This window comes from Macrosteles quadrilineatus, unplaced genomic scaffold, assembly GCF_028750875.1.
Source record: "Macrosteles quadrilineatus isolate MER2022 unplaced genomic scaffold, UCM_ALF_1.0 Scaffold_9__3_contigs__length_116548681, whole genome shotgun sequence".
NCBI lineage: Eukaryota > Metazoa > Arthropoda > Insecta > Hemiptera > Cicadellidae > Macrosteles > Macrosteles quadrilineatus.
The window spans coordinates 50,791,632-50,863,720 of NW_026542602.1; the positions used below are offsets into that span (position 1 = coordinate 50,791,632).

At 35.2% G+C, this 72,089-nt stretch overlaps 3 protein-coding genes and 1 non-coding gene across 6 annotated transcripts; 3 read left to right on the plus strand and 1 right to left on the minus strand.

Moving 5' to 3' along the window:
• The first annotated feature begins 5,629 nt into the window (after positions 1-5,629).
• LOC129002649 (protein cueball) lies at positions 5,630-49,426 on the plus strand. The gene is made up of 11 exons (XM_054430621.1): positions 5,630-5,785; positions 35,810-35,895; positions 36,410-36,560; positions 37,796-37,982; positions 39,544-39,767; positions 40,483-40,700; positions 41,373-41,529; positions 42,645-42,797; positions 43,560-43,728; positions 44,255-44,531; positions 46,960-49,426. Exons 1-11 carry the CDS (start codon positions 5,719-5,721, stop codon positions 47,080-47,082), a joined length of 1,812 nt encoding a protein of 603 aa, XP_054286596.1. The 5' UTR covers positions 5,630-5,718; the 3' UTR covers positions 47,083-49,426.
• Positions 33,316-33,388, plus strand: Trnar-acg (transfer RNA arginine (anticodon ACG)). Its single transcript has one exon. It is a non-coding gene; the product is annotated as a tRNA-Arg (tRNA).
• A 1,678-nt stretch (positions 49,427-51,104) lies between the features above and the next one.
• LOC129002896 (FAD-linked sulfhydryl oxidase ALR) lies at positions 51,105-60,519 on the minus strand. Of its 3 annotated transcripts, none has more exons than XM_054431008.1 (4): positions 60,112-60,519; positions 54,000-54,066; positions 52,293-52,440; positions 51,105-51,334 (listed from the first exon to the last, which is right to left on the minus strand). In XM_054431008.1, the coding sequence occupies exons 1-4, from the start codon at positions 60,250-60,252 to the stop codon at positions 51,172-51,174; spliced, it is 519 nt and encodes a 172-aa protein (XP_054286983.1). In that variant the 5' UTR covers positions 60,253-60,519; the 3' UTR covers positions 51,105-51,171. The 3 variants fall into 3 exon arrangements, with proteins under 3 accessions (XP_054286983.1, XP_054286985.1, XP_054286984.1); XM_054431010.1 differs by lacking the exon at positions 60,112-60,519 and adding an exon at positions 55,428-55,642; XM_054431009.1 differs by lacking the exon at positions 60,112-60,519 and adding an exon at positions 54,915-55,005.
• Positions 60,520-61,749: 1,230 nt separating this feature from the next.
• On the plus strand, positions 61,750-70,608 carry LOC129002863 (peroxisomal membrane protein PMP34). Its single transcript, XM_054430963.1, has 8 exons — positions 61,750-62,174; positions 63,794-63,854; positions 64,434-64,500; positions 65,136-65,284; positions 66,475-66,591; positions 67,655-67,890; positions 68,998-69,065; positions 70,058-70,608. Exons 1-8 carry the CDS (start codon positions 62,109-62,111, stop codon positions 70,197-70,199), a joined length of 906 nt encoding a protein of 301 aa, XP_054286938.1. The 5' UTR covers positions 61,750-62,108; the 3' UTR covers positions 70,200-70,608.
• Positions 70,609-72,089: the final 1,481 nt, after the last annotated feature.

The following is a 72,089-nucleotide window of genomic DNA, read 5'->3' on the forward strand; positions in this document are numbered from 1 at the left end:
TGATATGTGAACAAACTTGAGGATTTTTCTGAAGATGTGCAGTACTCCATTTTGGCAGATTAAAACAGCTGAAGTTACGATTAAACTGCAAAGGTTTGCTATGAAAAAATTCAGGTAACTTCATTTACTAACAAGAGCAAAAAATACTCATTTCAAAACTTTATTGTATGAAGAATCACTCAACAAATTCTCCTATAACATTGTTTTTATACGTACAATTAGTAATTTCCTAATAAACCTAGTAAAAGCCACATAGAATACTTCTTTACATGAACTGTTTTTATTGTTAGAGAAACAATATTAACTCAATTATTAATACAAAATGATTAACATTATTAATAAATAACACAAATTATACAATTATTGCGTACTAATATTATTAGATACTTATTTTATTGCAATATGAAATGTTTCGACAAGCCTGTGCCAAGCGGCGAATCGTAGAACTACTTATCAATAATAGTTTAGTGTTTCTCCGGTAGACTGCAGCAGTGAAACTCCAGCATGTGCTGCTCCAAGTGGCAAAGCAGAGAACTGTTAGCAGTAGTTGGTTGTAATAGCACTCAACACGGATTGTACTCTGCCAAGCGGTGAGCGAGAGAACTACTTGTGTTAGTACAGCGCTTCACCACCAGAATGCGGCTGCATGAATGAATTACAAAATAACCACTGCTGCCAACTTACCAACGATATAAAGAACTGAGTTGTCCTATCGCGATATAATAATATATCAACACTTCAATGCCGTAGCCTAATTTTAGAAACACTCGTGTCAAAAAGTGGTAAAAATGAATTAAATAGGGATTCATTGTTGTTTTAGTCTTAGCTACATCGACTTAGCTACATTTATTTATTGACAATTTAAGTAAACTTCTAAAATATAAGTACAGTAATTTAGAGACCTCGCAAATTATTGTAGATTTATATATTTACCAGAATTCACTACGTTTTAGCGAATTTCCCATATAGGGAATAAGCTATTACCGTAGTACTCATGGTAAGACCTGGACGCGGGACCGATTTTTTTTTCGTTTTGAGGTCCCTAGAGGCCAAAAACACCATCCGTTCAAATTCATATATATATATATATTTATATATTTATATATTTATATATATATATATATATATATGTGTCCGTCAGCACGATAACTCGAGCAAAAATGATCCGATTTGGATGAAATTTGGTACAAACGTGTAAACGTACGTTTATTCGAACGAGTTCGCGATCCAGCATGATCGGACCATGGGAACGGGGGGTTTTATGGGGTAAAAATAGGTTTTTTCCCATTTTTGACCCAAAAACATAAAATTTAGCAATTTCTTTCCAAACCATTTTGTAGAGCTTAAAAAAACAAATAATTTAGTATATTGAAGCGTTATTATGCGCCTAATAGTTACGGAGAAAATTCCAAAAAATTGTAAATTTAAAATTCCCATGTTATTCTTATGGAGAATAAGTAAACTGTTGTAGTTTGCTTGGTTGTGAACATATTTTGATCAAATTTGGAAAATGTTTTTATTTCTCACTACCTATTCACATTTTACAAAAAAAAAAGTTTTACCCTCCCTGATGCAGCAAACCTAAGTACTTGTTAAACTAATTCTATTTAAATCAAGAATAAATGTTATATTTTGAAGTAGACATTTCAGTGTAAATCCAATCAGTCAAATGGAAATTCGCTTAGTCTGCAGGTTTGCTGCGGCGGGGGTATTTATACTTTGTCCATTGTATGCTCATCCTGAATACAACCTTGCATCTAGCTTATTCGTAATTTAACCTCTTGATAAGTATAAAATTCCTATGTATAAGTAGTACAGTACGAAAACGTCTGCAGGCATACATACAAATTGAACAATTGTTATCTTTATCGAAAACTTATCTAAGAAATACGACAGTCATGATTCCCAAAATATCCTTCCGCTGTCGGATCTCCGTCACATCCTTGTCAATCATGCTTACGTCAGAATCGCTAAACACGCATCATACAGGCAGCACACGCACCTCATGGCGAACATGGTTACTGACAAACCTATGAGTTAACAATGAGTGGTCAAATAATAACTTTTATACTAAATCTACAGATAAAACAGTGAAAATCAATTCAGTTGGCGATTATTGTCACCTCATTCGTCAAGGGCTGCGCCCATTAAAATATGAGTACATACTAACCCCTATTATCTCCATCGAGAGATCGGAGTGTAAGTTTACCCAATTTTGGAGTGGGCGTAAATTGTAGCATAGACAAAAAGAATTATATATAGACTGTCAGCCGTGCTGCGGTTACCATTGTTACTATAGGTTCTGGCGCACACCGCTGGGAGCGCCGTATAGTTAGGTAGCGCGTACGCCTAGCTACATGGCGCTCCCAGCGGTGTGCGTCAGAACCTATGGTAACTGCAGCACGGCTGATCTTGATAGACGTTTTTTTTTTCTATGATTATAGTAGATTAATTATTAATAATCAATCACTGAGATAGGGACGCTATCTGGGTGTGTATTTTCAACACATGAGGGAAGTGTGAGGGTAGAATGGAGATGGATGATCTGTGTAGCTTTGTTAGTGACTGACATTCACTATATATAACTGTACTGACTACGATCAGCTGTTTCATTAGTCAGGATCATTTATTTAAGGCCCAGTGATCAGGGATAGCTATGACTATGACCGCGAAAAGTAGTTGCGAGCGACCTCACATAACTTAACTATACAAATATAATATTTTCCCTTGGCTAAAATATTGGCCATTTAGGATCACTCATGATGGATTACCTTATGACGCATGTACTGTCGTGAAATTTGTTTATGACAAACCTTTCTGTATTATTTATTGCATTTTAGACAGGCGCAAGTCATGATTTATGTACGAGTGTGTGACTAGTTTTAAATCTATGTACTTAATACATTCAAAATATATTAATAATAATACGTAAGTTGTTTTTGTCTACAGCTCTTAAAGCGACTACATGTGTTTACATTCGTTGGATTCTGGTTTTCTTTGTTGTAATTTGTTATTGATTTGCTCATCAAATGCTTATTCAAGGATAGTTTTGTTTTCACGTGTTTCATAAGTTGTGTACACGTTATTTTTACATCTTTAAAGAGGAAATTCTATAAATGTCGTTATAAGCATAATGTTTACATTGAATTGCCGACGAATTTTAGGGTGGCAAACTCGTTATTATATAAGGTTATTATTAATCTGTATAATGTGTATCTCTGTAACACCCCTTTTCCTATCGTACCACTCAGGAGTTTTTTTTTAATAATATTATCCAGCTGAGGGAAGAATAATAACTAAATTCAATTCTTTTAAGGCTTCGCCCCACTAGTGATTTACTTATAATATAACTAGAGTTTGCTTTAAAACCTTCGGTAATGCTGACAGAATTTTTTCAAAACGGATTAAATGCAATTGTAATTTAACAGCTGACCATTCAGTTAAATGTTTACCCACAGTCATATTGTAAACAAAAGACAAGTTTGGTTATACAAATTGATTTAACATAAATAATTTTGTTGATAATTGTGGCCTGATTAAGATAGGTAGTTCACTCTTTGTGCTATATAACTACAATTAAATTATTAGTTTGGTTCGCCTAGTGTCTGCATGTATTTTAAAGGTAAATTGGAGTATTTTTAGTTTTCCCACTTAAATAATATTTGTGAACTCTATTACAATGGGGGTCCCCTAGATTACTTTATTTCTTGAAGAATGCGAATGTTTATGTATCTTGCACACGATGTAAAAGCGAATGGGTAGATTTTCTTAAGTTGGGCCAAAAACAACCGAATGAAAATAAATAAGTCGAAATTTGTAATATCGAATCGATATGTCGAACTTAATATCGATATATTTAGTTTTATATAAGTTAAGTTCGATATATTCATACAGTTGTCTAATATACATATATTTAAGTGAGATTTTTCATTCGGTTGTTTTTGGCCCCGCTTATGAAAGTGTCCTAAACACTTTGTTCATACGGTACATTGATTTTTACAAAAATGAAATTCATTCGTATTCACACCTTCACACGTCATGTTCAACCGGCATTTGATCAAGCAATTATCATACCAAGCATGACAGGTGCTATTGCTGCTTGCATTATTAAACGACGACGTCACGTATCTTTTTTACGCAAAGTTGAAGTTCATGGCTTAATCACAGCAATATTGGTTTTTTTATATATACTGTACGGGCTCTGTGGTCATACATCAGCTAAGATAAGCTGATATCCATCTTTATATTATGAAATTACGGACATCCTGAACTTGATCTTATATATCGGCTGGCACTGGAGGGCTACACATTTATTTTTTACCGCTGATCTTAGTCAGTAACAAAGGCAAACTACACAGGTCATCTCACACCATTCTACACTCATCCTTCACTCATATTTGGGTTAAAATACTACACTGCACACTAATATACACTAGGTGGCATCCCCATCTCAATGATTAATTGATAATTAATTGAAATATTTATTTATTAATTTCAACGGCCAACACAGTTTACAATTATTAGTGTAGTGCTTAAATTTTGTTAGTATCAAATTCCATATCTTAGAGAAACAATAATAACGATTAGTATTATATGCACATTTTAGCCTACATATGAAATCTATGGGGTTTCGGATCATGTATCTACAATTTACCCGTAACTGTCTGATACAGAAAACCTAAAATAATCTACATTTACTCAGAGCATATATATATCTAAAAATAGTAATCAATATGCACACACACAATATGCAAAAGAAATCATCAAACATCAAATACAAGTTTTTTTGTAATTTAGGAATTCACAAACTCCTGAAATAGCGTTTGAAAGTTTGACTATGGCGCGCTAGCAGACAGGAATCTGGACGAAAAAATAGAACCAGCTGTTGGTGTGAGCGTCTGCAGTGCTCTCATCTGACGGCGACGGCGTGTGTGTAAACACAAAATGGCCGCCGTTGTTTACATTCGTGGAGAAGCCGCTATTATAGACGTTTTTATTTTCCGAAATGAGTTCTGTTCAACTTCCTTCTTCGGGATTATCTAATTGTAAATAATAGTTGTTATTTATTGAGAGTATCGATTGGAGTTGTTTTCACAATTGTTATTTAAAATGTCTGTACGTTATAAGGTGGTAAACAAATCTTCGTATTCAAGTAGACCTTTTGTAGAAATATTTGTCTTTTTATACGTTTTTACCGACATGCCATACATTGAAACGAATTACATATTATTATTTGCATGAATTGTAAGTTAAATAACATATTATTCAGTACGGGTACACTGTCAAATTTTTTTTTAGGAAATTGTTAATGAGAACCGTTTTCAAAAAGAAAGGGTTACAACTTGCACTTTGTACTCTGGCATTTCTATCAAGAGTACAAACAATTAAGTTGTACACAAAAACAATTTTATAATAGCCTACCTCATAAAAGTAGTCTGTCTATAAGCAATCCTAACCCTAAAATTGGAAGACAATGTTTATTGCTCAGTGCAGAGCAGACAGCATTTCACAGGTTGGCCACGACACGAAATCGTGTTTCCCTCTGTGTCCCGCAAGACCAACCTGAGCGCATGCCCCAATCACTTGCGTTGCGGCAAAGTCGAAACAAGAAAATCATTCATTTCAGCTGTTGAGTCGTGCCGTGTTGGTCGGTGTCGGTGCGTGAAAGTACTTGAACGAGTGTGTTTTTAATGATTAGATGAATTAAACTTTTACAAAATGAAAACAGGACGTTTATTTCTCATAGCAGTTTTATTTGCGAGTGCCGTTTCATCTAATGCTTGGGGTAAGTGGATGTTATTTCTATTTATTTATTTAATTCACTGTCTATTTTCAACCCACCATTGGGCGGCATGCGAAAGTCACGTAGGCCCGCTAGTAGACTTCTAAATTTGGTTTTTCAAGGTCCCTCTTGTTTGACCGGCAATTCTAACCGCGAATTTGTAACTTAAATATTTGGATATTATTTGCAAATTAATTGAAAGCATTTGCCTATGCCGCCTTCCCGCAGTTTGAACTGATACTGATAAGGCTGATTGCACTGATAATACTGAAACCACAGTAACTGGATTTGTCCTTATATTTTTGGCCTTTTTATGATATTTATATTATTTTCTAATTTAGTACTTTTTATGTAGGGTGAATCAAAATTCACTGGGGTGGACTATCCTCAGGCTACTACCAAGCTACCTATTGTGATTTAAACTTTTTTTCAAAAGATTTTCCCTTGCTTTTTGTTGAAAAGTATTGCTATCCATACCACTAGGCCTAGCATTTTTCAAAATTGTATGCAGAAAACTTTATACATTAACTTTGCCTAGGCCTATTGGTAAGATCATTGAAAAAATTTAGACAAGTAAAAAAAGAAAGAAAACTTTAATGGGAGTCCTAAAGCTCAGATTCTTATGTACAACTCAGATCACGTTTAATTCTCATTGCTCCAATTGTAGGAATATGCAGTACCTAGGCTACCTTCATATTTAATGAACAATGTGGGCCTGTATGTTCTGCGGAACCTACAAGAAATTAAGAAAACATAATTGGACCGGCTTGTAAGTTATAACCGTTTAAACCTATAGGGTAGGCCTACACCTAACTTAGTTTTATGAGTGTACGTTGGACTTTCTTCTTCATTGAATGCAGCTGCGATGAATGAAACCCTGCTACATCAATGTTATAAATAGGTGGAGGAATAGGCTATACTTTTTATTGGACTAGGCTTATTCTAGCTTAGGTATCCAATTGTAATACTAATAGCTAGCATTCATTCTAAGGTAATAGGTCTAACTTAGCCAATTGGAGTTAAAATTATTTGGAGCGATTACTTAAAAGAACAAAATTTGCATTGGAGCTAATATCGGTAAGTTACGGTATATGGAGCCAAATTTAACTAGCCTTAATTTATGACATGTAACATTTCTTGCTTAATGGATACGTTTGCAGCTCTGTCAAGTTAAGCGTCCTGCAATACATTTCGCTGGATCTGACACTGTAAAGTTTGTTATATTTGACGTTTTCATAGCATTACTTAGGCCTATTAAAACATTATTTAAATAAAATGTTTTGAATCGCTCTCATGCTACACTTCCCATTTAATCCTCATCAATTCTTTTTTTGAACATAGTGTACTGTATGTAGCCTAAGTTAGAAACCTTGGGGAAAAATGTAGGGTCTTAGAACTCCCTTTGACCCCATAATGAGGAACATTTTGTCTGTGCAATGCTTGCTTTGGAGATTTACTTGACAGAGAATGTTTGTAGCTTAACGTTCATTCTCGTATATTATTACATTGGACGCACTTTTCATGTGACAAAACACAGACTGAGGATATCTCAGGTTGTACACCTTTTAAACATCCAAACCTTACCTTTTGGAACTAACTAAATTACTACAAGGTCTAAGTCATCCTATTGTACTTTTAGGCAAAGACTGATGAAAAACAAGTGAATAAAGGAATGAATGTAACCTATTGAAGCTACCTTGTAAGTTATCAAGACAAGAGTCGGGATCGTTAATTACATCATTTATTAGTTTTAAACTTAAAACACTTTAAAACACGAATATTGATTTAACTTGTATACATACCATCCTCTTTACGCTTTGTTTAACAGTAGCAGAATATAACCGGCTCAAGGATATTGTGGTGTTGTTGTATAAAATTGTTTGTTGTTATTGGTCAATAAGGCATTCAGGAGGCTAGTAAAGTATGTGGCAGTTATTTCAAGATACGTCATTGCTATTGATTTTTTAAGACTATACAGTTTAAAATTTAATTTCTTAAAAATAAAATCATCTGAGGTAGGTGCTGTAACCTACGTGTAAAATGTGTTATCGTATAAAAGTACTGTTGGCTACTAAGAAGCGTAGGCTTGGGAGTGGGCGACAGATAATTGCACAAATCAATGTTTTTATTCTAGTGTGGTGGGAAAGATGTGTTTTATCACAATTGTAAAATATCTCGTAATCGGATGGAATTTTTGATGAGGAATTCGTAAGATTTGCTTTATTTACATTTGAAAACTGTTTCATAAGAAGAAAAATAAGATTTGAAATAGTTGAATAGGTTATCAGTTACTCACCGTTATCAGTATAACCTGAATAACTTGATCTAACTGAAATTTAGGGAACAAACCTTGATAGGTTAGTGACAAAATTTTGATATAGCCTAACACCTGGGAACCCCAAAATATCTCGAGTTTTGTTAGAATCAGTGTAATTGTTGTCTAAGTCTACGAGTAACTAAAATGCACAAGTTAAAAGTAGAAACTTGTTTAGCTATGTGTTTTAAGGATTTTGCTTCTCATAGAAGGCTGTGAACGATCAATAATCCATAGAGGAATTTTGTTCCTGCGGCTAAATACATTTGTTTAACGCCTTTCTTATAGCATGTGTATGTGACTTTGACTTGTGCCTTTCAAACAATACAGTTCACTGTTATGTTGGTGTCTTTCACAATTAAGCCTCAAGATGAAATTTTTACAAAAAAATAAACATTTTTTACATTATCGACCTTTGTAGACCTACCCTGACAGCTTTGAGTTGATAATGTGATGAATGTGAATATTTGTTTAGTAATTTCACAAAATGTGATTCAACTTCTAAATAACATCTAATTGCAGTTCACATCAACACAACCTTTGTAAGGTCAGTGTTGCTGATAACTCAGACAGTCTTTAATTTGATTTTTTGATCTTCATTTTGTGTGAATCCCCTTTATTTTTTCTCTTAGAATTAAATTAATTATCTCATTAAACTTTTTTTCATTTCATACAGGTTTGGTAAAGGTATTTTCTGACTATGTATTTCTTTGTTCAACATGAATGCAAACACTTATTAGTAATCGGCGACAAAATAATTAAATTCTCTCAATTTACGCTTACTCTTGATAAAGCTCTAGATTTATTTTGTCTTGTACCTTATATAATTCATGAATGACAATTATTGACCTAGGTCCAAAGTTGTATTTAGTATTCTTTCCCATTGTTCATTGTGGATTAGATTTTCCTATTAACTGGGTTTCTTTTCTTGTCAAATTGTGAAGTACTGTATAAACAAAGCATCTACTGTAGTTTCTTATAAATGTTTTCTAATTGTCTCTGAATTGTTAACAAACATGTTTTGGAGATGTTTGGAAACTTTATAAACAAAATGACACATAGCCTTTAGGTCAATTTTTGTAGTTTCAATAACAATGTTACCAAACAATGAAGTCCTAATTTGGAGAAATATTTCTCAAAATTTACGCTGTGAATTGTTATATTTTTCCAAAAAAATGTCACTGCTTATTTATCTGACTAAACTTACGGAATGCCCAAAAATATATGCATGATTTAGCCCTTTATTCATTGTTATTGTTTAATAGGTTACTTTATCAGATTTTTTATTTTGTACAATAGTATTTTCTATTTTCTTATTCAAATTTCTAACAAAAAATGCTATAATTCTGATTAGTGATTTTATAATTTGAATTTTGTCATTAATTTCTAGTTATTTTGTACCGCTTTGCTATAAAACAAATCTCTTAACTTTACATCCCTTACTTACATTGTGGTATTAACATTAACAAGTTAACAAAAAAATAATATCTCAATATCAAGCCTTGATATTATTTTAATTGCCTTGATAATCAAGGCAAGATTCAAACTGCCAACTCCGCCAATAGTTAAGGACCAAACGTTAGAAGTGTTTGAAATGGCGTCATTTGCAAAAGTAAATAATTGAGGAAACCAAACGACATTGTCCAGCTCAACCTTGCCCTCAAACTACCACTCCCTGTCCCCCGTTCCTTGTACCAACCTTGCTGAAGGGAACGGTGGACTGCGAACCACACGTGTTACGTAAAATGGGAAGTCGAAACTGGTTTTTTTGTATGGGAAAATTAGAGGCTTCGAGGAATAATTGGCATCCTGTCCAGTAGTTAATCATGTCTTGCAAAGCTAATAAAACAATATAGGCCTATTTTAATTTTTTGATGTATAATAAGGGTGGTTGGTGGGTGCTACCATCGAAGTATATAAAACAACTTACCTATATAGTTCGATGGATGCTACCTACTCATTTTGACTTATTTTACATCTTTGTATAGTTGTTAAGCCTAGGAGATTTGAAATGCAAAACAACAGTTTTTTGAAATTTTTAATCGCCCATTTTTTGCTTATTTTGGTTAGGTTAGGGTTAGGTTCCTGCATAACTTACTAAGTTTTATGAAAGATCGGTTAGAACAACTCAATGATAAAAATGTTTTGTGAAAATCAAATTATGATCTGTTTATATTTTTGGTTAACGACGAATCTCTGGAAAAATATCATTCTTATGTTTCTCTTGTATTTTGACCCATAGTCCCCCATCCTGGAGTTTTGCTTATTGCTTATGACACACCTTGTAAATTATATTAAAACTCCCAACAGATTTTGTTTAGTAAAATAAAGCACTGTATTTTTCTAACGTGTAAAACTAAGTGGGATCATATTTTCTCATAAAACGTATTACTATACTAAACCGATATCCTCTTTGTGACAATTTATTCAACAGTGGAGTGTAATTAAATTGGTGTATTGGCCACTAACTCGAAGCATCGATCTCTATTATTACTTCTGTAGTAATAATAGAGATCGATGGCTCGAAGACAATCGTTTAATTCGTTAAAGATAATTTTAGTACACAAATTCACAAATCATGTGCATTTTAACGTAACCGCAAAGTTTTTGTTTTTGTTTACTCATAGGCAGGGAATGTGCAACAATAGCTACCAGAAAGAACGGTCATTTCGAACTCGTTCAATTTCTACGCCTTGTCATATTTATAAATACAACTCTTACTTTATAAATACAATTCTAAAATTGTCAGGAAATATATTATCAGAGCTTCAGTTGAAACACGCTATTTGTAAACATAAACATGTCAACAGTTTTGCAAAATGTAATGTTTACAAGTACATAATGGAAAGGTAAGCCTAATACCTGTTGAGTGGTAGCCTAATCGTATTGGTTCACCAAGGCAACTACCTCGAGTTACGTAATGTATCTAAACAGCTGATCGCAAGGTTGCGTTGGACCAGCTGGAGGTTTACTAATGACCACTTACAGCGCATATTGTAGGCTGACTGCTTTCATAAAACCTTAGTGGTCAATAGGTACGAGTGGATAAAATATGTTTCGTATACATTTACAATTGTGGTACAACCCAATACATAAACCAATCCAGCAATCTGACACATACTTTCTCCCGTTGCCTTAACAACCCTTATCTGGTGGGCGGTAGGAGTAGCGATGATATTTTTGGAGAAATCACAAAAGTTGCAATAAATTTTGACCCGTATTTTGTATACAATTGGGGGTTGTAATTTCTAGTTTAGAGTTTTTAAAGGATATTAAGCATAAACTAACCAACACAAAGAGACTTCTCATCCCATTGTAAATGTTGAAGCTCGTTTTCGTGTCTAGTTCATGTCCGTTGACACTTGTTGCTAGTGTCGACGAAATTTTTGTAAATATTATTTTAGGGTTAATTTCATGATTTGTGCTTTCCTGTTTGGTTATATAACTAGGGACGAGTTATTGTTTATGATCAGATTGTTTTATTTGGTTAAAATAGGTTTTAAATAGCCGAAATAACAATAATAAAAATGTAAACAAAACACGACCTTACTAGTGCACCGGACAGAAATAACGAAAAGATTGGCTTCATATATTCCATAAGCATGAGAAATTCACTGAGGGAATCTGTTTTATCTATGATATAAGTTACCATACTAACTTTTAAAAATCAATCGAGGCGTTTTTCTAAAATTCAGATTTTTTATGGTTTATGGGTTTTTGTGGAATAATCATTATTAAAAATCGAGATAAAGACGTCCGCATTTTGTCTCTACACAGAAGACTTAACAAAATTGTATATCATGGGAAATTAAATCACATATTCTCTACTATACTGTGGTCGACTTAAGTCCTCCACACCCTTTCCCAAGGTCAGATGACCATTGATAAAGTTGATAATGTTGTCAAGGTCACCCAATGACCTACAATGTTGAACTGGTCAATTAATTACGCAACAGGGAACTGGTTCGACACACTGTCATAACCGGAACTACTTCCTACAGGCAATCGATTGTTGCTACGGATAAAGGAGCGAAACAACATTGCCGAGCAATGTCAGCTGTTAATTGATGTTCTTGGATTGGTTGTGGTTCATGTAATTCAATGGCTATTAGAAGTATCATATTTTGTTGATGGAGCTACAAAGATTGCTGTTAAAGTGGCTGTAAACTATGTAACAGATGTAGAATGAAGTGAAGTTTTCAATCAGCTGTTTATCAACATATTATTAGTAAATCAGCTGATCACCCAATAATCAATATACAGGGTGTCCCGGAACTCTCTACCAATATTTTAGGGCATTGATCCTGGCTAAGAAACGTACCTAAATATCATATTTAAAGTGTCCGGAAGTCCTTAGTTACTCACACAGCCGCCATTTTGTTTTTTTCAGTTATTATTTTTTTTCTAAAGAATGGTTAAACATACGAAATGGAAACTTTGCACAAACATTTATGACAAGTAGACAAAATTACAAAAAAAATTATGACGATTTTTCAAATTCATAAAACAAAATGGCGACCATTTAAAATTTTTTTTCTTAAATAACTTAAAACCCATTGATTTGACAAAAATTTTAAATGACCGCCATTTTGTTTTATGAATTTGAAAAATCGTCATAATTTTTTGGTAGCTTTGTCTAGCTGTCATAAATGTTTGTGCAAAGTTTCCATTTCGTATCTTTAACCATTCTTTAGAAAAAAATTAATAACAGAAAAACACAAAATGGCGGCCGTGTGAGTAACTAAGAACTTCCGGTCAGTTTAAATATAATATTTAGTTACGTTTCTAAAATAACCCACGAGCAATGCTCTAAAATATTGGTAGAGAGTTCCGGGACACTCTGTATAATGGAAATTGATTAAAAGTTACAGCTTGTAATTTGTAGATGTAGTTTATAATGAAACAGGAACCGGAAATGAACGAAAACTGGAATTTCGATCAAACACTTTGATATAGTATAGAACTTGATATAATGTTGTCCAAAAACACTGTTTATGACGACAAATTATGTAATAGCTGTCAAATTTGCAGTCAACATGTGTTAAATTATGCGTTTACTGTTAATAACTCATAATTATTAGTGGCTTGTGAGTTTAAAAATTCGTAAAATGTTCTTAGACCACGTGTACAAACCGTAAACAAAGAAATAACTAAAACGTTAACAGTACAAAACAAAAGTAGACTAATAGTCTGTGATTGGTTGCGATAAATAAATGAGAATCCATTTATATCGTAGAAAAATAATCTATTATCAGTCTATTCACCTTGGATAAGAAGTTAGCGACTCTAAAAATTAGTTTACGTCGGTTTCGGTGTAAACATTATGCTTATAACGGATGCATTGCACGACGTCCAAGTGCCACGACGTCCAATAATATTTATTCAGTGCCACGACGTCCAAAACATAATTTTTGAGTTGTTGCACGACGTCCAAGTGCCACGACGTCCAAAAGTACAGTAACTGCCAAAAATATAGTCTTTCTACAAGCTTTGGACGTCGTGGCACTTGGACGTCGTGAAACAGCGCACTATAGGATTGTAAAAAAGTAACATTTGCACGACATCCAAAGTCGCTGCCAGTTGCACGACGTCCAAGTGCCACGACGTCCAATAAATATTTGACTGTTGCACGACGTCCAATATAGCTCAGCGCTGTTGCACGACGTCCAAGCTCCTTCATGATGACCGGTTACGATGACCGGCTACTTGCCGAACAGTGTTCTCTCGTGTAAAATGCTTATGGAACGTTTATTAGTTATATATACATGGGTATATGTTCTTGTTCAGAAATATATATACTATGAATATTTGTACCATTTATTGAAACATCATAAAGTAAAAATACCCCCGCCGCAGCAAACCTGCAGACTAAGCGAATTTCAACTTGTCTGATTACATTTTTACTAAAATATTTCAATAAATAAGACATATATTCCCTATTTAAATAACATTAGATTTAACAAGTGCTTAGGTTTGCTGCTACGAGGAAGGTAAAAAGTGTTTTTTGACCATACATCAATAGTATCTAGGATGAAATAAATAAATTGGCCAAATTTTATCAATATACACCCATAAACAAGTAAACTACAACAATTTTCATTTTCTCCATAAGAATAACATGGGAATTTTTAATTACACTATTTTTGAATTTTCTCCGTGACCGTTAGGCATACAACAGCGCTTCAATATACTAAATTATTTCTGTTTTTAAGCTCTACAAAACGTTTTAGAAAGAAATCGCAAAATTTTTTGTTTTTAGGTTCAAAAATGGGAAAAACCCATTTTTACCCCATAAAACCCCTCATAATCCCCCGTTCCCATGGTCCGATTATGCTGGATCGCGAACTCGTTCGAATAAACGTAGGTTTACACGTTTGTACCAAATTTCATCAAAATCGGATCATTTTTGCTCGAGTTATCGCGCTAACGGACACACACATATATATATATATATATATATATATGAATTTGAACGGATTGTGTTTTTGGCCTCTAGGGACCTCAAAATGAAAAATTAGATCGGTCTCGGGTCCAGGTCTTACCATGAGTACTACGGTAATAGCTTATTCCCTATATGGGAAATTCGCTAAAAAAAAAACATAAAAAGAAAAAATAAACAAGGCAACAGTTGGAAAACTATAAGATTTACATGGTTTGAAAAATGATGACATTTTGTTAACAACCGATAAACTTCATTATGTTTGGAGTAAGCTTTTAAATACTTATTTTTTCAAGACTAGATGAATGTACATTGATCAACATGATCTTTGAAAACTATTTTTTATACCCTCATTTTAATTTTTACTAGTATAAAGAATAGAATGCCTTTTTCGAACTGTTTTTTAGGCTTCAATTAAATGTTCTTATGTCGCAAATATGTTTATTAATAGTATTCACTTAACATTGACTTAATTTTATTTCAATAAATTTTGTGTTTGTGTTTTGCTACACCACTTATTAAATTGCAACCAATGAGAATGTCATATAAATAAGTTGTACACAGGGTTCTTTTGTTTCCCCAACTCAAAAATACAACGCACATGAATTGAAAATGTTATAGGTTTTAATAGTACTGTAGCGAATCGAATATCAATAAAGTTAACGTATAACAATAAATTTACATATTCCTAGATTATAATTGAATGTGTTTACGAAGGAACACCACAACCTCAAAATTCAACATTACAGTATATTTACTCAAGATTTATTGTTTTCATATAGCACAGTTGATGTTGCCAACTAGCGTGGGAGCGGAAGTCCTGATAAAGGCTGGTTCTCGGAAAAGTAATAAACTTGTAGTTTGAATGAAACATTTTTTTAATTTTGTACAGGACTCATGGGATCCTCAGCATCAAGTACAAACTGCAAAATGTGTGTCGAAGGTCTGATTAGACCTTCCGAGATTTAGACCTTCAGCAACTGATCCGTTTTTTACCTTCCTTTAATTTATTCCTTTTCATGTTGTGCTTCATGTAACATACATAGACTAGAGGGCCGCTCATGCCCTTGACAAATAAATTAACATTTTCCCACAAATACAAATCAATATCGTCATTAGACAAGGATTAAAAAATAAAATTTTTAAACAAAACCTACCACGGCATATTCTTGAACAAGTATGCCTACAAACCTACGATAAGCATGTTTGTTATTATTATACTTAACCTACAAATGCTATGACTTAGGGCATACCTGCTTTCCTAGATAAAATATGTGAACTAATTGCGAGTGCGACGTGAACTTAGAAAAAGACTAGTAAGAATTTACAACTGTGAATTTCTCAGAATTGATTGACAGTTCAGACGAACCTGTGGCCACAGACTACGGAAACCTACAGTATTATTGTATTAGTATACTGTATTTGTATTATTGTGTTACTAGCAGAGTACCCGTCCTTCGTACGGGGTTGGCATATAAGTATAAATGCTTATTGCAGTTATGGGAGAGGACACGATTAAAAAAAACTGGTATTTTAATTTATACGGTATCCTATTGTGTAGCACACATCTACCATAGTCCTGATGTTCTAGACTGCACCTAAACCATGGAAAAAAGTAAAGTTCTCATTGTGTACCACAACTTTTTTTGCTAGTTGGTTCAAATTAGCTGTGGTCATTAATGCAAAAAAACAACATAATCTAACAAAAAACCACTAAGTGGTAACACTTTCCCCGTAAGTCAGCAATCCAAAAAAAGATAATAAATCATTAATTTTTCTGCCAAGAAAAACAATGTAATGTATGTAAGTTTGGCAACTTGGCGGCAGACTTTTGCTTGGTTTTTTTCATTGAAGTTACGTTCGTGGATAATTTCACAAATCAACTTCTCTAATTAATTAGTCCAACTAAGTATAATAATTTCGAGGTAATCAGTAAATTTAAAACCATCACTATTACGAGTTTATGAAATGTGGCACAAATAAGGTCAAATTTTGTAAATAAGCTCTCGCCTAGCAATGTACTAATGGGAGAGATACTTGCTCAATGAAACTAGTTTTATGGTATTTTTTAAAGTGATCGAGCAAAAGTCTGCCGCCAAGTTGCCAAACTTACATACATTACATTGTTTTTCTTGGCAGAAAAAGTAATGATTTATTATCTTTTTTGGATTGCTGACTTGGCGGGGAAAGTGTTACCACTTAGTGGTTTTTTGTTAGATTTTATTTATTTTTGTAGAAAATTAACAGTTAAAATAAAAATCCTCCTTTCTCTGATATATAGACCACGGCACAACTACATCTCATTTAATTTCAATAATATTGTTTGTGTAGAACTAAATTCTACATTTTTGGTCTTATCTGCTTTAAACCGATTACAAAACTTTTTGACACACGTACCAAAATTACTATTTAACAAACCCCCTGGGCTTAAACTCAGTTTCAAATTTCATCAATGGTCATCTTGAACAACATGAAATGCGTTGGTGTTACATAAGTGTTCTGATAATTAAACCCGTACATCTAAAGACTAGTGTAAATTGAGCCCTTATTAGAGAAGTAAAAATGTAATCAAACAGATTAAGTTTGTTAGAAATAGCATAAACAAAACAAATATTGAAAAACTCATCTATCCTAAATTTACATATCACTTTTTAATTGCTTGTTTAACATACGTAGAGTGATTTTCCCGATTGTTTTATTTGTTTTAGTGTATCAAAACATAAAACAAACCTTAGTACTAGTACTAAATTTCAAGTTCCTAGGTTTCATATTTTTTAATAAGTAGTATTAAACTGTTAAAAATTACGAGCTGCTGTACCAGTGTACCATAGGTACACTGCATTTTTCAATGGAAAGTATCGGGGGGCTCTAAGTAATTTTATATAGTAAGTATTTCAAATCATTCGGTATACCTGAAAAAATACTTTATAAAAGTTTTAAAATAATTTTCAGCTGTTCCTATGAATTTCTCTAACATTTGAATTAAATGAGATTTAATCGCAGCTGGTCCTTCTGTTGTTTTTATTTTAATCCCATGTTATTTAAATGGGCCAAAATCGTACTTTGAGGGCTTGCCAAGGGTTTATGGGTCAACGCACCGACTTGAGACCCTCAAAAGGCACATCTACACGTTAACGGCTGTCAAACAACATAAAAAACATTAAAATTGAGCCAGTGGTTTGGGCTGTAGGTCCGTCAGCATTCAAGGAGAAGAAGGAGAACACGGAAAATTTGTGAATTTTCAAACTAGTTTTTCTGGCTCAAACACAACCGTTTTTTAAATTCTTTTTTTTATTTTGTTGAGAATGAGTGCCCCTATCCAGTAGATGAATAATTATTTTAATAGCTTTTGTTTCTTCAGAGCTATAGACGAGTAAAAAAGCCACTTTGTCACGTCATGTATATAATACACTGCAGCAGCTATGTACCGCTGGGGGACTTGGCGGGGCGGAACGCTGCCGCGTTCCTTAATAGTGATGCACCCTATTGGCAGACCTTATAACTTTTTAATGCTATTTAATATCATAGAACCAACTTGTACAGCTGACAAAATTCTTTAATTTCTTTAAATATGAATACTCATAAGGTTAACATGAGAAAGTCCAGAGCCAGAGCCACCGGGGCGGAGACTGAAAGAATTTTTGAGGCAAGAATATGTTAATCGGGGATGTCATCTATCATCATACCAAATTTCAACCTTGTCGGTTTAGTATTTTTCGCGTTTGCTTGTCACAATCATCCATCCATCCATCCATACATCCATACATCCATACATCCATGGTTTGCACTGAAAAAATAGGAAAATATAAATAAATATGGAAAATAGGGTAATTTTCTAACATATTTTAGTGAAATTATATAATCAGGCAAATGGAAATTCAGTCTACAGATTTGCTGTGGCAGGGGGATTATATTACGGTTTACACAAAAATAAATCAAAACATAAACCTCATAACACTCAGGAAAAGGGCCTAGGTTGATAGGGCAATGATTATAGAATCTTAATTATTTCCTATATCCATGATGAATGATTTCTTTTAAAACGAATTATTCCCATTAAAATTTATTGCAGCATTTCACAAAAATAGAACAGACTCAGTATAATCTAAATATATAAAAGGCAAAGCCCTCACTGACTGACTCACTCACTCACTCACTCATCACTAATTCTTCCACTTCCCATTTACCTAGGAGGCTAAAATTTGGAACACCGATTCTTTGGGCATTAAATAGGAAAAGTAGTTTTTATTCTGATCGGGCTTTCGGGCTCCTGGACTCCAGTGGCTCTGGAGTTTCCCATGATAACCTTATGATTTTTCATATTCAAAAGGAATTTCTTAACAGCTGTTTCAATTAAACAAGTTGGTTCTGTTCTATTATGTTGAATAGCATTAAAGTTACAAGGATTACCAACAGGGTGCAGCACTATTATTTTTTTAGATTTATGACTACAGCCAAAATGCATGTAATAAGTTTGTTCTCAATGGAAATAAATAAATTCATTTAATCATTCATTTAATTTGCAACCAAAAGGTGAGTGAGCGTAGCGAACGAACTTCAACCTGGAAGCGAGTTAGCGCAGCGAACGAGCTAACCTGAAGGCAAGTGAGTGGAGCGAACGAGCTCCAACCTAAAGGTGAGTGAGCGTAGTGAACGTACTTCAACCAGGACGTGATTGAGCCATGCGAACGAGCTCACTTGTGAAGTTAAACGGGGCAAAGCCCGCGGGTACAGCTAGTAGATCATAAACATAAACAAATGAAGTAACTGAAAGAGTCATATACTAATGAAATTACATTAACATATGGTTTGACAGCTACATTTAAGTAATGTAAAATAATGTTTACAATAGGGCTAGTAACATAATTATTTTAAATTTATAATCCTACCCTCTCTGTTCTAATATTCGTGCATTATTTAATATGTTTGAACCAGCTGTGTGGAATTGTGAAATCAAAATTCATTTGACAGTTAGTTCTGGTTGTTTACATTTTTAAATTATGTAGGTTTGCTCTTGTTACCATGGATACCATCAATCAATATTTCAAAATCTCTCACCTCAAATTTGTGAAAGCCCACGGGGCAGAGCCCTAGGACAATAACGAAGAGGGAATAGTTGTATAATATGTATCCTCGGAGCTGTAGCTTCATTTGCGTGCAATTTGAGCCCAGTCGGTTCAGTACTTTTGAGATTATCTCATACAAACACACAGACACCACCTCTTCTTTATAATAGTATAGACTAGCTGAGTACCCGTCCTTCGTACGGGGTTGGCATCTAAATATATAAAAGGCAAAGCCCTCACTGACACACTCACTCACTCACTCATCACTAATTCTCCCACTTCCCATTTACCTAGGAGGCTGAAATTTGGTACACTGATTCTTTAGGTATTAAATAGGAAAACTAAGCTATTTTTATTCTGATCGGACTCTCGGGCTCCGCCCCAGTGGCTCTGGAGTTTCCCATGTTAACCTTATGAGTACTCATATTTAAATGGAATTAATGAATATTAACAGCTGTTTCAATTAAACAAGTTGGTTCTGTTCTATGATGTGCAATAGCATTTAAGTTCCAAGGATGACCAACAGGGTGCAGCACTATTTTTTTTTTAAATTTATGACTACAGCTAATTTGTAACCAAAAGGTGAGTGAGCGTAGCGAACGAACTTCAACCTGGAGGCGAGTTAGCGTAGCAAACGAGCTAACCTGAAGGCAAGTGAGCGCAGCGAACGAGCTCACTTATGAAGTAAAACGGGGCAAAGCCCGTGGGTACAGCTAGTCAAGTATAAAATGCTTATTAATAGCAGTTATACTCAAGTTTTGCGTCTGGAATGGGGGAGGACACAGTTTGATCAAATTTTCTTCTTTAAATTTACGGTATACTATAGTATTACACATCTATAGCCATAATGTTCTACCACTTATCCTAAACAATAAAGAAAAATAAATTTTAAAAAATTCACAAAATATCATAAATCATTCATGAAATTAAAAACATAAACATAATTGTAAATAATCCTACTATGACAGTTCTCATTGCGTATCACAGTTTTGTGTTGCTGCTTAGTTCAAATTAGCTGTTTTCATAAATGGGAAAAAATAATAGTGCTGCACCCTGTTGGTAAATCTTATAACTTTATAACGCTTTTTCATATCATAGAAACAACTTTTTCAGTTGAAACAGCTGACTAAAATCTTTAATTCCTATTAAATTTGAATACTCATAAGGTTAACATGGGGAACTACAGAGCCACTGGGGTGGAGCCCGAAAGGATTTTTGAGAAAAGGATATGCCTATATGTTAATCGGGAATGTGAGCTATCATCATGCCAAATTTCAGCCAAATCCGTCCAGTAGTTAATGCGTGATTGAACTTCAAACACACAAACTTTCACATTGATAATATTAGTAAGATAAACCTTCACAAATACAGTATCTGACAGTTTCAAGCCAAAAAAATGCTTTGCAATTAAATGTCACCCGGGTCGTGTTGGTTCATATTTTAAATCCAATGATTAAACTAATAAAAGCTTTATAGGCCTAGATCTATGAGGCATAGCCCTAAAGCCTGTGTCACACTTGGCTACTTACTAGCAGCTACCTAGTAGCAACTACTGAAATAGCAGCTAATTTTCCTGTCACACTTATTTTGGTAGCGTATATTCACTAGCTGCTACTACTAGTTTAGCTCAAGATAGGTTATGTCCCAAAGACACGGATATTTTTTATACAGGTTCAAAAAATTAATCACATCTCCCCCACCCCACTTCGGATCACTCATGATTACTTCAGAAATTATTCAAAATGAACGAGAATAAACAAATCAGGCAGACAGCACGTGGTGCAAGTAGCCGCTAGTCCGCTATTGAAGCTGTCACACTGGGCGACGGTCGCTACTTGATAGCTGCTAGTTGGTCACGTGACTCACTAGCGCAGTTTAGTAGCACGGAAAGTTGGACATGTTCAACTTTCCATGCTAGTAAAATTTTACTAGCGCGCTACTCTTAGTAGCTGCTACTGCCTATGTCACATTGACTACTTAGTAGCTGCTATTTCGCTAGCTGCTAGTAAAGTAGCGTAGTGTGACACAGGCTTAAGGTAGGCATATAGTTGAAAGTTACTTTCCACAATGGTTAAAAGTATTTAAAGTAATACCTCAACCTCGCCATTAAACACTTTATTCTGGTTGACATTTTCATTATCAAAGGTGGTCTTGTCCTTTTCGTGACACTGACAAATAAGGACATTTATGCGTTACCAATAGACACACACACAAAAATACAGAACTCAATTAGGGAATTTGCTACATTTTAAGCATAACGAAGTACATATAAAATTAGTATTTGAAATCTTTGTCAATGTCATCAAATTTTATCTTAACAGTTTATATTTGCTTTATCCAAAGATGACCCTAAATGCTGTCGAAATGGTGGCTTACTATATGAAATGAAGTAATATAGACGATTTAGATGGGTAATTTATAATAAAAATTACCAAAATAGGCCACGAACTATTGATACATAAACAACGTAAATCTTAAACAATTCATGATGGTTTGCTGCACAAATGTTTTGCTGAAATGAGTTATCATTTTCTTAGCATAAACTAAAATTTTGGAATCCAGACCGAAAAAGCAATACTTATACAGTTAAGACATCAATTAAATTAAATACGGCTGTAATACGACAGTATAAATAAGGTGCAACACCAACGATAACTAATTTGTAAATTACAGTGTTGTGTTAGTACGTAAAAATGATTCTTGCTGCTACCAACGGTTCTAAGGAAAAGAACCAGTACCAAAAACCAACGTTTACAGTTGAGAATTACGTCCATTCAATTAAATGCGTTAATCAAGTCCCAAGGTTATTGATTTCTTGGTTTTGGATTTTCTCGTAAAAGGTTATTGGCAATCAAAGCTATTTCCCATTAATTGCTTTATTCGTGAACAACTTTTAATGTAAACTTAGTGGTATCAGTTTGAAAAAAAAAACAACTTTATACAAACAACTTTTTGTTATTTAATAGATTATGTATTCTCTAAACTATGATTGGTATATCTTTTAACATTAGAAGGAAATGTGACAAAAATCACACCATGCTGGGTTTTTGGGCGTTTGTAATTTTATTTCTTAGGTATTCTAGGCCGTGTATTCTAGGGAAAAGTACCGGTATCAAGGATCGTCGTCGAAAAGGTTGTTATAAATAATTGGGTAGGCATAAGTACCCAAGAGATGGGCAATGGGCCTATTGGCTGTATGGTCCAGTGGGTCCAGCGATTGCATCACACGGTGAGTAGGAACAGAAAGTGACACATTGGAAAAGCGAGTTTAGCATCATCCATAAACCGTAAACCTCTGTTACAATCACCCACTGCAGTTGTATTTTTTTACTTTACACTTTACACGTCCGCTATTGAAGCTCCGTCAATGAGTGGAAACCTTGTTTGTAAGCTATTGGCGACGATCATTAATAAATTTAAGTTTCCCAGCCCTACAACACTGATTCAAGGTCTTCTTTCTGGTTATCAAAACTCAAGAACAATTTTATACACAAAGAACCTCTGGTTCCTGACCTGAATAATGCCTAGTTATTTAATTTCATTTACGGTTACACTACATTATTCCACTTGCTATTAATTAAATCCGTTATGTAAGAAAAACGTTTCCAATCGCACTTGGTTGGGATTTGCCTTCAAAACGTGATCGGAAATGGTTGCGGTATTTGTAAACAACATTTGTAAACATATCGGTGACAGCTAGAAAAAATAATCTTGATCCGAACAGCTGTTCGTTATTTCATAGATGATTATGTGATATTTGATAAAAAATTGGACGAACACTTGACAAAAATCGCACAAAACTGCATTTTTGAGCGTCCGTAATTTTATTTACAAAGTAGTGAGGCCATATTTTAATGGCTAAAGACACTCTCGCCAATCCAGTGAATACATTAAAATGACTTGGATCTTGATAGGTACTCTCGTTTTCCTGGAGAAGATTGTCTGTGCTATGGCTAAAATACGTTTTTATTACTGCATCAGCTGGAGACACTCTCTGAATATCTGCTTCAACCATTTGTTGTCAAACATTGATCTCGTAAAATAGTGAAATTATTTTTCGTATGCACTAATAGAGCAAGGTTTGTACTAAAAGAAAACCTTCTTTTAGTTTAAAAAATACATGTTTCACAGGAAACATTTTTAACCATTGTAGTAACACCATTATAGCTTAAAAAGTTGATAAGTGATAGTTAACATAATATTTAGCACATTGACGGATAAACCTTTTTTGATTTCGTCATATTATAAGTGTATGAAAATTCATATATCTGTGTATCAATATCTACTTATCTCATTTCTGTTCAATGGAAGTTATACAAATTCAATGATACCGGTACTTAAATGGGAAGTCTTACAGCTGTTATAAAACTGTGCATACATTTTATCTTACGAGTGAATTTGCTACCAATTGATATAATATGACAATTCTATTCTACTGCAGTACTTAGAATTCTACCACTACTCACATTAAACCTACCATATTTACTTTTGGGCTAGTGATTAATTTATTGTATTAATCACACAATATAGTGAATAGTGTAGTCATTTATTTATTTCGTTTCTATGACATAGCTCTATTTTGTAGAAATCAATTATGCAATCATAACAACAGAAATACTGCATCATTACATTTTACGGTGACATAGTATTTATTTTACATGTAAAAAATTTAAGCTAATGCAATAATTAGTTCAATTAGAACCATTGAATATTGGATAATTTAAACATTAATCGAAGACGAAGCGGTTGACAACTTTCAAACAGTTGACTAGGCCTAGTTTCCTTCAATAATTGCAATGCGAACTGTATGCACTGAGGTCGGAAAACAGTGTTCACAGTGTGCAGGCACTTTGGACGTCGTGGCACTTGGACGTCGTGCAACAGTCAAATATTGATTGGACGTCGTGGCACTTGGACGTCGTGCAACTGGCAGAGGCTTTGGACGTGGTGCAAATGATACTTCTTTACAATTCTACAGTGCACTGTTTCACGACGTCCAAGTGCCACGACGTCCAAAGCTTGTAGAAAGACTATATTTTTGGCAGTTACTATACTTTTGGACGTCGTGGCACTTGGACGTCGTGCAACAACTCAAAAATTATGTTTTGGACGTCGTGGCACTGTAAAAATATTATTGGACGTCGTGGCACTTGGACGTCGTGCAACACTCCCCTTATAACTACGTTTATAGAATTTGCGCATTAAAGATGTAAAAATAACGTGTACACAACTTGTTATGAAACACGTGAAAACCAAATTATTCTTGAATAAGCCATTGATGAGCAAATCAACAACAAATTGCGTCGAAAATCCAACGAATGTAAACAGATTTAAGTCTCTTAAGAGGCTGCTGGTGAAAACAAGTACTAACTTAATGCATTATATAACTACATAATTACTCTGACATAACTACTGAAAGATACAGGGGGTGTATAGTTCATTGCCGAAGGTGGTAGCAATTTTGTATACCGGTACGAAAAAATGCTTCTAAGTCCTGCTAGGATATTTTCTTCTACGAATGTTGCCTATTTTCGTTGTATAATTCTTATTTACCGAATGGTTGGTTGGTTTTGTACCTAGTCTAGACTTTATGTGTGCGTGGAATGTATAGTGTACGATTAGAAAAGAAATGGACCTTTCAAAGAATGACATACAATTTTTATAAAATTTGTACATAGGCCTATATTTTATTAGTGAGTGAACTTAACATGTGCTAGCAACTAGCATGTTTTATTGTTTCGACTGTACGTAATGCATTTTATGTCTATAGATGAATAAATATAATTTCGTTAATATGTTAGTGTATTTATGCAGCACAGAAGAAGAAAAACAGTTGCATCTTTTTGTTAAACCTCAAAGACATTACAAACTAATACCTGCTCATAAGAGACAGCCGTTGTGAAATAGTATTTATTACAACCGTAAAAATCAAACAAATATTTTAGGTGTATATTTTTTCGGTGCCATTGGCAACCTTATTTTTTTAAGGCAGCGGTGTTTATTTTTATAAATATTTTTTTTCTCTTATATATAAAGTATACATAGTTTGTATTTTAATATGAACCAAAGAAAATCGTTTGATTTAAAGACAATTTATTTAATTGGAATAATCGAATTCTTTGTTTGAAGTTCGTTGTTGGTGATGGTGAAAGTTAAAAACAATGGTAAAACCTCATTTTGATGGAAAATGTCCGCAATAAACCTTTGAACGAAGCTATCTAAGTTATTCGAGATGATTTGTCAAATATGAGGTAAAATTCATATGAAACTTGGTGTTCTGAGAATGTGAGTCAGCTAGGTAGTTTCTGTGCTGAATGTGCGCTATCTCGCCATAGTGCTGATGCTAACTGTGCACCTAGCACAGCACAGCACGGCACGTAGACAACACTAATTCCTAACTGATGAATCTCCGGAATTTATCACGGTTCTGATTCTATTTAAATTTAGCGTGGTTGTCTTTCTTGGAAAAATAAACGATTTTCACATGGAACCTGAATCTAAAACGTGTTGGTTGTTATTTAATTTAGTTTGTTTGTGATATTTCGCGTTTTCTTAATTCGGTCCATGCATATTACGGTAAATTCTTGATCTATGTTTCCAGGGTATATTTTGACTATTTATTTTCTACAACAGCTTTGGTGGGTTTTTTGTCTTTCTCTAGGGTTGAATTTATTGTACCACCCGAGTTGAAAGATCCATAAGTATTCTAAACTCAGTAATTATTAGATATGTTCAAAGTAACTTTGTGATAATTTAGTCAAACGAACTGATCGAAATTTTGTGTTTTAGCCTGAAAATAAGGGGTTCACGACTCGTGTACGTGAGAAACATTCATCGTGTGCGAATCTCGATCACCGTCTGTAAAAACGTCCTACGATCATCTCCCTCAACCACTTACCTCCCACTTTTGAAAATTTATCACAATTTGTTAAAGTTATTGACATCGATGATCGATGGTGCTGCATATCCACTAAAACCACATTTAACCATTATTATCTTGAAATCCCAAAACTGTAAGGCCCTCTTGCCGTCTATCCGCAGTACTATCCTGATAATTAGACCAATTCGTATATACCAAGGCAAAAATGTGGTTCGGATTACCATAAACTGTAGGTTCCTTAGTTTCCATTAGCTGTATGGGCTATAACAGCTGTGTCTAAGGAATATGTCGGCCTTAGTCACTAACAAGACTACAAGATCGCTCCACTCATCCTACACTCATCTCCATTCATACTTGGCTTAAAATACCTAGCCTACTTTGTATGATCGCCACTTTATTGAAAAGTATAATGTATTAAAGATGAATTTTCACCTTTTTCATATCAGTTAGTACGTTTAAAACATTTTCGTGCTCTAGATATTTTAAATTGCTATTGATTGTACTTAATTTAAGAAAACGTTCTCCTTGAAGCTATGTATTAACGTTAGTTGTTTGCCGCTCACAGTCCTTCAAAAGTCCTATTTCTGCCAGTCCGGTCAAATCCGAAACGTTAGCCTCTTTCGAATTAGTTGTATTTTTCTCTACTCGAAGGACGTCAAACACAGTTGACGGGAAGTCCTGTACTTGACTCGCTGCCAGAGAGCCAGGCTAGGCAGATCGGAGGATCATTGGCCAGATATTACGCCTTTGTGATTGGTCGAAGGCTATCGACCAATCAGAGCAAGGTTAAATCCTTTCTTCGCCGTATTAATTTCCCGCCGATAACTGATTGCTTTTGGTTGATTGAGAATTGTCAGTGGCCTAGGAAGTGGAGCATTCGCTGTGACGTTGAGTTTTGTTTTTAGTCAATTGGTATAATTCAAGGAATTTTAGTAACATATATTGGAAGAAGAATATAGTGAAGGTCACGAATTGGGATTTATAGGCATGCACTGTGGATAAGGTACTGACTCCCTGGTGTGGATTAACGTCCGCTGAGTACTACGACTATCCGCAGTACTATCCTGACAATTAGACAATTGGGATTCCACCATAGACTGTAGGTCCCTTAGTTGCCATTGGCTGTATGGGCTATTAATTAACAGCTGTGTCTAAGGGTCAGTCACTAATAAGACTACAAGATCGCGCCACTCATCCTACACTCGTCTCCATTCATACTTGGCAAAATACCTAATAACTTCGTATGGTCTCCATTTAAAAGAAAAGTATTGAATTATGGGTTTATTATGTTCTATTTTCAGCTAGTAAAAGATTCATGTTTTTTGTTGTTGTTTTAATGTTGGTAATTAATTTCGTTTAAGTTTTAGGACTGTTATTAGGTTGAAGCTGGCTAAACTCCTTTCTCCTTGTCTTAAAATTACCATACGCTATAAATATTACGTGTTACTATCTATACGCTATCAGCAAAGTCAACGTTAACATTGCAGATCATATATAATTCTAGGCAAAAGCAAAACCTTGATGCAATTTTTTCGATATCAAATATTTAACTTGTGTTTCACCATCAAAAGGCTACAGCTTTTATTTATACTGTAATGATGAATGTTAATTGCGTAACAGCTTTTGTCGTACAAATTGTCAAGAAATCTATTAATATATTACAAATTATGTTTACAGAAATTGTACAACAATCGAGACAAAACAGGCTTAGCTTAGTAAACAACAATTTATTACTTAGGCTATCCTCTTATTGGTTATTTTGGTTGCAAATTATTGATCGAGACTGCGACACAAGGTTTTATTTAATTTTTGTAAACCAAATCGTTGAATTTAGAAGCTATCTAGGTAAAAAATTGGATTTAACATAAAAAAAGAATAAAATGTTTAGATTTTTAGACGCTCAGCCTTATCTCGGTCTCGAATAGCTACATACATTGGATTTGGACATTTGTATCATACAAATATTTAATTTGTACACAACATGTAACACGTTGATACTTAGGAAAGTAATCAATGTATTGCCTTGACTTGTGAATGAACAGAACACTAGTACTGTTGTGGTTGAACTTGAATTGCAGTCGGCACAAGCTACATGTTTGTCTTTGGTAATCGTATCTCGGGCCAAAGTTCGCTATCATTTTACAATAAATCGCGGGGCCCGTAGGTTAATGTGGGCTACGAAATGTCCGTGAAACTTAAATGTACTACACGAGACGTGGACACGTGTTTTTTCGCGTATATATTATTGATATGTTTTGTTGTGAAAGTGTACGAAAATCTTTAATCAGCTGATCTCTCTTGTGAAATCAGCTGTTTACTGATATTAGATGTCTGATCGTGTACGTTAGATTTAAATTGCAGTACCCTACTGTGTTTTTATTTTGTTGATAACTAAAGGGCACCGTATTTCACCTGGAACTTCACACATACTATTTCATATCTAGTTGATATATGAGTGGTAATTTTACACCATGTTTGCAACACAATTTAAACTGTTGACTTTGTTGTTACGTAACAATGTTGGAATGTGAAGCTCGCAGTTTTACTACAGTAAAGTATTCTCTTACTATTCAGGCGTCATTTTGACCGTCATTTTTACTACGTAGGTTTGGCATGGACCATTGACCACTTCAGGGATACAAGCAATAAGGCAAAAACTTGTATTTGTCGTACCAACAATATTAATAAATTTAGCTTTGTATACATTTTGGAGACAAATGTGTTTTGTTTATTTGCAGCCTAAATGCTGTAGGTATTTCTAAAAATGTTTAAAAAATTATCCATTATTCTTTACGCACTTTTATTGCGAAACCATGGTCGGTTATGTTTAAAGTGCTTAAAGTACCACGAAATCTCTTATGTCATCCTTAAGAAAAGGAATACATAATTAAAGTACTGTAATGTAGATTTGTAGTATAATAGAAACTGCACAAATATTTTATATTTTTATTAACAGTTCTTCTTGAAGATTTATTACTAGTGTTTATGGAAATATATTTAAAAATCTATGTACAGTACTTAGTAAAAATAATGGGTTTCTCTGAAATATCCCCTTTTCAGCTGGCACGATTGAGGTGTCATTTTAACGGGAATGATCAAGTAACCTGCGAATGGTAACGAAAAAGGTATTTTTTTAAAGGTATCCCGTAGACAGTTTAAATTATTTCTAAAGTGTACTTTCAAAGATCTAATGTTTTTGACGAACTTCTTCAGTCATTTAATCTGATTTTCTTCTCCATCCAGTTAATTTTGCCTCGGAAACAATAATTTTGGGTCCTCTGCACAATTTGTGCACGGATCCCTTTGTCTATTTATTTAGCTTTGAATTTTAGATTTTCAACAAAAACACTTTTTTGTGTTAGCATTTGCGAATTTTTTCGCACATACCAAGATCAAAATATCAATCTGATTTGTCATTAAATTTTTATCTTTTCGAAACACAATTCGTTCTCTACCTGACGGACTGAAGTACTATCTATGCGACTTATCATTCCGAGTATCCGCGGTCAGTACGATGATTCAGCCGGCGCGGAGACACTTGTACAGCAGAATGCCCGGAATGCAAGCATCAGCGTCGGCAACCGAAAAAATGACGGACAGACAGACGGACGGACAGACAGACGGACGTGTATTTTGTCACGTAGGCCAGCAGCCCTCCCTCCCTCCCACCCCCGGGGGCTTTGATCTATTGATCTGATATAGGGCAAGTGGTAAGTGGCAAAGGCTATGAAGGTCAGGGGCAGCGACTCAGGGCATAGGCTCTAGGAGTGCGGGAGCGGCCGCTGGAGAGGGTTGAGGACCTGTAGGGGAGAATGGTAAATGAAACTTTATCTGGTCACGAAACAAAATGGAAATACAAATTGGAAAAAATAAAAAATATTAAAAAATTGAACCTAATGTTAAACAAAACTATCAACTGATTAGAATCGTCAACAAGCTTAGTTATAAGTCAAAATGGATAAAAAATGTGGTAATGGATAAAAATTTATAAAAATATAAATACAATGTTGATTTTCTAAAAAAAAAAAAAAAAAAAACTGTGCCATCTTGAGAATGCAGTAATAAGCAACAGTAATATTAAAACGTGTTGTAAAAACGTCTGCTTACTAGAATTATATGTTAGCTGCAATACAGCTCTAAACTTATACACATAGAGAACACATAATGATATAATTTACATCCACAATACTTTACATACTTTATTGTGTCTATGTTGTATTAAAATTTGATTAAGTGGTGACATTTAGTTTAAGCTGCAAGATGGGTTTTACAACTCCAAAAACATGGGTTTCTTTATCTTTGGATTGTAATTACTGCACGAGCTAAAACGAGCTAAAAAATACTTGTTTACAAAGGAATCCTTAGAATAAAATAGCGATTTGAATATACTCGGGTGTTCTATGTTGTTTAGTTAGTTTTCTGTAAATCTCCAAACTCGAGGGCCCAAACACTTAGTCATTTCATTTCGTCGTTTTTCGTCCCTCTTCTGACAAAAACTCAAAACGATTTGAACTAAAGTAGAACATCACTTTAAGTCCTACCATGTAAAAAATTCAATTTTCACAAATTTATCCATGACGAAGATCGGCAAAACACATGAATATTTCATTGTTTGTTTTCCTTCTTGCTCTTTCCCTCTGTGAATTTTATATTTTTGACCTCTTGAGTGCGGGATCTCTCAACCAATAGCATCGTTATCAGTGTGGTCACGGGGTCGACGGAAGGTGAATTTCATGACGAACAGTTGGCAATGGTCATCGTCTGCTTTTAGAATAGGCTATCTGACGTGACGGCTGTGTTTTGAAACTACCTACACTTGGTTGTATACTTTTTTTAATGAATTTGTTTCTGTATAATCGATGAATGTTTTAGCCTGTCTTCAGCGTCGATAATAGTCTAGTAAAAATAAATTCTTGTTTGAGGTGTTATTAAACATCAAGTCTTCAGATAAAACTTACAAAACAACAATGGGATAAATAATACAAATTAGGTTACCCTGAGTTAATTGAGCTAATACCCTATTATTTTAGTTACGTCGAGCTGATCGTGTCTTGCTATTAACAACGAACATCACGAAATAGTATGGTCTTTGAGGAACTGATCAGCTGATTTATAGGTAAAAGCATAGACAAAAATAATTCTCTTTGTCTATGGTAATAGGGAGTAAAATAACGTAAAAATAACCCACCGATAGAAACGTGCTGGACGAGGAAGTAATAGGTGACAAAAATAATAGTATTTCACCTTTTACCTAAGGCATGTTTCTGACTATTACGAAGTAACGGTATTTCCCATTTGTATGATACATTAACTGATGAAGTCAAGTGATGATACTATAATTCAGTGTGATAGATATCACGCCGTCGCGTCGTCAAGGTCAAGTTCACGTTTACTCAAGGTCACACACAACACGTGGTAGCGGCAATGTAGCGGTGACGCGGTCCTCTCCAGTCAACTAAATACCCCCGCCGCAGCAAACCTCCAATCAGACAAGACGAATTTCCATTTCTCTGATTGGATCTTTACAGAATATTTCCAAAGTGCATTTATTCCCGATTTAAATGACACAATTCACGATTACAGTAGGTTTGCTACTAGGAAGGGTACAAGTGTTTTTGATAACATTTAAATAGTATAGGTTAAAATAAATTTGTAATATCTGTACAAAATCCATAAACAAGCAAACTACAACTGTTTTCTTTTCTTCCATGAGAATGACATGGCAATTTTAAATGTACAGGCTGCTACTGTATATGGTTATGCAATGAGTTTTTAATTGGAAATATATTCCATGGTTTGGACAGTTCCCTTTCAATAAAATGTTATGTCACTGGCAGCATAAAAATAAATACCAATATATATCGCTACGAAATGAAAATAATTATTTATTTCATAGTGGTCAGATTTTTGTTAATGCGGCCAAGTGCGAAGAAAATTGGATCGGTTAACTTTGACAATATTTTGGGTGATAAATGTATACAGGAATTATTTATGTCCTTATCCTAGTTGTAACAATTTAGGTTTAAAATAAATGAATAAAGTAATGGCAAAAACAAACTGTTATACAGTTGTTATCATATCAAGACTATCAAAACAGGATTCGTTGCTCTATAACCCTTTTCAGAGAGAACTTTTGGTGTAAAAATCAAAGGACCAAAAATTTAACTTATTTACTTTGTCGAATCATTATCAACTCATACAATCTGAGATATATTTTAAGGGGATATACAATCTCAAACTAAAGTATAGCTACAAGGAATATTATGTTTGCAAATTTGCTCATCTCTAAAATACGACGAACGTATTCATCCAACAGGTTTCACAGGTTTTCCTTAATATTATTAACTGCGCGACATTCCATAGTAGACACTGATGTAAGCAAACTACGTAAATGGTGATAAATTTTAGAAGTCACGTGTACAACATTCGCAGTTCGCGAAACGCATAAACAACTTTTGTGAAATAACTCTCCATACGTTGACCATTAGAAATACACCCTCTAAAGTCAATGACGTAACTTCATTTCGGCTTGTTATATGGAAATTAGTACATTATGAAATTCATTTATTTTAACAAGCGTATTGAGTCAATGAAGTAAATGATCTAAGCGGATTTTAGTTTAAATAATAATGTAAATAAATAAAATGTCCTAAAATTGCTTGAAATTAAATCAAAATACTTGACTTGATGAGGCGAAAATACTTGTATACAGTTTTAACTTGATGTGTAATTAATATTGATCAATTAATTTAGACCTATGCTTTTTATTTCAATTGATTGGCACTACTGTAAACTAAAGACGTCAGTTTGGCCTTTGTCGGCGCCTTCTCCCATGGCCCTGTGGCGCAACGGATAACGCGTCTGACTACGGATCAGAAGATTCCAGGTTCGAATCCTGGCAGGGTCGCGTTACTTTTTGCTCCCTTATATTGATACAATCTTTATCATTTTTAAATTGTATTTAATGTATGGGCGTTTTTACGTAGTACCTCTTTGATTCTTATAATATATTTTAAATTATTTAATATGGAAGCCTTTAATTCAAAATATATTAATTTGCACGTTTTTAAAAACGATTTTGTAACTTTATTCTGTCAATCATCTCATTTCTGTTCTTATGACTTGATTTCATATACCTTTATCAATGTAGATTTTTTACTAGTATTATATCGTTTAACTTTAAATTTCAAAGGCATCGATAATAAAATAAAATTACAGTAGTTAATTTAAAGGGTAAAGTAAGAGCAACTTAAAGTATTTGAAGAGTGTCCTGTCTAATAATTTTGTATTTAAAGAAAAACTTAATGTAAAATTAAAATAAATCGTAGGAAAATCCAGATCACCCTTCTACTTTGAAAGAGGAGGCTTTATCCATTTTAATATGCTTTTTGAACTTCTATAACTTATCTTTGTATCTAACTTATCTAAAGTTATCTCTTTATTCTCATAAAAAAATACATTTCAAACCAAACACCGTAATGTTAAATAAAAAAAACCTGAGTGCCTGACTTTATGGGTTACCTAGATTAACTTGTATTCCAATGTTACCAATACCAATGATATGACTAATCCAACTGTTTGTGTTGTAAGAAGCAAACTGAAATGCTTTGGGAACACTTCAACTTATCTTCGTAGTAAACTGTATCAGGTCAGTGTCGTGTTATCTAGCCTCTTATCAGCAAGTCAAGTGGTTCTGTTAACATCTCATACATGTGTATTATCCATTAATCCATCTTGACGACATTCAAATTTCAGGATTACTTGAGTAAGACCATTGACTAACTAGCTCGCAATAACCTCTGTTAAAATCTGTCCACTTGTGTAATTGACTATAGTGTGTATGGTGGAACCTGTCTTATGGCACTCCTGTCTATTGATTATAGTGTGTATGATGGAACCTGTCTTCTAGACCTTTCTATTGACTATAGTGTGTATGATGGAACCTGTCTTCTGGCACTCTCGTCTATTCACTATAGTGTGTATGATGGAACCTGTCTTCTGGCACTCCTGTCTATTGACTATAGTGTGTATGATGGAACCTGTCTTAATGCCCTCCCGTCTACTTGGGACTATCGCTAAGCTGTTAGTCCACAGGTAGACGAAAGCTCAGGAGACAGGTTCCATCATACAGACTATAAAATATTGGGTTTACTTAGGTAGGCCTAGTAGTTGGTGTTGTAGGACGGGTAGGTATAACTATAAGTTGTAAAGTATTCTTTCTTTTTCTATGCTCATAGATTTTTGATCAATATCATAATATTGTTCTTAAATTATATGTTTTACAAAATTGTAAAAAAAAATCAGTATCCTAGGCACTAGGGTAGGGATACATTTTTGGCGACTATTAGAAAAGCCAGCCATTTGAATAAATGATAAAGATGTTTGTAAATTGTCGGTTTTTTGTATGTGGTTTTTTTTTTGCACATAAGTTTTTGGAATGGAACCTTCTTCACAACTCCGCCTTTCTCAAACTAACCTAAGCACCCTACCAGGAGTTTTATTGTCTTCTGCCATTAGGCTTTTTCAATAGAAAGCTATGAAATCTTTAAGTAGGTAACAAATAAAAATGAAAAAATAAATGTTTAAGTTAAAGCTTTTTTTGACATTATTATCCATTATAATTATTTTTATATGCAGGGCAAATGCATTGGTCACAATCGTAGATGAGGGCCAGGGTTGCCACCGTAGGTTAGGGACATGGAGGGGTCCCCCCAGATTAACATAGGCTTAAATGCGGGCATAAGGAACCGAAATCGGGACAGTCCCAGCAGAATCGGGACGGGTGGCAACCCTGTTGAGGGCACTCACTGAAATCTTGACAAACCGCAGAAGATCTGGTCGAACAAATTCCCGTCGGTGCATTTAAAACTTTGGGAAACCTAGTGGTCATTCAGACATCCTTCGTTTCGAGAATGAAACACTACATGAACGTATGACGCAACTGCCTTCTACTTGTCCTTATCTAAAATCATCTCTACAACAGTATTTGTAACGACAGGTCTCACTGCAGAGACTCTTTTCTTAAAGTGTGTGCAATTCCATCTTCTGGGCAGCAAAAACTGGTACAAACTCGACCCTAACCATTCCCAACCAGGAACGGTGATTCCTAAAATACTAATGACTCGTAATTAATTGCCACTGGAAAAACTCAATCTCTACGTGTCCAAAAACCATCCATCAGGTCAGATCGCAGTTGAGACGAGAGGCGCAACATCGTATTACATTGCTATAACACCAATGCTTTCAGAGTCTCATTAAAATTACTGGGCCTATTCATAGTCTAATTTCAACCAAAAACCGAGTGTTTGAAGTGTATATTCTGTTGCAGATGTGGCCGTGGCGGTCGGAGACAAGATACAGTTCCTGGAATTGTCAGGAGACGTGGTGGGAAATGTTACCGAAGGGATGAAAGAGGTATGTTTTTGAACATTTTTGGATAATCGAATATTTATAGATAATTGAATTAGAGATATCAAAGCGGGATAAAAATGATTTTCTCGACTTAGGTTAGCAGGATTTCAGTTTTGTCATGTGGAAACACTAGACAGGAAGTATAGAAATGTTTTCATTAATAAAGTTCACATTGTCCTATGGAACCAAAACAAAGATTGTGCAAGGGTGGAAGGCCCTTAATTTATAGGATGAACCAGAACTTTGTTGGATAGATGATGCTCAGATTTTAATCCTAAAATTTTTATCCCTTTGTTCAAAATTGAAGGTGTAGCATATTGCAAACTTAAATTCCATCCATAGTCGAAATTAATATTCATGGTCATGAATAATTCATGAATAATTGTTCAAAAACAGCAGGAAAACATTTCTTCTGAGACACTTTATGCAGGTATGAGGAAAACTTAGACTTTAGTCACTATCAAAACACGTATCACACAAAATGTGTAACCTATGAGTAACAAAAATGTGTTTTTAGGTGAGGTCGTTAACTTACAACTCTGAGCTGCATAAGATGTACTTCAGTGACAACGACAGACCGGATGGCAGCATATTCTCTATGACAGTGCCCAAAGTGGAGGATCTACGAGTTGGCAACCATACTGTAGATTCCTACACTGTGGTGAAGAGTAAGTATTACTACAAAGTAGACTGCATACACATTAGCTAGTATTGGCAATACATCATAATCAATACAACCTGCCCATCTGTTGTACATTTCAATTCAAATTAATTATCAATGACACTTCTCGTAGTTGAGAAGTTTGGACAATGGTCCTGTTCAATGATGTTTGAACGAGTAGCAGTGTAACATGCGTGTAAAGTCGAATGCGTTGATATGCTTGTTACTGACTATCTTCTGCTTTAACCTTAACTGTCAGAAGATTTGTTTATGGACTGAAGGGTTTCAGAAAAAAAAAAAATTCTTTCTTTAATCAACCAGCTACCCGGTCAGTGTATCTAGTATTTTTTTATCTCTTAGTCTAGTTAACATTTACAATGCATTGCTAGAGTAAATGTTTTAATGATTTGGTATGGGAAGCTGGAACTTTAACACAATTGACTTGAACAATGATGGTAACACTTCCGTTTGAAACAAAGCATTTATTGATCAAACACATAACTTTAACAGGAGACCTCCTGCTGGGAAAGTTTATCTTGTAATTACGATCTTTCTGACTAAGAACCAATGTTTCACAAATGTTATTGTAAAAATTCCTTTAAATCTATCCATCTCTATTATTAATACGCTTACACGAAACTTTGTAAACAATAAGGCTTTTTTGTTTTAAGATTTAACCCTATATACCAAAATGTTCGTTTAGGTGTGTAGATTTGCAAACTGACCTTACATTTTTTAAAGAAGTCCCTTGGGCTCTACCCCAGTGGCTTTTAAAGTTCCCATGTTATCCTGATGAAGAACATATTTGTTTACATTATGATCAGCTGGATAATTTAATTGCTGTTAATATTTAAGTTGCAATTTAAGCAATCGTGTGCTACAAATATTATTTAACATATTTCAATTTTCTAGATTAGTAGTACCAATATATGAAAACAAAAAAAATAATTCTAAAACCCCTTATTGTATGTTGTATAATTTTACCCGGGCAAAGACGGGTTTTGCTGCTAGTATATTATTATTATAGACTATGAATGTATGGATTTTTTTGTTTACTTTTGACTTTTTTGCTTTTAATTATGTTTGTCCATATGGCATATTTCAACATATGTTATCCCTTTTGTAATGTTTGAATTAAGAATTTTGTGGTCAACTTCTACTTTCCATTAACCGCAGGAATGTTTAGTTGCTACCTATTCTACTATATATTCTAGCATTATTTACGCTATATTTGCGTTTCAGAGCAAGTACACCAAGTGAAGGGAGTGGTGTATGATGACATGACTGGTATCCTGTACTGGACCAACGGCCACGGACATTCCATCATGTGGATCCAAGTGTCGAGTATAGACCAACCTCAGTCCGGTCAACCTCTGGTCAAGGTAGAAGATCAGATACCCATGGGCATCGCCATAGACAACTGTAAAAGGTAATCAGCAAATCCTTGTTTATTTTTTTAACTTGAAAAATAATTTCACAGCGTCTGGGGGGTTTGGTTTTCAAGCCAATCTGTAATTCTTGTGATCGCCAAAAGTGTTTGCGGATATTGCACAATCATGATTTTGCTTAGTCACAATTTTCGCAGCCGCAAAAGATTCTTTTTATTTCTTCGTAAAACCGGTGAGGATTATTATTATTACTGTGCTGCAATAAGGGAGGCAATATGATGTTGCTGAAAATTTGTAAGATGTAGGATAAAATTTTAAAGTCAATATTTCCCCCATTTTGGTCGGACCTGATTTTGGCGAAGGTCAACATGTTTTAGTTGATCAATTAGTGCTGAGTAGTAAATTTATCAGCGGGGAACGCTTACAATTTTTTGGGTAAAACAGGTGTCTCCTATTAATATACAGGATCCCCACCTTCCCACTGATGAAAAATAAAAATAGTACTATGTAAAAGCTTGTCAACCTGGTCTATTTACCAAGCGAATCGTTGATTTATTTCTAAACTCCAGCTACTAACAAAATTTAATAGAGAGGCCCTCTGGAATTAGCAGCCCTGCCCACATAGATTCATAATATGACCCTGACTCTCATCATGTACATAAAAAGTACCTGAGTTGACTAAATTTATCTCAAACTGCTGGGAACAATTATTCAAAATAGGACACAAACCTGAATATATTTCCATTGTAGTTAGAAACCCATTTAAGAACAGGGGTTTTTCCTGACTTTACTGAAGGCTGCAAGATTGTTTTTATTTGAAACGACGCATTACCATTTTACTACTACTATCTCAGAAATTGCACGTGATTCATTGAAGTTCGCATTGAATAGATAACTTATCTTTGCAGGTTATTTTAATGTGAATCTTTATGTAGTGATTTGTAAAATAATATCTAATCTTGTTATATAATGAACTGTAGATGGTATTTGTAAATATTAGTGATGAGTAGATGGAAAATTCTATTATTGTTTCATTGTTTCTTTTGTTACATCATTCAACATGTTCTTTTTTGTAAATTTTAAGCTGCTTCATGATAATAAATCTTAATATGATTCTTGTCTTTGATTGTTATGTTGTCCCGTTTTCATGAGATTTTTTATAAAAATTTCAAGCTATACCTAAAATTGATTTTTATTTATTATATAGAGTCCTAAGCTGAAATTTTTGGTACTTTTTTGTTAAACATCTTTCAATAATGTAAGCGAAACCTAATTCATAAAACGTTTTAATTTAATACTATAAGCTGAGTTCGGCAAGAATATTAAGTGTGCTTCAACTAAAAGAATCTACAAAAAAAGTTGGGTGAGGATATCACTATTTTTGATAACACTTGTTTTAGATTGAAGAGCCTACATCTAATTTGTTCACTAAACAAAATAAACCCCATTTTTCTTTTTAGCACACATATACATGTTTACTAGGCCTACTCTAGTTTATCTTGCTTCATGACCTTTGTTGAAGTGCTATCTGTAGAACTACCGTAACATGTTCTAACCTTGTTTTAACTTGAATGTTTCATCTAATTTTGTTTCTCTCTGTAGGTACCTGTACTGGACCAACTGTGGGACTCGGCCCAGTATTGAGAGATCCCTACTGGACGGGTCGCAGAGAGAGGCTATTGTCTACGTAGACCCCGCTCTACCTTACGCTGTAGTGGTTGACCAGAAAACCGACAGGTTGTATTGGGTGGAGGAGCTGCCTGGAGTTCAATACAAGATCGAGTCTTCGGACCTCAACGGAAAAGACCGCAGAATAGTTGTTGAAGGTAAAAACGGTTTGATTAATTTGGATTTAGTACAAGTGTTAGAAGTTAGGTTAGGTTCTGTAAAAATCAAGTTTGTTTATTTTCACCCTCGTAGAATTTGTTATGAGAGTCAATACTTCAAGATAAAAAACTAAAAAAACATTTAAAAAATGTATTTCCATTATGTTTGTTAAAAGTAGAGCTGGTAAACTTACTTTCAAATACTTGTAAACTCGAATTTGTAAACTCTTCCTCTACACTTGACAAGTCCCTCAGGGGACGAAATATTGTGTGCACAGTAAATCTTCTACATGTTGTATGGCCTACCTACACTTTCAAGGTAAGCTAGCTGCTATCCCCCTTTTACTTTCAAATACGTAAAACATTTGAATTATTATTGGAAGTCTTAGACACTGTACATGCTTTTTAGGCAACTAAAGAAGCTTCCTACATCAGAAGGAATAATGAAAATAGCTTAGAAAAGTTTAAAGAACTGGCTTTAACTTAGCGAGATTCCGCAACTGAACATCTCTTCTACTGGCTGATGCTAGGTCGAGCTGCTCGTGGCATATCTGTCTGGCGTTTCTAAGAATTAACTTGATTTTTTTACTTCAAAATGATTTGATGAGCAACAATGTCTGATATTGTTGAGGACAAAATTAAAATGACTGATCACAATTTTCAGACTCCCACTCAAGACTCTCTCACTGTATAACGTTTGCCCTTATTTGCGCAGGTTCTGACCACCAGCCGTTTGCACTTGCTGTAGCCGGAGGTCATGTGTTCTGGGCTGACCACATCCACACCTCAGTCTGGCGACAGTCCCTGGACCATCCTACAGTAGAACCTGTCAAATTGGTCACTTACAGGAACAGTCCCCTAGCCCTGGTGTCTGCAGAGTCGGGCAAGTGGACCCATGACGGATGTAACCCTGTCATACAACCCGTCATGAAGGTAGGACTATCGATCAATATTTGAATGGTTGTCTTAGTTATTTAGGGTATCAAGCTGACCTGGAAATTGTACATGTATTTTGATGACAGGGATAATATCCATGAGTTGTACGTAAGTTTTTGATTTTGAAAAATAATTTTTTTTTTACATCATTGTGCCAAGTAAGGAAATCACAGTTCTATAAATTTTGCAGTGTGGTGGGCCTCATTATCTTCCTATAGGCATACTAATTATTTACACAAACAAATCTATTTTTCATAGATGTTTTTGAAAGGTTTGACCTATTCTCTTGGTTCCAAACGGTGAGACTTTTCTATTGTTCTTTTTCTACATCAGTTTCAGTCGTGAGTAGGTGATGTTCCAGCAGAGGCTTTGTTATCCAATTAGTACTGTATTAGTCGTCAAATATTAGCTTCAGTATCTAGGCTCACAATTAAGCCAATGAGAGCCTTACAAAATAGCTTCCATTTTGTAGTAGAAAAAATGGGTCAAGATAATAAAAATTATTAATAAAACTTAGTGTTGCAAAAACTATAACAGACGACTCCTACTTAATGTTAAAATTAATCTGTTATAAACATACAAAACTGTTCTATGCACATAGCGTTACATGAGTAGGCCTACCGCTAAAGGCTTGTGGACAGTTGAGGGATGATACAAACGTATGTATAGGTGATCCCAGCCACGGTTACCAAGGCAGTCACCCAGCCTCCTGTCCATGCTAGTCAGATGACCAACTCCAGCAGATGTTTCAACAAAGGACTCTACCTACCAGACCAGCAATACTGCGACTGTCTGCCCGGCTACAGCGGGGAACTCTGTGAGATCAGTGAGTATTCTCATCCACGTTAATTGCAAAATTATTCTCAAATACACTTTTTTTACTTTGAATTATGATACACTAAAGTAAACAGATGTTGAAACTATTCTGTTTTATTGTATCTTATGTCTTGATCAGATCTTGCTCACATTTTGTTGTTGAGAAAAAAGGTTTAAAGTACCTGTTGCACTGATCAGTGATCCTGGTTTTCGATAAGATGAACTACTGCTTTAATTTTCAATCCTATAGGTTCATTTTCAAGCAGAATACTAAATTTAAAAAGTTTCTCTTTATCCCTTTGGTCATAAGGAAAAGTCACAAACATTCTTTTCATCATACTGTCAGAAAAACGCCCTTTTTTAGTTCTCTAAATCGTAAGCAAAATCGTTGTTTTCAAGTAACTTATAATAGGCAGCAGAAACAACATATGGTATTAAAAATGTTTCTATTTCGTGTCCTCTTATTGTAACAGCTAGTACACGATATTTTAAATTATGTTTATAAACAACAGACTGTAAACATTGATGGCGACTTTGTATAACCTCAAATTATGTGATCTAATTTTGTGATGATTAGAAGGTTATTTCCACAGTATTATGAAAATAGTTTTTCATCACATGGAAGGAAAGTGTAATTTTGGTACCTAATCGTACAATTGCAGGATTGCGTACTAAAAAGAACTACTTTCGCTCCTAGTGATGAAACCTACTATTTAATGGTGGTGAAAATCAAGCATAATTTACCGTAATATACACTTGGTGAAAGGGATCTAGGCGAGAATAGGTTTGATTTTGTTTATGATAGGAAAAGGAGGTTTATCTGTACAGTGGGTGAGTTTACTCAATAGGAAACGCATTTATATACACACAAAATGTAATTATTTCACAATCACTGTCATTGTCAATGCGCTCTTCCTTTCTTTGTGATTGGTAAAGTGGTAAGTGACCATGAAATATTTGAATTTGTATGTATAAATTTTTTCCCTATTGAGTAGACTGTACAGTTAAGCCTTAAAAACAAAATCACACCTGTACTTTGCGTTACATTTTACATTCACCAACTAGCCCTACGTTAGTAGAGTGTAACAGTTTAAGTCTCGTACTCATGCTAGTGTTTTGCCGCAGATGAGTGTCTGGACTACTGTGTCCACGGATCTTGCCACTTCAGCAGTCAGGGCAAGAGTTGTTCGTGTGAGGAAGGCTACACCGGAGAGAGATGTGAGGTCTCTGTCTGCTACAACTACTGTGTCACAGGCACTTGCTCCATAGATCTCACAGGTAAGGCCACAAGAGACTAGATAAATGTACATTTAACTCTGACTACTCTCCAGCCAGAAGAAGAGTAGGACGAGTTAGTCGGTGGGAAAATAGTCTTTTAGTTGTTCAGAAAAGGCATATAAAATAAATATTAATAGTATCTGGTAGAGATGGGAAAGACTGCAATTGTAGTCAGAAACGTACCTTAGCTTTTCGGTAATTGATAAAATAATACTATTATTATCACCTAATACTTCCTCATAAAGGAAATTTAAACTGGATTGCTGCTAATAAGAAGACATGATCAGCGTTATTTCACTCACTCGGGCAGTCAATGTTAGAAAATGCTCAGCGTCGATAGGAAAACAAACTCGTATTCCCAGTAATCTATTGCCAAGGTACTATTATTTTTTGATGCTGGCTGTTAATATTAGCATGATAGTTATTTTATTCGTTTGTTTAAACACCGTTTCTAGTGGTGTAGCGGGTAGGAACACAGGGTAACAAAATTGGTAAGCGACCCGATATTTTTCTGTTACTTTTGTGACAGTTCCCACACTGGAAAATTTATGACTACACCACCGGACGTTGCTAAAATAATATAGTGTTTTCATTAATGTATTACCAGGGTCCAGGATAATAGGTTCACTTTAGTCTACTGTAACCTTAAATAACGCCTACCTCTAGTATCTGGAAAAGTAACTCTTAACTCTTTTTACAAAGAGCCGAAAATATTATACATCAGTAGTTTACTTGTCAGTTTGAGATGATGTTGTGTGGCAGGTACACCTCAGTGCCACTGTAAGGCAGGATTCTCTGGCACTAGGTGTGAGATCAACTTCACGCAGCAGCAGGAGCTGAGAGACAGTCTACAACAGGTGTGTCACACGTACTGCAGTCTGTGGAGTCAGCAGGCCGCTCAGGACGAGATACAACCCTTCTCCGTCTGCAGGTAGAGTAGATTCTAGATTATAATAGGCTTGTCTGTCAGTTCTCCAATGAGTTTCTTTTGCACAACCAGATAGGTTAAATCTGAGACGTGTGTCATTTGCATCATCGACTACTATTGAAGGTGATTCCTAACCCTTTACGATTACTCTGTCATGGTAGCTGAAGAAAGAAAATCAACACTCCATCCAAGTATGAATTGAACTCGTTGATAAAATTTCTGTGGAGGCATCAACCTCTATATAAGTTCAGGGGTACCTCTTTATAGGTCTCTCACTAGTAGCATCATGACAGTGTCAGTTGATTTGTTTAAAGGATTGCTCCAGACATTTTCAATCGCTGATACGTAAAATAAGTGTCACAACATTTCAGGATCTGAATCAACCCCTTTAAAGGAATGTAAAACAACAATGACAAAGATAACAAAAACATCATGAATCTGTTATACTAGTCTGTGATGGAAAATGTCTGCAATAATCTTTTAAGCGTAAACTCAGTATTGCCGACAAATAAGTTATTTGTTTGTACAGCTGTCCAGCGCCTAGTGGGGTAGACAGCGTCTCACAGACATCCTGGTTGCCGGACTACACCGTGATGGCGCTCCTCGCCCTGTGTGCCGTGCTGATGATGGTCGTAGCAGTGCTGACCAAGAAGGTGATGGTGCTGAGGCGACGACCTCGCATCAAGAAGCGCATCATCGTCAACAAGACCCCCAACCAGCCGCTGACCAGTCGACCGACCTCACCAGACAACGGACAGTGCGAGATCACCATCGAGAACTGTTGCAACATGAATATCTGTGAAACTGTGAGTAAATCCGTTGATGGTGTTGTCACGTAGATGCACGGTTAACGCTTTAGAACACGCTTGCGATTGTTTTCAGTTACGATACATCTCTTGTGGTTGAGGAGGTTAGGGAACTATTATGGTAAAACAAGAATTTACCAGAGTACAATTTATTCAAATTTTTTTGGTATGGAGTTGTGCTTTAGGTAAAAACTTGTGTATATTTTTTAGCATGTTTGGCCTGGGAATGTTCAATACAGCAAAAAGCTTGAGGTTGCAGAGAATATTGTTTTTCATATTTTTGAAAATATATTTTTTCAGAGAGACGTATGAATAACTGAAAACAATTTTTTATTTTTTACCATTGAGTGTTGTATGCTGTAGGTTAAGCTTGAAGTGAGGTTTTGTATTATTATTTATATGCTTTGTAGAATAGAATTTTCTTTTGCTCATTTTCATTCAATGTAAATAGATCTTAGAAGTTTATCATTGTTGTTATTATACGATAAATTGTACATTAAAATTGTTAGTGACAAAATTTGATTTGAGACTGATGTACTTGGAGTTCCTATTAGAGTTGTTAAATTGTTATGCATTTGTAGTATATGATAAGTAAAACATAAAATGTTTAAATGAACAGTGTTTGCATTCATTTACATTTGGCTTAGTTGATGCATTTTAATAATTGAAACTGAAATAAGTGTTTTACCTTTTACTACACATTACATTTTAAATGTAGGCACGTTACATTAGTAGTTTTAATCTCATTGTAAATGTTAAGCCAAATACATTTATTATATTGTTTTATAAAAGATTCTTACAATACTATCTTTGTTTTATTCTATTCCTTAACATTCCTATTATGATCATGTGGGTGGCCTCAAATTTTAAAATAAAGAATCAAGTGGTCTCCACCATTTTAGCATGTTTAAATTTGTTTTTGCATTTTGCTATTATGTAGAAAAATCTCATTTGTATGATGCTTTGCTGCATGATCTATAGTTGTAAAGAATGCATGTAGATTTTGTTGTAAATATTTAAGTCCAAGAAGAGTTTGAAAAATTACTAACTGGAGATATGTCATAAATGGCTATTATTTTCACAGGCAATAAGTTGTACAAAATGTACTCTTAACATATTTTAACTGTTTATTTAAACTAATAGGTGTGCCATACCACTTACAAAGACGCATTGAGAATTTGTTGAAATGAAGTAATTTTTCTCAAATCAACAAAACATTGTTTAACCTATTAGGTTAACGTTTTTAAAATGTTGACTTAGCTAATTTATGTAATTCAAAAACTAAATTGATTCTATATTGATTTAATTTGATTCAAGAAATCGTTATTCCACGAGGAATTTTTTTGAATTAATAGTTTTAACGAAGCTCATAGAGTGAGCTAGTTTACATTTACCAACTTACGGTGTATTTACTCACTGCCAATGCTCAGTCTAGTAGTAGCCGATAACAATGAAAGGGAAAACCAATGTTCCCAAAAAGTTTGAATTTAAATCCATTACAGGTTTTAGAATGCGTAAACTATGGGGAATAAGGTCAGCTGTCATTGTTGTTTTGGATGAGTCGGTAACAAATGTATCCGACGGGAGGGATTCTTCTATAAAAAGGAGTAGTTTGTATTTTTTTCCTTTTTTAAACTAATTGTCAATATAATACTGTGGTTAGAGGGACAGTACACCTTTAACTGTCCCCTAACTTTTAGCAGCTAACGTCCACAACGATTATGTCCAGGGTAAAATTTTGACAAATTTAAAGGAACCTTTATACAAATTATGTATTTCCAATAAATATATCAAGTGGAATCCCAACAAGATGTGGAGGTTAACCTTGTTCTTCTGGAACTTTGTATATTCATGGATATCTCAAAGATTTCAGAACTTCCTTCTTATCTCTGTAGATCCACAGTATCTCTATTTTCTTGTTCACAATCCTAATGGCAACTGGTATCTGTGAGAACATAAGTGACCCACCTAATAAGGCACACCTGGTGGTAATAAGCGGAGAATGGCGTAAGAGCAAAGTTTCCGTACAAGTGACCAGCTGATTGTCGCCGCACAATCCATGCCCAAACGAACAGTGATCAAAGCAATATTTTTCCTCCCTCTAAAAATAGCCCTTCATTTACTTCACACATTGGGAGAAAAGTATCAACAATGAAAAACGGAATCTCGCCTTTTATGCCACACTTTTTCCAAGCATCCTGAAAGAAGCGACTCAAAAATAAAATTAAAAGGGGGTGATTAATTTAGCACATATGGGATTTCCTCAATAAAAGGGCTCTGTAGAGCTATATACTAAAACATAAAATCATATGATATAGGTAACCGTGCAGCACAAATATGAATTGATACTTACTGACCAGCACAGAGGTGGAATTGTCATGTTTTTCTTTACAATGTTCAGATTAATGCACGTTTGTTGTGTTGACAGCCCTGTTTCGAGCCAGACTTCCGACAGCCGGAAGCGTCGCTGAGTCGGTCACGAAAGGAAGGAAAAGAAGAGAAAAGAGGACTGCTAGGACACATGGAGCTTCCACCCGACGACCTCTACTGACCTTGAGACTCCTTCCAAGGTCATTTCCAGGATGGATCCAGTGTTGTTGTTGGACTTGTTAAAATACGTTGTTACGCGTTGTAAATTATTTAGTGGAATGTCGCTATTGCATGGGCTTCGCTTTTTCGTTTTATGACGTGACCGATATTACTTCGGGTTGTAGGAAATTATTGGTGTGATATTTTAATTCGGGTATGTTTGAGAATGTATGAAAACCGCCGTTGCCTTATAGGAGAAAGGTTATTTTATGAACACTTATAGTAGTGAAATATCAAGTTTCATTCGCCTTAAACTTAACCGTATGGCTCGTCACTCTTGAGTTATGTGAAAAACTTGTTCATGAGTTATATTGTGAACTTGTTGAAGAGTAAATGTGCGATTTTCTCTTCATTTAGTGTGACTGACTTCACAAATCAAATTAAACGTGGAAATGTGCTTTTGAAAAAAGAGTATGGACCCGAACCCTTGTAAAACCAAAAAGCGAAACCTGTGTGCACGAGAGCAGTTCCTATGGATCTTTAGAAAGGCTGTGGAGTTTTAGTGAGCTAAGACTGTATTTTTATAGTATTAAGTCGGGCCTGGATTAATTCCAATCGAGCGTTGCTAAATGTGTTCATTTTATCTCTATATTGCCAAATCTTTTTATACTCCTACTTTGTGTATTTGTTTTAAATATCAGACGAATATGTAATAAAAGTACTTAAAAATCTGTTACGTTACAAAAGTGTATTTTAGGCCTATACAATTTCAAATCGAATTATTTAACTTTTTATTGTTTATGAGTCTGTAATAGTAAATATGATTATGTAAATATGATTAAAACTACGATTTAAGAAAATCTTCTACAAAAGGAGTATTTTTTGTACTGCCAAGTTTTAATGATGGAACTTTATATCGCTCCTTTATATTTCAAACTGAAATATATGTTCACCGTAAATCTCTTTTCATTTTCTTTATCAAGAAAATAAACATCTACTTAAGTTATAGAAACCTTAAGATTAAGTTAGAGCACAATATGCTTTTAAGTGATAAACTTTATCACCAGTAAATAATGCTATTGAAACCAATACTTCTTTCTGGTGCTTTGTAATTTGTTCATTTAAGTTAATTAAAGACAATAGTGTAGTGATTTTAATTTTAAATGTACATTAGTCTTCTGAAACCTTAAATTAGCTAAGTGTTAAATATTTCAAAGACCAAAGACCTGACTTGGCCTACTTTTGCTTCTTTTAACGGAATACTCCGGTATTTATTGTTTCGCCCAATCAACAGCATAGAGAAGTTGTTTGCAGAGGATAATTTCAATCAGGAACTTTGTATAATTGATTACAGAGCAACTACAAGCCAAAATCATAAAACCTACGCAAACCGCTTTAAGAGAGCTTTCTAAAAGCTCTTTCTCTGTGTAAATAGTAAATAGCTACAAACTTTCAGATTTAGACTTTCAAACAACATGACTCTAGAGTAAATAGATTGTAAGACTGAAAATTACTAACCAATTAACATGAATAGTAGTTCCATTTCCAAAAGATATCTTCCAATGGGGAACTGTTTGCTTATTTTTGTTAAAGTTTATTTTTGCTACGTTCTAACTAAGATTATCAACCCTGAGTTGAAACATTCAAGCAATCATTTAAATGCCTGGATCAAACATTGGTTTATGCAGACAAGAATGATAAAGCTCTATATTTTTAATGATTCTTTTTTAACACCATGAACCATACTTTCACAATTGAAATATCCTGGTACAAACAAACCATTAATGGTATGAACTAAAATTTTGTTTGTGAGTAAGTTATTACCTTAAGTTTTGTTGGGTTTTTTACAAAATGGAATGGTTTTTAACAAACATGTAAACTCCTTAATTTTGTATTGTCAATAAAACAGTTATTTAAAATTGTTTTAAATCAATTATTTTTAGTTCAAGTGTTGTTTAATTATAAGTGTATAACAGAATAAACTGTTACAAATTAGCCTATTTTCCACAGATATTTTGTACTAGGACTATGTCAAAATATAAATTGTGCTGCTTTCTAAATGAACCAGTCTGCAAATATTGAAGTCTAAATGATGACTTAATTCGTGTACTGTACTTAATTAATTCATTATACTTAATTTAGTGAACTTAATGATAAAATTACAGAAAAGTAACTTATCAAATTTTCCAAGTACTGTAGGTATATTTTGGTCTTTTGCTAAAGCCTTGTAAAAATGAGTACTTTAATTATTTTGGCAGCTACTTTAAATTTTGTATTATTTTAGTTACCAAAATGAGAAATCATTTTAAAATATTTTTATTGTTAGTGAAACGTTTTTGAATAAACAATTTGTAGTAACTTTTCAATATTGTGTTATTTTTTAACTCCTAAGAACTGTAGTTTTATAGATGGTTTTATTTTATATTGCATGTCTATCTATTCTGAAGGCTAGAGCTCCAACGTCATATGTATCAGACGCAAAGCAACATATCCTAAACTTCTACTTATATGTCCTGTCCATAAACACTACTATAACTCAAGTAATTTTGGTTTGATTTCGATGAAATTTGGCATGAATGGGAACTGAGTGTTATGGGGTTTGAAATGTCCAATAGTTTTTTTTTTCATATTTTTACCTTTTCTTAAATTTCTAACCAATAATTTGAAAAAATTTAAAACATAAAAATATACAATATCCATTAAGCTTACAGCTATTGTGTAGAGCAAAAATAACAAATAATGTTCTTGATTGAAGCATTATTGTATGATTGTAGGTTATGGAGTAAATTAAAAAAAAAAACTATGTTTCAGATAGCTATGTTATTCTTATGGAGAAAAAGAAAACTGTTAGTCTGCTTGTTTATGGATATTTATTTGATCAATAGTTATTTGTGCAACTAGTGAGAAAAGTGAGCAATTGACTCACTCGAGAGAAATCCTTACTCACGAGCCGTAGGCGAGTGAGGAATGGTTACTCGAGTGAGGCAATTGTACTTTGAACTCGAGTTGCACATTATACTTTTCCTACAGTTACCATAAAACAAAAACATTTGTGAAGAAACATGAACAAACATAACCTATTTTTACACAGAAGTGAACTTTTAATATAACATTTAATGTGAAGTGACAAATACAACAGTACAACAGCTGACCAGCTGATTTACAGCCAGTGCTGCCAACGTATTTCGCGCGCATACGCCGTTGCCTGCATGTTACGCGCTCACTATTTCGTGCATTCACGTTGCAAATCTGGAGTGAGACAAAGTAATTAGAGTGAGACAATGTTAACATTGTCTCACTGGTGAGCGAATTGGCCACTTTGCTTTCTCAAATCAGTGAGAGAACATGTACATTGTTAGGTAACTGTAGGAAAAACAACTTTTTCCTTTACCCACAGCAGGGTACCTATAAAATCTAATGCAATTTAAATAGGGAATAAATCTAAACTTAATTAGGCAAGATTAACACACAGAATAATTCATGGAGTTCAAAGTACGTTTTGGAACTCCAGTCATTCATTGAGCTGACTTGTGACGAACTCATATACTGGAGTTATAATTTGTAATTAGTCTTCCCAGACATCCGGGATCCTTCCAGAGTCCAGGTAAATGTCTGTGACTAAGTTAGAATACGAAAAGACGGGTGAATCAAGTTTAAACCTAAGGATGTTTTGTGCTGAGTTGTTGTGGTGGTTTTGCCATAAAGCAGTCAACAAACCTTAATCGGCTTTAACACAATTGTAGATTGCTACAGGGAGTTTTTTGTTTGGTATTGTACTATTGTATAATATTCCCAGTCAAGAATCAAACAGTGGCAAATGTTATAGAATCATTTCGGTTTTCATTGGACTGTTAGAATTATGTACCGTACAGAGAAAAATGTACTGATTACTCATCTAAGTGAGGGAAGAACATCTTTTAAAATAACTGTAATCAAGTCTAAACTATCATCAATAAACCTTTTACTTATTTTAAATATTTATGTGATTTTGTCAAGAGTACGTATGGTATATGGTTTTGCCAAGGAGAAAAAAAAACTAGTGGCCAATGCTAGTAAATTTTATATCACAAATTAACGCTACATAAAGCTTAAGATTACGTTATCTGGTGAGCTAATCGCAAGACCCGTCCTTCCATCCGTCCCTCCATCTCTCGTTGACTCTGCTGCAGTCAAATATTGGTTTGCCTGTCCGTTGGTTGACAAGATTGTGCATGTCACACAGCCACCGCGACAGAGTCTGCTGGTTCGATACCTTCGGTGGGTATGTAGTTATCCTGAAAAAAGTTCAAGGAAAATCAGCTTCTCTTTCTACAATTGCAACGCTTTGTTAGAAGTAAATTAGATTGTAGCCTATTTAAGTGGCAAACAATCGTGAATTTTACTTGAACGAAAGATCACCGACATTACTGGACTCACTTTAGTCTTACTCGTATGCTCATCTACAATGACCCTGTGTCCTAGCCCAGTCTGATAGTGTCAAAGTCACCAAACCCACCCTGCCGGCATTCGTTACCATGACAACGGAATATCCGCCGACACGTCTCCCAAAAATTTGACAATCATGTTTCCGTTCGGTTATGTTTTCATTTTCAACTTAATTAAAATTGTTCCACAATGCAAATATTCTTTAATTTAGTACTAATGGTAGGATTAAATATTCCTGAGCGAGACCAAATTTATCGAACATCTACCTGGACTATGTCATAATTGTTTAGAATTTCCAGACTTTTTGTGGTTGCTAGACACCCTGAATGAGAAAAGCCAAAACTAAACAATACAACATAACATATTCTCACTATTGATGCAACAACATAACAGTATCAAACAAACAGCAAAGTTTTTGGATCAAAGGAAAATTATACCCTTAAAACATAGTGGCTTTGTTACTTAGATTGTTGACCTCTAAAGATGCCACAACTTACAATAAGTAGGCTAGTCTTATCAGTTTGACTTGATTAAAAAGTGAATATTTTACCAAAATCAGTCATCTACATCAGCACAATCTGTTGTTGGCTCACTTCAACTATGTCCATTTTGACTTGAAAACTGGCGACAACTTGAACATGGTGATGGAATGTCTAGTTGTACCAATAGTCAAAGGTAAACACTACAAAGATACAATAAAATGCTACATGTTTTGCACTGTTTCTACACTAATGTAATACAGTTTATCCAGTGTTAAACAATTCTAGGCTATTTTTATCACATACACCTCAGTAGTGTCCTACTTACTGTTCACGGAAATGGTCAGCACACGATTTACACGGATACAATTTGGAAAACTTCTCAAAGAATATTCTGGCATCATCTCTTGTTTCCTGGGATGGATTTTCAGGGTAGTAAGCTGCTATCGTGTGTAGTAGACCCCAGGTTGCTCGGCCTGATACAACAGGAATGCAAATTTAAGTGACTATTGAAATGGGGTTATAGCGTAAAAATTGGCGTTTTCCATTTTTGACCCTCAAAATATAAAACTGTGCAGTTTTCCCAAGCTATTTTGTAGAGCTTGATGAAAGAAATAGTTAAGTATACTGAAGCGTCATTGTACGTTTAATAGTCACGGAGAAAATTCCAAAAAACTCAAAATATAAAATTTGTATGTTAATCTGACGAAGACTAAGTAAACTGTTGTGGCTTACGTTTATTGATAAATTTTCAGCAAATTTGTTTATTGTGTACCAATCTACAGTACAAATTAACATTCAAATCAATAACCCACTTTACAACTTCTAGTGGTAGCGAACTGAAGTATTCACTAAACCTAATGTTATTTAAAAGAAGGATAAATCAAACATGTTTAAGAGAATATTAAAGTGGAAATCCAATCAGTCAAAATGGGAATTACCTTAGGGTAAAAACACAGTGGAGCAGGACAGGTAGCTGGTAGCCTGGCTGGTCGCTTACTCGCTTACTGCGATGTAGAATTAAAGCACGCGTTGTTATGGGTACGCATACAGTCGCGCCTAGCAGGTAGCCGACATGGTAGCAGTAAGCTAGGCGGCAAGCTAGAAGAATTGCCAAGTCGATTGTTTGGGAGCTGCAAGCGGGGAAGGCTCGACTGGGGCATGCGCAAATAGCAGAACTAGACAGCCACGTGTTCTCGAGTTCGCAAGTTCCACGCGGGATCTTTCACTGTGCATTCTCTTAGTATACGGAGTGTTGTTTGTTTTAGTTGATTTATTTGGTTGTTGTTTTGTTTACATGAAATACAATAATGGTCATAGACAAATTAATATCAGAGGTTTTTATCCGTGTGCCATTGTGGAACCAAGCCCATCCGGACCACCACAACCGTCACTCAACGATCTGTAGAATGAAATAGCGAATGAACTAGGATTCAAACATAGGTTTATCCTATCTTACTAATATTATAAGTGATAATATTAGTATCAGCGGCTGACAAGCGACTGTACTGAGCGCCACTGTGTGTATGTCCCAGCTACCCTCCAGGTAACCAGCCGTAATGCGGGGACCAGCGTATATGCGAGTATACGACCTGCCCGGCTCCACTGTGTTTTTACCCTTAGTCAGCTGACACACCAGATTTCAAGAGGCGGGGTATTTTTACTGTTATATAGCTATTGTGATTGTAAAATAAAATAGATAAGTTTTATAAATTAGCTAAAACTTGCTATTGTTTTTCATGTTTTTGATTACCAGTACCGTTTATCCATATCCACTAACAGTGCACTGCTGTAGGTTACTATTTGGCAAATACCTGCAGCTAAAGCAAAATGTACAGTTGCCAATAAATAATGGACAATGGTAATAATATGAATACCGTACTAGAAGTGAGACGCTAATTAATTTCCCTTATTATCGGTGAACACTTAAAGATCATTCCTAACTGCATCATATGAACAGTAAAAGCTGCTAAAACAGTTAAATTTTATTGATAAGTGTTAAAAACTTTCATTACCACTCTACTCTTACACTTACCGAGCTCATCTTTATCAAGAGGGCAGTTACGATGTTCACTGGACGTGGTACTAACTACATCTGAAACCTGAAAATCCCAATAAGTTAAGTATGGGCATAATTTGGTAATTTATAAACATATATAGTAGGCCTAAATTTAAAAATCCCATTATATTCTTCTGAAGGAATAAGTTAACTGTTGTAGTTTGCTTGTTTATGAATATATTTTTGATCACTTGGACAATTTATTTATTTTACACTAAGCTATACAAAATGTTATTGAGAACCACACTCTATTACCTTCCCTGTGGCAGCAAACTAAGTACTTGTTAAACCTAGTGTTATAGGGAATAAATCTGGCACATTAAGGAAATATTTAAGTGAAAATCCAATTGGGATGGAAATTTGCTTAGTCTGCAGGTTTGCTGTGGCGGGGGTATTTCATGACCTTGTTGGTCTTTTCCACAACCTACCTAACAATGCTCGCAATATTTAAATGAATTATTATATATATTTTTTGGTATGTGGTTCCTGTTATACAATATCCTAAAGAACAGTTTAGGCCAACAGAAAAACATAACAATATAGTCCCCGGGTATTTTTGTGCATTTAAGAAGACAAGGCTGAAAATCTGTTTGTCATTCTTAGGATTAGAAGAAGATATTTTTAACTTGTTTTCCAATCCATACCTATCTCATTTCAGCTTTGGATTAAATCATGTCCTTGGCTTAAAGTATGCGACAGACAAGTTATTTATTGCAAATTGAAGATTAATTCCAAATTTATAACAACTATTTATAAAAGAAAAAACTAAAATCAGAAATTGAAAACACCACTATTTGGTCATGTTATAGTTTCTAGCTAATAAATAGATAATTACAAAATATTATTCATTAACAAGTAGGCCTAACTGTCAAACCAAAATGATTAGATCACCTCTTCTGCTTCATCTAGCTCTTGGTACGGATTTTTAACTTTCGAAGGCATGATGTATTTAAATCACTACCGGAACACAAGATTATGACTGGTTCAACTAACAACTAAGCAAAATAGAACTTTATCATTGTTAATCACCATTATGTTGTAACTGATAACCTCTTAAAATACATAAATAAATGTGGGACTGATTGTTTACTATTTTACATTTATTTAGAGACAAATGTTCAACATTCAAAATCTGTCTCTAGTTAAGGAGAGCAAATATAAAAACCCCATTATTAGGAAAATCCTACAGCAAAGAATTTGTAAAAATATAAAGAAGCTAAGAATTATATTTTGGGAAAGACTTTTTTGACAGTATTTTTATGTAATGTTTAGGAGGAAGCAGATTTTTACAGTAAATTATTTTACCAAATAGCCAAAGTAATAAAATAAAACTAGGGTGCATCGGTACCTCTAAAGTCCATAGTAAAAAAAGCTATGGAAAAATAAAATAAAAACAAAACTCACAGCAGAATACCTATGCTCATCATAACTGGAACTTCTTCTTCTCCTCATTGTATCGAAAGTAACCGGATTCCACCACAATACCACTCAAGTTATTGTTCATATATAAAGATTTAGAAGAAAAACTTTGAATTTTGAGCTCAGTTGTATAGTTTTTAAACACAAATAAAGTCATGAAATCTTGTAAATAAATACTTGAATTTTCATGGATATTGATATTGAACACATATGGCAATCCAAATAAACAGATTACATTCTCTAAAACACATGATTTTGGACATAGTCCTTCAGGGTAATTTATAGTAGGGTATTTAGTTTTTTGTTTGAGTTTTAGGATACTTAACTAATAGCACTTTGGGAATTAAAGATACTTCAAGCTGAATTGAAAAGCATAAAGCATTAGTCTAAATTGGGGTACCTCTTACTGTTTGCAAAAAGTTAAGCGATTTAACAGAACCATTATATAAGAAAAGAACTATTTTACAATTTAAATGTTAACAAAGTCTGGATTTACTATTTAGTTATTATCAGCTGAATTATAATGAAATGCCCCAATATTGGTAATGTGCGGTGTCCATGTAAAGCGGTGAATTTAATTTAAAAAAAAAGAGTACCGATACACAAATATAGGCCTAAACATGTAAAGAATGAAAAGATGTAAAATCAATTAATTGTTAGTAATTAAATTAGTTAGCTCTCATTGAAATTGTGATACTACTTTAATACAAATTGAATACAATAGTTGTAGTCATCTATTCATTCTTTTAACAATCGGTCCAAAATCCAATTGTCATCATTTTTTTCAAACAAAAACCCCCATATGGTTTCCTAGGTTAGAATAATACCACAGCCTTCCACGGCTTATCAGAGGGGACAAACAGGGGTTGGGAGATCCTTCTCTTCATCTTCCAAACTTTCTCCGAAGCCAAGCTTTCTTCATATCTTTGGCTTGGTTCTCAAAATCTGTTGTCATCGTTTCATTCTTTCGCCTTTGACTCCATTTCGAACCTCGATTTCGTGCTTCTTTTTGACTGGTGCACACTAGGTTGCCTTGGGTGTCTTTCCTGTGCAGAGGGGCTGAGGTGTATCTAGCACGGATGCCTTGGTGCATCGTCAGCCCCTTTGGGGTCTACTGTAGTCAAAGAGTGGGTACCGTGGGTGCATAGACAGGGGCTCTGCACTGCCTCAGGTGACTCTTGGTATGTAAAGATTTCCAGTATTCGGAAAACGGAAGCCGAACCCTGAGGAACTGGGATAGGAGAGTCCCAAGGGTATGCCAATTTCTAGTTATTCCACGCTGCACAAAGTCCTGGCTTAAATCTTATGGAATCGTCAATGGCAGGAAGCACAGAGGGCTTGCTAGACAAGTCGAAGTGGCGGCGTTTCAGAGGGAAGCTTTTCTTTTTTAGTTTACACCTGATGATGAAGCCAAAAATACTAATGGTGCCTTCATTGAGGATGACAGTCTCTCCACACTGGCGCCATCCTTAAAGTCTGATCAGGAATGAGTGAGGAACCCTTTATATGTACGTTGAAGTCGAAGAGCTGGGGGATGGTGCTCCGCCTGCTTCAGCAATATCTTTTTCCAGAGAGTAGCATAGAACATTGGCTGCGAAACATGGATGAGACCATCAAGGCAATGCTGGACACCTTCCTTCAACGTCAGAAAGTCCTCCAAAAAGGGAAGACATCATCTAGCTGAAAAGTTTAGACCAAGGCTCAAAGTAAAGCAAAGGCTACCCAGACAATTCTTTGACGTACCAAGGCCCTTTTTAGTCATAGTTCCTGCTTCCGTAAAACCACGATAGCCACAGCCATTCGCGAACCCCCTTAGAGGGAGTTTCTGTTGTTAAGCAATTCAGTGGTAGGCCTATTTAACGGATTTTCTGTTGTTAAGCATTTCAGTGGTAGGCCTATTTAACAATCAGCCAAATCGCTTAATATAACATAACTGTAGCGGTGTTACCGATTGCAGGCTGCCAACAATTTACTTTACTTTACTGTATAGCCCTACCCTGTTTGCTCAGGCAGTGCAGCTGGCCGAAGGGTCGGCCCTACTGACTCAATGCAGGCCTTGCACATACACTGACGCAAGGGATTAGGACAGATATTGAGATTGTTCCAGACAGATAAGTGAGACGGGTAGGGCTGAGCACCCTTAGCAAAGAGGTCTAGGTAATTTAAACAGATGAAAAACTAATAATGTATAGGCCTATACGGACATTGAATAAAATAACACATTTAAGTTAGAGCCTACTCTGGCATAGTTTGACAAGTTTTAGTCTGGTCGGTAGATTGTCCCATAGTAACCAGACTTGCCTGTAAGTACTTAACTTACAACTCAATCTGACAAGCCAGCTCTCAAGTTTTTGTAGGTATGAATAAAGCTTTTAGAGAGACAAAGAAGGCAAGGAATGTAGAGAGAATAAAAAACTCACCAAATACATGCAAGGCAGCATGGGAGATAATAAATGAGCACAGGAAGTCCAGACCTAGTCCCGTGGTTCATAGAACACCAGATGACTTCAATACCTTTTTTGTCCAGGTTGCTGAAAACATTGTTTCAGGCTTGCTAGCTGTGCAAACAAACACACCACATATCCGGATGGATAGAGATCCAACCTTAGAACTTTCAAGCTGGTCGGAGGTGAGTACTCAGGAAATTTTAAGTATTGTGCATAATTTCAAAAATTCCAGAAGCCAAGATGTTCATGGCATGTCCTGTGATATCCTAAAAGCTGTTGTGGATATACTAGTTGATCCAATCACTAAGCTAGTTAACGCTTGCCTCGCTAATGGAGTTTTTCCCGATTGCCTTAAAACAGCTAGAACAGTTCCTATCTTTAAGAAGGGTGACCCTACAAATTTGGCAAACTATCGGCCTATATCAATCCTCCCTACCTTCTCTAAGATATTTGAAACTGTTATGAAAAGGCAACTTGTAGAATGGCTGGAGGCAAACACCCTTTTGAGCAACGCACAACATGGCTTCAGAAGAGGGCGCTCCACGACTTCGGCTCTAATCGACCTAGCGAACATAATCACAGACGCTTTTGAAAACAATGAGTCTGTTCACCTGAATCTGTGTGACCTCAGCAAAGCGATGCTGTTGTGTTACATAGCATACTTTTGGACAAACTGAGACTCTACGGTATTGGAGGGAGTGTTCTTGATACACTATCGAGCTATCTGCAGGGGAGAGCACAGATCGTCTCATTGTATGGCGCATCTTCTAGTATGAGGAGTGTTAACCATGGTGTCCCCCAAGGGTCTATTTTAGGCCCACTTCTCTTCACCATCATGATAAATGATCTGGGGTTAAATGGTCAAACACTTTTGTTTGCGGACGACACAACCCTTATATCCACAGGTCGAGACATAACTCAGCTTAAACTGGAGGCCGAACACCTGCTATCCCAGGCTAAGGACTGGTTTAATGCTAACCAGCTTAAAATCAACGAGGAGAAAACTCAATCTCTGATATGTAGCCTAAAAACTGTGGAGGAGGAAGAACCAGTAAAACTGCTCGGCTTTTGGATAGATTCCAAATGTAGCTGGAATTCCCACATTGAAAAGGTGTGTGTGAAGCTTTCCCGTGTGGTTTATCTTCTGAGAAAACTGAGATCAGAAATCACTCTACCTTATCTGATGACTGTTTACCATGCCCTCTTTCACAGTCATATTACATATGGCTTGGTCCTGTGGGGACACTGTTCAGCTGCGCAACAGGTCCTACTACTGCAAAAGATGGCACTTCGGGTGATCACATTTGCGGGCTATTACGACCACTGTCGCCCGATTTTTGAAGAACGGCAGTTGTACTAACTGTGTTCAGCCAGTATGTGTATAACATCCTTGGTCTCCTGAAGGAAAAGGAAACTGACTTCGACAGAAGGAGTGACCAGCATACTTATGGGACACGGAATGCAGTAGACCTTGATATGCCCCGATGTCGTCTTAGCAGAACTCTAAAATGCTACCCACGATACGCTATCTCAGGATTTTTAACACGCTTCCCAAAACTGTTAGAGACTTGAAGATTAAGCCCTTCAAAAAGACCCTCCTCAAAGTACTGGTGAAAAGGCCGTTGTACTCGTTGGCCGAGCTTGAAGAGCCACTCTTTCCATCCTGATTTTGACATACAGTAACTGGACCTAATTAATCAAAACCGCCATGCCACAATTTTTTCTGTAGTAGGCCTATAGTGTTTGTACTTAAATATTAGTTTTTGTATAAATTGTATATATAAATAAATTGACGCAATCTATCCGATAATGTCGGTCAAAGATGAAGACATCAAGTATCAACATTTTTAATATCTTGACTAACTTAGTCGTACCTCAATAGGTTGGATAATGAAAACAACCCTTTTAACAGTCTTAACCTTCCAAACACCAAAAGCAAATAGTGCCTTACCTACGAATTAAATAGACATGAGTTTTTACTCATTGTTTTCAAAATTATTACGTCCTTTTTCACCTTTTACCTAAAATAGGGATGGATTGTGTTATAACGAGGAAACAATAGGTACTTTCACACACTAAGTTAAAGCCTAAACTTCCACTGGGCCCTATCATGTTACTTTGAGTCGTGAACATTTGGGTTCTGGGTTCAGTAAAAACTAAAAAGTGGGTAGGACTAGGAATAATTAAACCATTGGCATACGCTAATACTTAACTGGGCTTACTTCAACTTTTTTAGGTGATGTATCATCTTGACCGGAATCTTGCGTCTGACCCTTATTCAACTTGGCCCAGGTTTTAAAATCATCACAGGCTCTACAAAAAACGGACTTGTTCGACCTAGTCCCATATTCTGTACCAACCATGGTCGGCCCTAGTCCTAGTTAATAAACTAATTTGTTTACTAGGCTAGAAAAGTTAACCTAAATTTGAACTGTCCTAAACTAGGCCTAAAATTAGACAATAATATCGAAACTTAAGGTTTGCCTGAACTATAGACCAGAACAATAATGTTACTCAGTGAGAAATTAGGGTATTCTCTGTCAAAATTTCACGCTGAAACAAAACTGTACTGCAAAGTGAAATTAATCGGTTCTTCGTGTCACATCACAAACAAAGTTCAAGAAGTGTTATTATGAATATGATGAAAATGATGATTATGATTGCACAGCAGCGTAGACGACGTGCGGTGCAACTGCAACTTTTTCCGTGTTCACCAATTGGCAGGCTCTGCTTTACTATGCAGTAATGTAGTCCAGTGTTCAATATTTAGGTTGCTGATCATCAGATGGGACTTCAGGTGCGCTTTCAGGTTTGGTTTATGTGCGTATACGTACGCGCTAGTGCAGTATACTTGTGACAAGCAAGGAAGAGTAGGCAGTAGGCTATAAGCAGCGAGCACTGTGCAAAAGTTCTTATCGCACAGAACAGAGGGTCTTCCGCTAGCGTGAGCATTGAAGTACGTGATCGCTGATGAGAAGAGGAGTGTGATGATCGCGAGTGGGTTTGGAAACGACGTTGTAGGCACGGCCGCCTTTAACTACAGGCCGCGGCCTGGTAGAATTGGCAACATCGCAAGTGGTGTTGTTCAGTGACAGAAGTCCCATAAGATAACATGGCAGACAGGTGACATCAGCTCATTAATTCGCACTTTATTGATTTAAATTTAAATTTATGAACATAAATTTATTAATATATTGAAAATAAAACATACAGAATTTAAAACCGAAACAGTATGAATTAAAATCTATATCTGTACATTTTTAAGCCGAGTCAATATTGTCATAGTCCAGTAACCAATCTTTCGTAAATACACAAACCATTAGCTGCTTCCAAACAAAACAGCTGTTACAGCACCACTTGCGACGTTGCCAGTTCGAAGGTCGCGGCCTGGAGTTAAAGGGGGCCGTGGTGTAGGACACCAGCAACTTGTGCTAGACACCACTTAAGTCTGCCATTGAATGAGTCCTCTGTATGCTATCGCTTACTTGCTACTGGGGTGGAGCCCGAAAGGATTTTTGCAATAAGGATAGGTATATATGTTAATTTGGAATGTAAGCTATCATCATGCCAAATTTCACCCCAATCCGTCCAGTAGTTAATGCGTGATTGAAATTCAAACAAACAAACACACAAACTTTCACTTTTATAATTTTAGTATGATAAATAAACTAAAGCTACCATTGATTAAACAGGGAGATATAGTTCATCTCTAACCCCAAACTTTAATCTAAGCATGAAACCAGCTTCATGGTTGCCAGATTTCAAGCCATCCAACTGGTAACTAAAATGAAAAAAATAATTTTACTAAATAAAATAACAGCTGTCTGTCAGTCAAGCAAGTGTCAACTACCCCCCCTCAATCTGTATCCACCTAACCTCTTTGAACGAAAAAGTTAATTTAATAAGACAAACTTATTTACATAATTACCATTGTGTCTCGTCATTGTTAGCATTGTGTTAGTGTGGTGAAGTGATAGACTGGTATGGAAAAAAGTTTATACTTTCAACTTATGTGAGCTTGGATATTAGCCTAGAAGTTTTGTTAGAAAAGCTGTCATTAGTCTGTCAGTAATGATTTTGTCCCTATCACCCACCAATTATTTAACTAGTTGTGTAAATTACCCGAGAAGAAATTCTTCAGAAGAAGAGTAAGGCAGTCTTTTTAAGAAGTATAATTCAGATAAGTTTGCCTGAGCTAACTTACTAGTTTTCAACCAAAATGGGAGCTCACTCAAAGGAGCTCTTTTCTTACAACACTTTAGTCCATGCATTAGCAGGATCTTTGGTAAGTTAGATCTTGTATTATATTTCTCTGATTACCTTTTAACTAGCCTTCGTAGGTAGACTAATCCTAGAATACGTGGTAGACACTACGTTATGGTACATTATGAACATCAGTTAATTGGATGACCTTGTGGTTAAATCCGACGCTTGCAAGACAGAGGGGCTTACTTAAGTATAAGATGATATGCTACAGAGGAGTAAGGTACAGAGGAAACACGCTTGTGGAACAACCGAACCGTGCGCTTTCAGCTCTGGTTGCGGGGGCAGAGATGTACTTCTTGTGTCTTGCAAGGAAGAGCACGAACCCATTGCATTGAGCTGAAATAGGCCTAACTATCGCTCAGGGCTCAGGGTCTTCCTCCACCGTGAGTGTTGTACTTACTACTATGTTGCTGCAGGTCTTTATCCTAGCATTAGTGCTCTCTTAAGTGTACCATGGTGTGTATTCTCCTTCGTTTTGCAAGCAACGAATTGCTCACAATCAAATTAAAATTTGCTGGTTTGAATTTTGCCAAAAATGGAAAATTATTACAATGATTTGGACCTATTTTATTGTAAACATTAGGTTGGTAATTAGTGCTTTCCCACAATGAGATCAAAATTAAATAAGTACGTCATAGTTTCAGACCCAGTTATGAATTTAGGATCTTATCGTAGGCTAAATTCAGTTAATAGTGTGATGATATATAATGATTTTCACATTTACAATTCACCATTAGAACATTCACATGTTTTTGCTAAGACTTTTTATGATTAGGTACTTAACATAAACCTCTCACTCTCAGAACTTGGCTAGGGCCTAATTAAGTAGGTACTAGGGATGGACGAGATTGGATTTCTAGTTCGAGACGAGACGAGACGAGATTTTTTATTTCTCATAAAATTTCAAGACGAGATCGAGACGGGATTTCCCTTCTCATACACAACGGGAAATGCACGTTCAAAATTTTTAACTGATTTTGTAACATTGTTAGATGACTGTTTAAATACAAAAATAATGATTATAGGCAAGAATATTTACAATCTTTTATTAAAAAACATCAGTATAACATTTTTTTATTAATCACGCGTAACTTATTAAAAATGCCTACGATTAGGAAACATAGTGATATCAGTTAGGATAGAGTTCAACTTATCCTAAAATAAAATAAATCATAAAATAAAAGCAATATTAATTTTTATAAAATAGTTAATTGTTTTCACTTTTTATAGTAATAAAACATTCCTCACATTGCTTACACTTAACAAAACTTCTCAAATGTTATTAAAGTAATATTTACATTTAAAGAATTAATTAAATAAGAACACCTTCGCAAAGGAAACGCAACTACAACACGCTCCTGTATTGCGGGTATTGCATTGACTTTCTGCACTCATTTTTAATTTTTTAATTTTTTTTTATTCTCGTTTCGATAAAAATCTCGGCCCCAAAAAAAACTTTGTCTCGTGTAACGAGATTTGAAATTTCCCGAAATTTCGAGACTTGACCATCCCTATACCTAACTTAAATAGCCTTTACACTAAAAGTAAAATTAACTCATCTAAAACCGATTTCTCATGAGTTTCCTCTGATCCTACCTGTTTTAAAAACGTAACTTAGGCTATGTGTTATTGTTGCAGGGAAGTATGGTGGGAATGTCAACTTTCTTTCCACTTGACACGGTTCGGTCCCGACTCCAGTGTAAGTTCAGAAACCACGGTTAGGCCTATAGAGTGGTGAAAAAGTTTAAGGTTGAAGAAAATAACATAGCCCAACAAAATTCATGGTGTATCAAAACTGAGGATATTAATTTAAGTTAATGTGTGTGTGTTTGAAATTATGACATAAACTTAAGTGGTGTAAGTAAATCTGTGGTTCAGTTTATCAACGATTTACTACTGTACCTTTTTGGATCGAAAAGTCCTGTGTTATCCTAATCTAAATTATTTTGTTTGGATACTATTACTTTCAAAACTCTCTAAGCTTATACGTTTCAATCACTTTTCATCTAAGTAGAGAAGCTATCTAAAAAACAACCATTTTTGTTAGTTAAGTTTAGTTTCAAGAGGCAATGGCTGATACAACTTAATGCTCTAGACTATCAATTGAAAATTTTGAGGTTAATTTGAGTATCCTCTTAAATGTATGTAGTAGTGTGTTCTAAACCCTTAAAAATATGAAAATCTGTAGTAAATCCTGGTAGCCAGCCTGGTTTTTGGATTTACCTCATTAAAGTAGAACATTTTGATGTAATAATTGATAAAACATACATTATTACAGTGGAAGAAAACCGAGAAGCTAAGAATACATTTGCAGTCCTTCAGGATCTTGTCAAAGAAGAGGGATTGTGAGTTTTAGTCCATGGAATTTGCTTGTAGAGTGTAGAACTGTGTGTCATGCTATTTAATATTGATTTCTGTTCACAAATTTGCAATCTGCTTTCCAATGCACAGTATTACCTAAGACAGCATAGGTTACATAATTTATAACACAAATACAACTTTATCAACAATCACTATGTCTCAACAACTCGAAACAACAAATAGTATATTATATACATAAACTTGGCGTGGTGGAGTTTAGGGCTTAAAAAAATGTCCTGTCCAAAAATATTGCAAAGATAGAAACATTAACTTTTCAAATGTCAAAGAAAACCAATATGGTGAACAAAATTGCGCTTCTCCTTAACTGAAGAAGAGACAACAAATTTTATGAGTAGTTCTATAAGTTTTCAATTGTCTACTTTTATTGCCAATTCTAATCAACTAGTCTGAAGCTTAAAACCTTTTGTATATTGATCAATGGAATACCATAGATTTAGCACCTGTGTGTGGTTGTAGTTTTAAGCTTATTGTTCACATTTACACTTGCAGCAGTTTTATTTTAGTTAGTCAAATACAGACTCCATCTTAATCAGTCTTCAGCATGATAGTTGTAGCGACAGTGCATTTTACATTTCTGCATAGTTTTTCTTTCTCACAGTATCACGTTGTACCGAGGGATTGTTCCTGTTCTCCAAAGTCTGTGTGTGTCTAACTTTGTCTACTTCTACACGTTCCACGGACTCAAGGCGATGTACTCACACTACACACAATCAGCTGGACGGGACCTCATGTTCGCCTCAGTCGCAGGTTAACAAATTCATATTAATTCAGTGTTTACCTAAATAACTAACTATTTGCTTGTCATATGTTAACTTGAGTGATAAAACCTAGTGTTGATGGAAATTTAGAACATTTCATCTCCAAGTACTAAGTCCGTTAGTGATTTTTCGCTACGCTACTGTGAAATGGCCTGTTTTCATTACATGTTTATCACCTGCAAAAAATCATCATTACATTGTGTAATGGAAAAAGAATGTTTAACCCTTTGGGTGTCAGAAATTTATTTTGGTACTTTCCGAAAAGTGCCAAGGCTTTCCTTGGGGGCGAAGCGTAGTGCACAAGAATAAAAATCGGTAAAAGTATAAATTTTCATCCCAAAAATGCCATGGACCGATATATTGTGCCTCGATCGTATGAGAAATTGATTGAAATCATCGTTGTTTTATAATAATAACCGAGTCAACCGATATGCCCATTAAAACTCACATGATCGAAAGTCGCGCCGGCCCGATATATCGTTACAATGTATTTTTCGGTAAGACTACCGACGACGATATATCGTTGTGAAGTATTTTTCAGACGTGTTGTGCAAAACGATATATCGTTATGTGGCACTCAAAGGGTTAATATGCGTAAGTAATGTTTACTATCTTTTTTGGATTTTGCCGACGTAAACAAACAAAGATTTGATATTGTTTTGTCAACTGTTTCAATTTTCAACAACCAAAACTGTACAACCAAAGTAAATAGTAACTTTAAATTGAAGGCATAGCCTAAAAAATGCTATGAGTTTTGTAATGTTCCTAACTGTAATAAAGAAGTACCCAAAGTTTGTTTTAATTGATAAAATAATTAGTCTTTGTACTGTAGCAAAAGGTAACGTTCAAAACATGAGTGAAAGTGGGTCTATACATATTCTCAACCATTTAAAGAGCTCGATAAATCTCGCACTTCAAACATGCTCTCAATGTTATGACTCACTTTCTACTCTTATTTACTATTTCACTAGTTCAAGTTAAAATTAGCAAAGTTTGAAGTCTTTTTGCTTGTATGGTCAACTATCGCACAAGCTAATTCCATGAACACAAATGGTTTATTTTGGTTACTTTTATAGGTTGTTTCCCAAAATGTCCTTTAGCTCGTTTCACTACAATTACCAAGGTAAACTAATTTTTTAGTCCGTTACGATTGATGTTATGATGGTTGTATGGTTGCAGGTGTGATCAATGTGCTTACGACAACACCGATGTGGGTGGTCAACACTAGACTGAAAATGAGTGGGATCGGCCACGGACGCAGCCCTTCTCGGCTCCCTAGGTATAACGGGATACTAGGTCAGTAAGCAGTAAGACCTCTGAGACTTACTAGTACAACAATAATTTTAGGTAAATAATGTTTGGATTGTTGTCTAATTCTGGATTTATCTGTATGGACTGTAACAGGAAGTTTTAGGACACACTACACTGAAGCTTAACTAAGTAGGCCTAATTCAGTCGTTGAAATAATTGCCTAGTAATCAGTAGATGCCGATGAAATCCTGAAAGAAGTTAGTTGCTTGATTTTTTGAAATTTTATAACCCACCTATTGATGTAAATTGGATGGCAATGTATTTATGATAATATTTTCTGGAAAATAAACAGTGCTGAGTTATGTTCTTAATTATTGGGATTTTAATAACTGTTCCTGGATAAAGAAACAGCTGGTCTTAGCAACAATTCTACCCAAGGCATCTCAATCTACTTTAACTAATTTTCATCCAAGTTATAATACACATGGTATCTGTGTCTTTATGAAATACTAACGCAAATGTAGATTGTGTAAGTTACAATGTATCTGTTTCTCCGTGTTTCTGTTTCTCCAATCACTACTACCTCTATAAAACAAGATTCCCACACTCCCGATATAATAATTTCTAATATAATAATTTCACAGTCCAGTTCAGACTCCATTGATTACACATCAATCAACAAAAATAAAAAAAACTAAGGACACTAAAAAGTCGATACTGATTGTAGCGTGTGTCTTGTGCCTGTATTCCGGCTATACAGACACTGACTTGACGCGGTACTACAATCTACTTATTACTTAGACTTTGACTACACACTACTTTGACTACTTATTACTTTGACTTAGTGGAGCCGCCTGTTGGCTGCAAAATGTAGCGCGAAAATGGTCCGAGTTCCATTTCCGCGCAACGCTGCAGACTGTCGCTAGGGGAGCCACCATCGTTTGATCGCTGCCTTCCCATTTCTTCAACTGACCAGCTACAATTTGCAGTGCGGCAATCTACGGCAAGTGGAGCCGCGGCCTAACAGTGTTAAAGTAATAGGAGATGACCACACAATGTTACTGAAACCTCAGATGATGCTCTCCAGTGTTGAATTTAACTGTTACAGATGGTCTGAGACGCATCAGTCGTGAGGAGGGAGTGGGGGCGTTGTGGAACGGCACATTACCCTCACTGCTGCTGGTGATCAACCCGGCACTACAGATGGCTGTGTATGAGAGTATCAAGAGACGTCTGGCTGGATCAGAACTCAACACACTGGGGTACTTCATGATCGGAGCTGTGGCCAAGGCCATCGCTACCACTCTCACGTATCCGCTACAGCTGGTGCAGACTCGGCTCAGGGTAGGAAAATGTTTTGGTTGTATTGTGTCTTGCTGCGCAGAGAAGTAAGGAATAGAGGATACACGCTTATGGGACAACAGTGCGCTTTCAACTCTGGTATGTTGTGCGGGAAATATACTTGTGAAGATGAAGGAAAACTCCGAATGGTTAGCACTGTGCGGGAATTCCTATTGAACAGGGCACAGGGTCTTTCTCCACCGTGAGCGTTGTAGTACATGAGGGCGAGGGGGGCAGTGTTGGATTTTGCCCAAGACACCACTGTGTACTATGGAGTGTCCTCTATTCCTTACTTTTGTGTGTTTACTATCAGTTAATTGTTTTTAAGAGGTTAGACTTTTTAACCCTCCATTTGCCCCTAAGGAGCAGGACCTTGTCTGTAAGAATCAAGCCAAGTAAGGGGTGAGCTATTACTGTATAAGAATGAACTGAACTAATACATTTTTAATTTAGGTAGTAGCGCCAGGATGCAAACCTGTGACATTTTTGCGATGAATATTTTAATATTTACCATCTGACTAAACCACCAACTCACCTTGTGCCCAGGTTGATATATTTTTAAAAATCTTTCCCTCTTGTATTATTTTGACACTTTCTTTACAATTTTCTTCTTGGATTAGTATGTTTAGGAATCCAAAATGTTATAATTTTGATTCCTGACTCTTATCTATAATATTAACAGTACTATTTCCTTTCTTGATCTTTAAAATGTTTTTCAGTGGTCTATATTGTATCAATGTACAGTGGGTCATATCACACTGTATAATGTACAGTGGATGAATCTTCTCAATAGGGCTAGACTCCTATATTAAGAATACCCTGTTACCAACCTACCCCTGGTAACAGGCCAATTGGTTTATTACCCAGTTAGCCAGCTGGCTGGTGTTACCCTGGTCCTATAGCCTGTTGTAATAGAACTGATTATATTTGATGTGTGCAAGGCTCAAAAGATGTTGAATTTGTTCAATTTAATTAAATTTAATATTAACCGTGTTGCAACCTTTCCGCTATTGTCCTAACAGAAATCACCCTTAAAGTACATTTCAAAGTACAATCCAAAGCTGTAAAGTATTTAAGACACAGTAAAGCAGTATAATGTTCTGTTCCCAGCACGGCCACAACTACCGAGACCTCTCTCCAGATGCGGGCATGGTGGAACTCACTGTATATATTTTGAAGTAAGTTCTTAAAATGCTAATATTTTTAAATAAGAAATTTTTAGAAAAGAAATAGAATTTAGCTAGCTCACCTGAGATAGTTATGAGTCCATGGGTGAATAGAAACACAATAGAAGAACACAAAACATAACAATGATATTTAGTCCTGATGTAGGACTTCTTCAGGAAAAGGTTATAATCACTTCATCAGAAGGTCGTTGATTCAGATACAGTACAGTTAACACACAAAAAGATGCAAACGAAAATTGAATCATCTTAAAATGACTTCATGACAAGTCAAAACGAGTTGTGGCACAAACTAGTGGGTTATGGAGAAGCAAGTATTTAAACCAATTTTGATACACAACAAAATCCGGTCACTTCCGCAGCTTTACAGGCCTTGGTGGCCTATGGCTTCTGTTACAATTCACCTCCAATTGCCTCGATCTTGCGCCATCTCTTTCCAATTCCTCACTCTCAACATCCTCAGGTAACCCACTTCATCTAGCCGTCTTCTTCTCGGCCTACCCCTTCTCCTAATCCCTTCCATGTTCTGGCACAATAGTTCTTTGGGCTGTCTTTCTTGAGGCATTCTCTCCACATGGCCTAACCAACGGATCCTTCTAGCTTTGATGAAGTGCACAATATCCTCCCCTTGCAAAATGTCATTTATTTCTACATTCTTCAATATCCTCCATCCATCCCCTTCCTTCACCGCTCCATGTATTCTTCTTATTATTTTCCTTTCGAACACTCAGTGCATTTGTGTTCACTGCAGATAGGGACCAGGTTTCTGCACGGTACGGGGTTACAATAAAAATGTATCAAGTTTGATTTTAAAGAACCAATTTGGTTTATTTTTCTTCAACCAATAGCTAAGTTTTTACATTAAATAGTTTTCATGAAAACATATCCTTTGTGTTATAAATCAGTTGTACTTTATCAAATCAATCTATTTAGTTTATAAATTGTTAAATGACATACAATTGATGACAATGGTGTTGTTTTCCCAGGAAGTTTGGCATAGCCGGACTGTACAAAGGGATGGAGGCCAAAGTGCTACAGACTGTACTGACAGCTGCTTTGATGTTTGCTGTTTATGAGAAGATCGCCCATTTTGTGTTCAAGATCATGATGGTTCAACCAAGGGTGTGAGCAAGTTTTGTTTGGTACAATTTTTTGAGAAAATTTCATAATTTATTTAATATATGAATTATTTAAAGTTTTTTTTTCAACAAGAACCTGTACAAACCAGCGTGATATGTACAAGCCGTGAGTCTGCCAAAGTTAATACTTGTATAGACCGGGAGTTAAACGAAGGCTTAGAGAACATTCAAAACATTTTTGTTTCATTATACAGAGCAAAATTTTAAAAAATCTAATTTTAGTATTTCAGTGTTTCCATTATTGGGTTTTTAATATGGTGGCTGTGGCTAAAGAACCATTAGATCTTCAACAAGTTGAATATTTCATTTAGGCTACTTATCTCTGATCATTTACTCATTTACTTTGCCTAAACTATAATCCTTGGTGTACTTAAATATTTTTAGTTGAAATCGGTTTTTTTTTTAGTTGAAATTGTTTTTTTTTTTTTTTACACTTGGCTTAACGAAGAAGGGAAGGAATACTATATACATTCTTCCAAATAGTGCCAAGACTGCCAAGTCCATTACATTTCTTTTATAACAATTTATGAAATTATATAATAATTTGGTATTAATCGTATGATATCACTTATCACACTACACTCATCTCCATTCTTACTTGGCTCAAAATACCTACCTTTGTATGGTCGCCAATCAGATAACAGTATTTAAGTATTAAAAAAAAAAAAATATATCTGAAAAATGACGTGTTTGGAGTAAAACCTAGTAGTATACTGCTAATAATGTTATACTAAATTCCGAGAAATTTGGATTTTTGAAATCTGGATTTTAAAGACCCTACTACAAAATAGATAAAACTATGTTTACCATCTAATAATTTCTATTCACTTATATCAACCAAAGAAATGATATGACCAAGTATTACCAACATACATGTTTTGTTGAGAAGTTAATGAATAGTATATTTCGTACCTAGGGCCGAAAATGAGAACTTAAAACGATCAAGAGCTGCAAAACCATTTCGGTCCGTGGTACGAACGCTATTTTTCACCACACTATACCCTATTACCACTATTCACCACAATAATAATGCACACTGATAGTCAACACAACTACAACTTTAAGGTTATGTGAAGAAATAATTTGAGGAATCAGCAAAAATAATAATAAATAGTTGCTAGGCAGCGGTGACAATAAAACAATTCTAATGCAATGCTATGGATACTGATTGTGTATTTAATATGCTTTTATGTTTTAAGAAAGTAAGCGGGCAGCTGATTTTGCGGCCCTAGGGATGTAAAAACCTGCTCGGTCCCCAAATCACGACGACAGCTGGCATGGCCAGTAAAACGTAACTCTCAGCCACCAATTAACGTATGTAAAACAGCTAAAAACGTCATAGTGTGGTGAAAAATCATTTTTGTAAACTAATAATTTCTGAACTGAAAGTGTTTGGAATACTATAATTTGAATAATTTATTTATTTTATTTCGCTTTCTTCTACTTATTGTCTTTAAAATTTTACTGTTTTAAATTATGTTACTGTATTAGGTTTTGTCTTATGAGAATCATGAAAATAGCAATATGTCTATTGATAGTTAGCTTTTAAATCCGTGTTGTTTTGAATGTATTAGTTATTACTTTATTTTCTACTCAACATGTTGTGATTGCTGTGACTGTTCTTTTCTAAAAATAAACCTTATACAAGTGTTGTAAATCATTAAACACTTGACATTTTTATCTTAAGTTTATAATTTATTTTATTGCCTTCCTTCAAGCCCCAATGGCTGACTATTTTCCATCAAGAGCTTTTTAAAGAAAACATCACTTACAAACCTATGCAAGCATAACCACAGAAAACATACTACTATAACCCAGAATGCTGACCGCGTGGAGCTTTGCCTGTCAATTTGTAGGCAGCGCCACCAGCATTGCTATG

Excerpts from the sequence above, each read along its gene's own strand:
- LOC129002649 (XM_054430621.1), top strand. The coding sequence starts at position 5,719 with ATGAAAACAGGACGTTTATTTCTCATAGCAGTTTTATTTGCGAGTGCC. Across the intron at positions 36,561-37,795 it reads TTCCTACACTGTGGTGAAGA|AGCAAGTACACCAAGTGAAG; the intron begins GTAAGTATTACT and ends TTTGCGTTTCAG. Across the intron at positions 41,530-42,644 it reads CGGGGAACTCTGTGAGATCA|ATGAGTGTCTGGACTACTGT; the intron begins GTGAGTATTCTC and ends GTTTTGCCGCAG.
- LOC129002896 (XM_054431008.1), bottom strand. The coding sequence starts at position 60,252 with ATGGTTGGTACAGAATATGGGACTAGGTCGAACAAGTCCGTTTTTTGT. Across the intron at positions 52,441-53,999 it reads TCTTGATAAAGATGAGCTCG|GCCGAGCAACCTGGGGTCTA; the intron begins GTAAGTGTAAGA and ends CTGTTGTATCAG. Across the intron at positions 51,335-52,292 it reads GCTGACCATTTCCGTGAACA|GATAACTACATACCCACCGA; the intron begins GTAAGTAGGACA and ends AACTTTTTTCAG.
- LOC129002863 (XM_054430963.1), top strand. The coding sequence starts at position 62,109 with ATGGGAGCTCACTCAAAGGAGCTCTTTTCTTACAACACTTTAGTCCAT. Across the intron at positions 64,501-65,135 it reads CTTGTCAAAGAAGAGGGATT|TATCACGTTGTACCGAGGGA; the intron begins GTGAGTTTTAGT and ends TCTTTCTCACAG. Across the intron at positions 66,592-67,654 it reads TAGGTATAACGGGATACTAG|ATGGTCTGAGACGCATCAGT; the intron begins GTCAGTAAGCAG and ends TAACTGTTACAG.